Genomic DNA, 72,089 nt, shown 5'->3' with positions numbered 1-72,089 from the left:
CAGTGGTGGGGCCAGACGGAGAGGCAGGGCCAGAGCTGGTGCATCAGCGCCAAATGTTGCCCGTAGTCAAGCTCCCGTGGCGAGGGCTAGATTTTCAGAAGTCTGGAGGTTCTTTAAAGAAACACCGGATGAACGACGGACTGTGGTGTGCAACCTTTGCCAAACCAGGATCAGCAGGGGTTCCACCACTACTAGCTTAACTACCACCAGTATGCGCAGGCAAATGAATGCTAAACACCCCACTCAATGGCACCAAGCCCGTTCACCTCCGGCCGGGCACACCACTGCTCCTTCCCCTGTGTCATCTGCTAGTCAGCCCCCTGTCCAGGACCACGGCCCAAACACCTCCCGTGCGAATACCCCATCTTCGCCTCCACGGTCCTCCACAGCATCCACCAGCGTTCAGCTCTCCATACCCCAGACGCTGTAGCGCAAAAGGAAGTATAGCGCAACCCACCCACACGCCCAAGCCCTCAACGTCCACATCTCCAAGTTGCTTAGCCTGGAGATGCTGCCCTATAGGCTGGTAGAGACCGAGGCCTTTCGAAACCTCATGGCGGCGGCCGCCCCTCGGTATTCGGTCCCCAGCCGCCACTACTTTTCCCGATGTGCCGTCCCAGCCCTGCACAAGCACGTGTCAGAGAACATCATCCGTGCCCTGACCAACGCCGTTTCTGACAAGGTCCACCTGACCACTGACACGTGGACGAGTGCTGCAGGGCAGGGCCACTATATATCGCTGACGGCACATTGGGTTAACTTGGTGGAGGCTGGGACCGAGTCTGACCCTGGGGCTGCTCATATACTGCCGACGCCGAGGATTTCAGGGCCTACCTCGGTCCAGGTCTCAAAGGCCTACTATGCCTCCTCCTCCTCCCACCCCTCCTCCACCTCCTCCTCCTCCGAATTACCATCCGTGGGCATGGCGCCATCAGTCGGTAGCTCTAGGCACAGCAGCAGTGCCATCGCTAAGCGACAGCAGGCGGTGCTCAAACTGCTGAGCCTAGATAAAAGGCACACCGCCCAAGAGCTATTACAGGGCATCACGGCGCAGACTGATGTGTGGCTGGCACCGCTGAACCTGAAGCCAGGCATGGTTGTGTGTGACAACGGCCGTAACCTGGTGGCGGCTCTGCAACTCGGCAGACTGACACATGTGCCATGCATGGCCCATGTGTTAAATCTGATAGTTCAGCGTTTCCTCAAGACATACCCCAATCTGTCTGATTTGCTCACGAAGGTGCGCCGCATCTGTGCGCATTCCAGGAAGTCCAGCACAGATGCTGCCACTCTCAGGGCAGCGCAGCGTCGCCTCCAACTGCCCGCTCACTGACTGTTGTGCGACGTGCCCACGAGGTGGAATTCAACATTAACCATGTTATCCAGAGTTTACCAGCAGCGCAGAGCGATTGTAGACTGCCAGATGTCAACTTCCACCAGAACTGGTAGTCAGGTCAGTCAGCTTCCTCAAGTCTACTATGAGGAGTGGACGTGGATGTCTGATATCTGTCAGGTGCTGAGTAACTTTGAGGAGTCAGCACAGATGGTCAGTGGCGATGCCGCCATCATCAGCCTCACCATCCCGCTGCTTGGCCTGTTGAAAAACTCTCTGGTCAGCATGAAGTCGGAAGCTTTGCGCTCGTCACAAGAGACGGGGGGAGAAGATTCCCTTGTTGATAGCCAAAGCACCCTTAGGTCTGTTTCTCAGCGCATATCGGAGGAGGTGGAGGAGGATGAGGAGGAAGAGGAGGAGAATGTTGGCGAGACAGAAGAGGGGACCATTGTTCAGTCCTTCACTGTTCAGCGTGTATGGGCAGAAGAAGAGGAGTTGGAGGAGTTGGAGGAGGAGGAAATGGGCAGTCAGGCCAGTGAGGGGAGTGAATTCTTGCGCGTTGGGCACATATGGCAGATTTCATGCTAGGCTGCCTATCCCGTGACCCTCGCGTTCAAAGAATTTATTCCAGCACCGATTACTGGGTATTCACTCTCCTGGACCCACGGTACAAGCAAAATCTTTCCACTCTCATCCCTGGAGAGGAAAGGAGTGTGAGAATGCATGAATACCAGCAGGCCCTGGTGCACAAGCTGAAACAGTATTTCCCTTCTGACAGCGCTAGCGGCAGAGGGCGTACTTCTGCGGGTCAAGTAGCGAGGGAGAGTAGGCGAGCAGGCAGCTTTTCCAGCACTGGCAGGGGTACGCTTTACAAGGCCTTTGCCAGTTTTATGTCACCCCAGCAAGACACTGTCACCAGTCTCGGCAGAGTAGGGCTGATCTTTACAGAAAGATGGTGAGGGAGTACGTAGCTGACCATACCATCGTCCTAAATGATCACACAGCTCCCTACAACTACTGGGTTTCAAAGCTGGACATGTGGCACGAACTGGCGCTGTACGCCTTGGAGGTTCTTGTCTGCCCTGCCGCTAGCGTGTTGTCCGAACGGGTTTTCAGTGCAGCTGGTGGCATCATCACCGATAAGCGTACACGCCTGTCGACTGACAGCGCTGACAGGCTGACGCTTATCAAGATGAATAAAGCCTGGATTTCTCCGGATTTTCATTCTCCACCAGGTGAAAGAAGCTCAACCTGAATAATGTATGCACTCCTCATCCTCATTGTCCTCCTTCTCCTCCTCTTTGTACACTAAAGCATAGGAAACTGGCTATTTTTTGCCAGGGCCAACTGGCTCTAGCTATAGTACTCTATGGGGCACATTTACTTACCCGGTCCAGTCGCGATCCAGCGGCGGGTTCTCCGACGCTGATTCGGGTTCTGCCTCGATTCACTAAGGTCCGTGCGCCGATATTCACCATGTTTCGCTGCTGCGCCGAGGTCCGCTGGAGTTCACCTGCTTTTTTCTGGTGTATGTGAGTGCTTGATCTTGCGACACAAATGGCTTTTTAAATTCCGCGGCTTTTCCGAATCCTTCGGGTTGTCCGGATGCCACGCCCCCCGATTTCTGTCGCGCGAAAGTCGGCGCGATTGCGCCAAAAATCGATCGCGTGTGCCACAATCCCGTGAAATACAGCGCAGAACGGAAATATTCGGGAAAAACCCGACGGATTCGCGGCTGTGGACCCTTAGTAAATGTGCCCCTATGTATTTAATTTTTCTGGAGGGCCACCTACCCGGTCCTCTGTTTTAAGCAATTTTTGGGAGTGCCACATACAGGCACTCAATCTATTTAATTTTTCTGGAGGACCACCTACCTGCTCCTCTGGTTTGAAAACTTTTTTGGACTGCCACATACAGGCACTCAATTTATTTAATTTTTCTGGAGGACCACCTACCTGCTCCTCTGGTTTGAAAACTTTTTTGGACTGCCACATACAGGCACTATCCAAATTAAATTGTCTCCATAGCAGCCTCCACATGTCGTCTTTTTAGCTGGCTCCACACGTTGTCTCCATTGCTACCTCCACACGTCATCGCCATAGCTGCCTCCAAAAGTCGTCCATATAGCTGCCTCCATACATTGTCTCCTTATCAAACGAACTGTGTCAGGCAGAATTTTGGGTTGTTTTCATGGATTCCACATCAAACTTGTTAACTTTGTCGCCACCCTGCTGTGTAATCCACAAAATATACTGGAAAACTTTTATCATTTACCAATATTATTTCAGCGCTTCTTGCGCATCTGTTTACATTCCCCTCACCCGCCATATCCTAAACTTATAAGAACGCTACTACACTTGATCTTATACAAAAGGTTCTTAGAAGTGCTGTTTGGGGAGTAGCCTAGAGACAGGGGCTTGGATTGGCAAAAGCTCGCCTGGCAGCGGAGCGCCAGCTCCATCTCAAGATCCAACTAACATAGTTTTAACTGCAGCACCTTTAATCTACTACTAGTTCACTGCCTCCATACATCGTCCCCTTATCAAACGAGCTGTGTCAGGCAGAATTTTCAGGTGTTTCACCAGATACATAGTGGAACTCGGCCCATCTGTTGCCGCCATGCTGGAGACCTGAAGTTGCAATCATAGCAGCGCAATATGGATGCCCCATACTGTCGCTCTTAATCATGGAACCATTTCCGTAAAAACAATTAAAAATAGAACCACTATGCTATTCCATTATTCCTAGGTGAAATATTCAAACGACCCGGCCTGATTTGAAAATTATAATTTTTTCAAAGTAAACGCTTCTGGCCCCCAGGCCCATTTTGGGTGGGGAGGAGCCGAGAGACAGGGGCTTGGACAGGCGAAAGCTCGCCTGGCAGTGGACCGCCAGCTCCATCCCAAGATTAGGCAGCCTCAGAGGCATCCATGCATGCTGCCCCTGCTGTTTCCTGTCCATTTTGCCTCCACGATCCTCCACAGCGTCCACCAATGTCTCATTTCAACTCTCTATACCCCAGACGCTGGAGCACGAAAGGATATGCAGCACATCATCCCCTTATCAAACGAGCTGTGTCAGGCAGAATTTTCAGGTGTTTAACCAGATACATAGTAGAACTCGGCCCATCTGTCGCCGCCATGCTGGAGACCTGAAGTTGCAATCATAGCAGCGCAATATGAATGCCCCATACTGTCGCTCTTAATCATGGAACCATTTCCGTAAAAACAATTAAAAATAGAACCACTATGCTATTCCATTATTCCTAGGTGAAATATTCAAACGACCCGGCCTGATTTGAAAATTATAATTTTTTCAAAGTAAATGCTTCTGGCCCCCAGGCCCATTTTGGGTGGGGAGGAGCCGAGAGACAGGGGCTTGGACAGGCGAAAGCTCGCCTGGCAGTGGACCGCCAGCTCCATCCCAAGATTAGGCAGCCTCAGAGGCATCCATGCATGCTGCCCCTGCTGTTTCCTGTCCATTTTGCCTCCACGATCCTCCACAGCGTCCACCAATGTCTCATTTCAACTCTCTATACCCCAGACGCTGGAGCACGAAAGGATATGCAGCACATCATCCCCTTATCAAACGAGCTGTGTCAGGCAGAATTTTCAGGTGTTTCACCAGATACATAGTGGAACTCGGCCCATCTGTCGCCGCCATGCTGGAGACCTGAAGTTGCAATCATAGCAGCGCAATATGAATGCCCCATACTGTCGCTCTTAATCATGGAAGTCATCTCCATGGCTGCCTCCACATGTCGTCCCCTTATCAAAAGAGCTGTGTCAGGCTCATTTTTCGGGTGTTTCACCAGATACGTTATGGAACTTGGTCACTATGTCGCCACCATGCTGTGTTATCGACTAAATATACCGTCAACCTTTTGTTCACATAGGAAATCATTTCACCTCCTTTGGTGAAACCTGAGTCCATTTAGGGTATGTCGCCATGAGACTCTCTAGCCTGCCACTGCTGCCTCTGCATGCCGTCCCCTATAGTGTCAGGGTCAATTATTGCATGTTTTAGATGCTATCTAGCCTCATTCGGTCACTCTGTCATGGCCATGCTGTTGCCCATAATTTTGGCATAATGGTGCGATTAAGCAGCCTCAGAGGCATCCATGCATGCTGCCCCTGCTGTTTCCTGTCCATTTCCGTGGTGTTTTCATCCTTTTCTGAGGTTCCCAGGTGTTTGGCCAAGCTTCCCTGTGCAGAGCCTTGGTCCCCTTGAAAAATGCTCGAGTCTCCCATTGACTTCAATGGGGCTCGTTATTCGAGACGAGCACTCGAGCATCGGGAAAAGTTTGTCTCGAATAACGAGTACCCGAGCATTTTAGTGCTCGCTCATCTCTAGTTATTACTGATGGATTTTTACCTGATAGGATGTTAAACCCTTAACGACCTGGCCTTTTTTAGTTTTTTCACTTCCATTTTTCAATCACCACCTTCAAAAATCTATAACTTTTTTATTTTTCCACATAAAGAGCTATGTGGTGGCTTATTTTCTGCGTAACAAATTGCACTTCGTAGTGATGGTATTTAATATTCCATGCCGTGTACTGGGAAGCGGGAAAAAAATTCCAAATGCAGTGAAAATGGTAAAAAAACACATTTGCAACGTTTTCTTGTGGGCTTGGATTTTACAGCTTTCAAGCCCACTAGAAAACAACAACATATTACAACCACCCACAGCAGATCTGATATCAGATTTCTTACACAAACTTCAACTTCCAAAAATAACAAAAACACAACTAGCACAACTAAATTCACCTATAACAACAGAGGAAATCATTAAAACCATTAAGGCAGTCCCACTAAACAAGGCCCCAGGCCAAGATGGCCTTACAGGAGCAGTTCTAATCCTAACTTTACATCTACTTAAAATATACTCCTTAGCTGCACAAAATGAGAATTTTCCCAAAGAATACTTGGAAGCTATAATTATAACCCTCCCCAAGCCAGGGAAAACACCTGACCGCCCTGTCAACTTTCGTCCAATTTCTCTGTTGAATGAGGACATAAAAATTTACCCTAAGCTACTAGCCAACCAGTACTAAAAGTACTTATAGACCTTGATCAAGGGGGATTTACCCCCTCCTGACAACACTAGACGGGTTATAAACCTTATACAGCATTGCAAGATAAGTAACACCCCAGCTGCCTTTATAACTGTTGACGCTGAAAAGGCGTTCGACAGGGTTAACTGGAACTATTTATTTGCAGTACTCCAGAAAAACGGCCTGGAGGGCCATATTGTTATGGCAATAAAAGCCCTGTACTCCCTTCCATCAGCCACAGTATTCGTTAATGGGGTTCGTTCCCGTTAATTCACGCTATTTAATGGGACAAGACAAGGGTGTCCTCTATCTCCCATCATATTAATATTAGTCATAGAACCACTGGCAATAACAGTAAGATCCAACCCAGACATTAAAGGAATAAAGATCGGCAAAATAGAACATGAAATAGGGCTATATGCCGACGACATTATTCTATTCTCCACTAACTTAGAAACCTCGCTAGCACACATATTCGCAGTTATGGAGAGCTACAGCAAAATATCGTGCTACAAGATAAATAATACCAAAACACAAATCCTCCCGGTCAACATTCACAGATTGGAGAGAGCATAATATAAAATATTTGGGAATAGACCTGACATACCCAGTAAGCAAACTCAAATAAATCAAATAAACTATCTGCCACGTATAGCTACCATCAATACAGAGCTTGAAAAATACATTCTATCATGGTTTGGCCGAGTAGCAACCTATAAAACAATGGTACTTCTAAAATGTCTATATGTGCTACGCACTATCCCAATATCAGTTCCAAACTCCTTCTTTATCAAAACAAAGACACAATTAAACAAATTCATATGGCAAGGCAACCACCCATGCATTGCATTTAAGACACTATCCAAAAGTAAAAACGCAGGCGGACTATGCCTCCTTGACCTAAAAGACCATCATATCGCAGCAATAACTTCTTAGAGTTATCAATGCGAATCTAAATGTAAATACTGGGTATTTTCACAATGGTAGCAGTTCGTCGACAGCTCGTAGGGACGACTGTCGGGGACACGGAGAGTACTAGGGAGTACCAGGAGCAAGAGTCTCTTAGGGAAGAGTCTGTGGACCCTCTGGACAACCACGGGAGATGATGGTACTAGCCGTCAAGGATCGCGGGTGCATCTGTGACAGTTATGTTAATTTGATTACAAAAGGAAAAATCTCTCCCTATAATGCCCTCATGCAGAAATTCTTCCTTCCCACCACAGACTTTTTGAAATGCATGAGAATACGCAGCTTTCTAAACATCACCCCCACTCCCTGTTCAGTGTTAAACCCTAGGGTTATACAAAAATTACAGTCATCATTGGAGATAAAGAAGGAGATATCCTTTTCTTTACACATGATTAGAAAACAAAAATACATTCTATAAATTTCCCTACATGCTTAAATGGGAATTCAATACATCCTTCTCAGAAGATCAATGCAGAACTGTTATCACCCATACACTAATGGCTACCAAACCAGTCATCACCAGGCATTGGAAAGTAAGTCAATGCCCCAATGTGAGTGTAATTGTAAATCAGGTGAATAATAACTGGATATACAGGCGGTCCCCTACTTAAGACTTACTCGACTTACATATGACCCCTAGTTACAAACGGACCTCTGGATAATGGTAATTTATTGTACTTTAGTCCTAGGCTACAATGATCAGCTGTAACAGTTATCACAGGTGTCTGTAATGAAGCTTTAGTGTTAATATTGATTCTTATGACAACCCAACATTTTTAAAATCCAATTGTCACAGAGACCAAAAAAGTTCTGGCTGGGATTAAATTGATAAAATATACAGTTCCGACTTACATACAAATTCAACTTAAGAACAAACCTACAGACCCTATCTTGTATGTAACCCGGGGACTGCCTGTACAAAAAGCATATTTCCATACAAGAAAACATGTACCACAAATACAAACTAGCTTGGGAAACATGGATAAATAGGCCAAACTACCAAGGATAAATACAGACATAGCCAAGGCAACCTCAGGTCTTTGTTTACTCTGTTTAATTTGTTCTTTATTGTTTCTTTATATACTTTGCACTTGTTCTAGAAGGGGCAGGCACTGGCTATATACAAGGGGGCTGCAGGCAATATACTAGGGGGCAGGCGCTGGCTATATACTGGGAGGGGTGGGGCTGCTGGCTATATACTGTCGGCCAAGTGCTTGCTGGCTATACAGTGGAAAGTCTGTGACCAATGCATTTCCCACCCTATGCTTATACTCAAGTTAATAGGTTTTCCCAGTTTTTTTGTGTTAAAATTAGGTTCCTCAGCTTATATCCTAGTATATACAGTAATTATCATTACACAACTTAGAATGACAGCAAAATTTGCAGAAGTTGCAGATCCAGTGACATAAGTGGCTGCAAGCAGTTTTTCTATAATTGGTGTTTAAGAAGTCTTAATCCTATAATCCTCCATAATCATGTTAATGAAATTTCAAGTGGTTTATTTTGACAGATTTAATCCTCTGTCAGCAAACAAGAAAAACATTATTGACCAACAGCACAAACCAGTATAGATATTATATAATAAACATGCATACGTACAGCAGGTGAAATGAATATTTAACATGACACCAATTTTCTAGATATGAATGATGTCCTTGATGAACAAATGAGATAAACTAAGTGTGGAGTGTAAGAGTGAGCCAGGAATACAGAAAAAGCATATGCAATAAAAATAAGTAAAAACCATGGGAAATGTGAAAAAGTGATTTTTTTTTGTGTGCAAAAAATGCAAAATACATTATTATCTCCATGTAAAGATACATGTAACCTACTGTATATACTCGAATATAAGCCGACCCAAGTATAAGCCGGGGCCTCTAATTTTACCAGAAAAACCTGGTAAAACCTATATTTTCTTTTACTCGAGTATAAGCCGAGTTTGGGTTTTCAGCACATTTTTTTGTGCTGAAAAACTAGGCTTATACTCGAGTATATATTCCCAGTCCATAATCGATAGTTTGAAGAAAGATCTTCTTAATGAGATCCTAGGCCAGACCAAAAATGAACAATTGTTGGAAAAGACCAAAAAATTCCTGTGGAATGCTTCTGAAACATATACCACTGTAGAGAACATAAAACCAAAAGATGTATAAGTGAAAAATAAAACCAAGGAGATAAACAGTAGAGGGCACACTTACAGTGGTGACCAAAAGTATTGGCACCCCTGCAATTCTGTCAGATAATACTCGTTTTCTTCCAGAAAATGATTGCAATCACAAATTCTTTGGTATTAATATCTTCATTTATTTTGCTTGCAATGAAAAAACACAAGAAAGAATGAAAAAAAATCAAATAATTGATCATTTTACACAAAACTCCAAAAATGGGCCGGACAAAAGTATTGGCACCCTCAGCCTAATACTTGGTAGCACAACCTTTAGACAAATTAACTGCGAACAACCGCTTCCCGTAACCATCAATGAATTTCTTACAAGGCTCTGTTGGAATTGTAGTCCATTCTTCTTTGGCAAACTGCTCCAGGTCGGTGAGATGTGAAGGCGCCTTCTCCAAACTGCCATTGTGAGATCTCTCTACAGGTGTCTATGGGATTCAGGCCTGGATTCATTGCTGGCCACTTTACAAGTCTCCAGTGCTTTCTCTCAAACTATTTTCTAGTGCTTTTTTGAAGTGTGTTTCGGTCATTGTCCTGCTGGAAGACCCATGACCACTGAGGGAGCCCCAGCTTTCTCACACTGGGCCCTACATTATGCTGCAAAATTTGTTAGTAGTCAAGGCACACAGGCACACAGTCAAGCAGTCCAGTGCCAGAGGAAGCAAAGCAACCCCAAAACATCAGGGAACCTCCGCCATGTTTGACTGTAGGGACCGTGTTCTTTTCTTTGAAGGCCTCTTTTTTCCTGTAAACTCTATGTTGATGCCTTTTCCCAAAAAGCTCTACTTTTGTCTCATCTGATCAGAGAACATTCTCCCAAATCGTTTTACACTTTCTCAGGTAAGTTTTGGGAAACTCCAGCCTCCAGTCTTCCTGAGTATCCTACCATGCAGTCCCGAAGGATAGTACGGGTTGACACTGTTGTACCCTCGGACTACAGGACAGCTTGAACTTGTTTGGATGTTAGTCGAGGTTCTTTATCAAACATCCGCAGAATCTTGCGTTGAAGTCTCTTGTCAATTTTTCATTTTCGTCCACATCTGGGAGGTGCCACTGTGCCAGGGGCTCTATACTTCTTGATGACACTGCGCACGGTAGACACAGGAACATTCAGGTCTTAGTAGATGGACTTGTAGCCTAGAGATTGCTCATGCTTTCGCACAATTTTAATTCTCAAGTCCTCAGACAGTTCTTTGGTCTTCTTTTTCTCCATGCTCAATGTTGTACACACAGAGGTTTAGTCAACTTTAATCCATTTCATCTGGCTGTAAGTGTGATTTAGTTATTGCCACCACCTGTTAGGTGCCACAGGTAGGTTACAGGTGCTGTAATTACACAAATTAGAGAAGCATCACATGGTTTTTCAAACAGTGCCAATACTTTTGTCCACCTCCTTTTTATGTTTGGTGTGGAATTATATCCAATTTGGCTTTTTGACAATTCTTTTTGTGGTTTTCCATTGAAGACAAATTAAATGAAGATAATAATACCAAAGAATTTCTGATTGCAATGATTTTTTGGAAAGAACTGAGTATTATCTGACAGAATTGCAGGGGTGCCAATACTTTTGGCCACCACTGTTTCGCACTTGTTTTTGGCCACTTCTTGCCTCTGACCTTATTTTAAATAGAATCACTACTCTGTATCCTGACATCGACCCAAAAAGATGTAATAAAATGAAGGATATTTTGGTTAGGAGTTATTTTTCTCATGATAAGTGTAGACCAGTGATTTGTGGTGCCGCTAAACCGAAGAGCGGCTTTACTCTTTATGGACGTTGCATTGCATGTCCCAATATCAAGAAAGCTTTATCCTTTTCTGATCTTGTGGTGGTCGTGAATTTAAAATCACTTGGTTTATCAACTATGACACTAAAGGAGTGATTTACTATGCTTGTTACCCTTGCCCAAAAATTTATATTGCCATGACTACAAGGGAATTGAAAACCAGAGCCATAGAACAAACAGTATAACAGCAGCACTTACATATTGAATCAAAAGTTGGAAAATGAAAACCCATTCCGAAGCAATTTAAGAAGTTCAAAAATTGTGATGCCAATTTGTTGAAAATCCAAGGGCGCAGAGGTGCAGGGAATGTATAAAGAGGGCTCACGGGCTGAGTCCTCTTCATACAAGGGTGGGGGTTGTTGCATATTGCAGCAAACCCCCACCCATAATAACCGCGGTTGATGCTTGCACCGATCACAGCTATTAACCTTTCTGTTGCCGCCAGCAAGGTCGCCGACGGCATTTTAAAGACGTGGGCGCCGCCATCTTTATTCCGATTGTCGCTCCCCCGAACGTCATTGGGGGGGCGGTGATTGGTTGCCATGGTAGCCTCGGGTCTTCGTTTGACCCGAGGCTACATGACTTCTGCAGATTCGTTACAATGAGCCGGTGGCTCATTGTAATGAATGACCTGCAAAAATGCCATATATTGCAATACAGAAGTATTGCAGTATATGGTAGGAACGATCTGACTATCTAGGGTTAATGTACCCTAGAGGGTCTAAGAAATAGTGAAAAAGTTTAAAAAATAAAAAAAAATTATAAAATATTAAAAATTCAAATCCCTTTCCCTAGAACTGATATAAAATATAATAAACAGTAAAAATCACAGACACATTAGGTATCGCCGCGTCCCATCTATCAAAATATAAAAATGGTTACGGCCGGCGGTGACCTCCAAGACGGGAAATGGCATCCAAATGTCCGAAACGTGACTTTTACACCTTTTTACGTGACATAAAAAATGGAATAAAAAGTGATCAAAATGTCGCACAGACCTCAAAATGGTAGCAATGAAAACGTTGGCTCATTTTGCAAAAAATGACACCTCACACAGCTATTATTTGGAGTGCACAGTCAAAGTCGTAAAAACTGAGCCCACAAGAACGTGTGTTTTTTTTTAAATTTTTCCACATTTGGAATTTTTTTCAGCTTCGCAGTACATGGCATGTTAAAATAAATAACATTACGGGAAAGACCTCACACAGGTCTGTACACGTAAAAATTAAAAAGGTATGGATTTTTGAAGGTGGAGAGCGAGAAATGAGCGGAAAAAAAAACCCTGCGTCCTTAAGGGGATAAATGCATATATATTTTCGGTATTCACTTTACACTCATACCAGACTTTCTTTATCTCATGTGTTCATCATACACATCATTCACACTCCAAATTTAAGATTCTTCTCCCTATACAAACACCGCTCATCATTATTCATCACCCGCCTCAGGTTTGCACTTATATATTGTGATTCTCACATTAGCACATTGCAGTGTCACTTCATCATTTTAGTTGTTGTATTTTTACATTTATTTTATCAAGACTTGCACTATATTCTGCACTACCAATTCATATTTTATCTGTGGGGCTGAGGGTGTTCATTACGATGGGGTTACTGTACTCACCACTTTTTCCTTATGTATTTGTACGTCAATATTTTTACAAATGTTTTTAGCGATTATATACATTGTTTTTCGATTATGTTCTAAATCTAATATATAAAGCTCAGTGTGTATGTATATGTATGTATCTCCGCTAACCGAATCTGCATCGTCTCATTTGCAATCACCAAATTTTGCTATTGTTGTCTGTGGCACAGGGAACGTCATTAACCATGTTTTGAGCCAAAATTTTCACCCCACGCTTTCCAAAATCCACTTATCAACCACCATATACAGAAGCCATTGTCTGCTGCTGCTGTGGCAGTTGGAAGCTGAGCCGTGATTGGCTGTTTGCTGTTCTGCCACAGGTCATTAATACTGCATGAGCTCTGAGCTGTGATTGGTTACTAATGGCAATGAGTAGAAGACAACTTATGTGTGAGGTAAGATGGATAGGGATACAGAGATAGGTGGAGATTGAGGTAAAACTGTTACAGTTGCCCATGGAAACCAATCAGAGATCAGCTGTAATTTTATTAACAGCTGTGCAAAAAGGAAATTTTTCTGCTCTCAGACACTTCTGATAAATCTCTCCATAGACAAAGTGACAGAGACAGTCACTGGAATGTAAGTGCCGGCGACCAACACAGTCACTGAAATGATACTGTGGGCAACAGACAGTCACTGAAAGAGACTGCCAGCGACAGACAGTCACTGGAATGAGACTTCCGGCAACAGATAGTCACTGAAAGAGACTGCCAGCAACAGACAGTCATTGGAATGAGACTGCCAGCAACAGACAGTCACTGAAAGAGACTACCGGGGACAAACAGTCACTGGAATGAGACTTCCGGCAACAGACAGTCACTGAAAGAGACTGCCAGCAACAGACAGTCACTAAAGAGACTGCTGGCCACAGACAGTCACTGGAATAAGATTGCCGGCGACAGACAGTCACTGAAATGATACTGTGGGCAACATACAGTCACTGAAAGAGACTGCCAGCGACAGACAGTCACTGCAACAGACAGTCACTGGAATGAAAGTGCCAGTGACAGACAGTCACTGAAATGAGACTGCCGGCGACAGTCACTGAAAGAGACTGCCAGGGACAGACAGTCACTGGAATGCGACTTCCGGCAACAGACAGTCACTGAAATGATACTGTGGGCAACAGACAGTCACTGAAAAAGACTGCCAGCGGCAGAAAGTCACTGGAATGAGACTTCCGGCAACAGACAGTCACTGAAAGAGACTGCTGGCGACAGACAGTCACTGAAATGAGAGTGCAAGAGACAGATAGTCACTGAAATGAGAGTGCAAGAGACAGACAGTCACTGGAATGAGAGTGCCAGTGACAGACAGTCACTGAAATGAGATGGCCGGCAACAGTCACTGAAAGAGACTGCCGGCAACAGACAATCACTTGAATGAGACTGTGGGCCACAGACAGTCACTGAATGAGACTTCCGGCAACAGACAGTAACTAAAAGAGACTGCCCGCGACAGACAGTAACTGAACTAGACTGCCAGCGACAGTCACTGAAAAAGACTAGATAGATAGTCACTGAAATGAGAGTGCCAGAGACAGCCCCTGGAATAAGAGTGCCGGCGACAGACAGGCACTGAAATGAGACTGCCGGCAACAGACAGTCACTGGAATGAGAGTGCAAGAGACAGACAAAGTCATTGAAATGAGACTGTCGGCCACAGACAGTAATTGAAATTAGATTGCCGGAGACAGACAGTCACTGGAATGATAGTGCCAGAGACAATCACTGGAATAAGAGTGCTGGTGACAGACAGTCACTGAAAGAGACCGCCGGTGACAGACAGTCACTGGAATGAGAGTGCCAGCGACAGACAGTCTATAGATACGTATAAAATAGTTTTTGTTAACCCATTCTATTTTGTTTTAGCTAGGAGCAGTTATTTACTATCCCGGGCAACGCCGGGAGCTACAGCTAGTATAAAATAAAGATGTGTATGTTTGGAACTTTTGTCAATAGACAATAGATCCTCCTTTTTTTTTTATCCAAACTTCTTTATTAGTATCAATATTTAAAAACTTTACACCAGATAAGAGAATAAACACAGCATGCATTCAATACATCTTGTAAAGAGATTGCATACACGCTCTTATCCTTTGTATCTTAACCAAACAGAATTTTTTCTTACAATCTTATACAAATTCTTTATACCCCTTCCCCCCCTCCCTACACCGACCGGATGAGAACGAGCACAAAAAAAAAATAAAATAAAATAAAATAAAAAACTGAAATTGCGGACGTTCTTGTTTGATGCGCCATTACTTCCAGTTTCCCCATATTTTTTCCCACTTCCTCTTACCCTCCCCACCCTGCTTAATGAACCATATCTTTTCATACAGCTTAATCTTATTCACCATATTTATCCAGCCGGATATGGGAACAACCTCTGAGTTCCCCCAATTTCTTGCAACACACACCCGTCCCACTAGCGTGACTCTGTTCACCAATTTTTGGGTGCCCTGATCTACCCCCAATCCCTCAGTGTCCCCCAAGATCACTACCTGTATCGTGGGAAGGAGTTCCATACTAAGCATATTTGACAAGTGGGTGCAGATTTCCTGCCAGAATTTTCCAATTATTGGACAATACCAAATGACGTGACAGAAATCTGCTTCCTCCATTCCACATCTTGCACACTTATTATCCTCTTTTAATTTCATTTTGTATAAAAGGAGTGGGGAGTAGTATATCATATGTATAATACTATATTGGATTAACCTGTGGTTCCATCCCAGAGAACCTTGCCTAATATTTCTATATATTCTATTCCATGCGATGGGGTTATTCCCTTCTGCCCCTGCTACCTGCTCCCATTTATCTTGTGACTTGTGCCTAATATTTAGTGCCAAACCCCTCACTAAGTGCTTATAAATCTTAGAGATGTGTCCCTTTTTAGAAATGCCATTACACACTTCATCAAGACACTTGTGGGAAACCACATTTAATCCATAACTCATTCTTTTCTTACATGTCCCTATCGCGTGTATCACCTGTCCGATTTAAACTTCCCCCCCTCAATGAACTGTGCAACAAACTTAATCCCTTTTCTTTCCCAAAACATTGTGTCTGGCACCTCCAGTAATTCTCGAATCTGGAGGTTGTCCCATAACGGTGTCATCTCCAAAAAACCATGTACCCCCAGTAATTTTTTACAACTCCCCCATACTTTCCCCAGAAGTTTAGAAGTTACCCCATGTGTCCTACTACCGTTCCCAAGTGCACCACTTTCCAGAGCCTCAAAAATTGAGCTTCTACATCTTTTCGTGAGGTTAACCAATTTGCAAAGTCCTGCATCCTCCCTCCATCTGACTAATCTAACCATCTGTGCCGCTATAAAATAACCAAACAAAAAAAGGTATACCTAAACCTCCCTCTTCCGTTGTGCGATATAGGTAGCTAAGCTTCATACGGACTTTTTTGCGTCCCCATATTAGGTCATTCAACATAGCTTCAATCAGCTTAAAGTGCGCTTCTTCAATCCATACCGGACTTGCGGATATTACAAATAGAATTTGGGGTAATAAGACCATTTTTATAAGCCCTATCCTATCCGCCCTTAATAGGGGTAGTCTATCCCAACAGTGAATCTTATCCCTAATCGTTTTTAGTAAAGGTATCAAGTTAAGTTCTACGAACCTATCCAGCTCCTTTGTCACTCGGATTCCAAGGTATCTAAATCCCTCGTTACAAATAAGGACTTTTTGGTCTGCCATTCCTTTCCTTACTGCTTCATCTAATGGCATTAGCTGTGACTTCTCCCAATTTATTTGTAATCCTGATCGTTTCCCAAACTCCTCAATCGCCCAGATAATTCTTGGGACCGTATCCATTGTTTCCTGTAGATAGAGAATCAGGTCGTCGGCATATAAACACAATTTATCTGAGGTTCCACCGCTCCCCCCTCCAAGTATCCTATTATCTTGTCTCAAAAGAGCAGCCAGGGGTTCAATATAAATAGCATAAAGCAAGGGAGACAGGGGGCACCCCTGTCTTGTTCCTCTTGACAAGGAGAACTGGTCAGACTGGATCCCGTTAACCCCTACGGGACACAGCATCTTTTGGCCTAAAGGACGCGGCCCCATTTTTCAAATCTGGCCTAGGTCACTATAAGTGGTTATAGCGTGGGAACGCTGTGAGATATCCAGGGGATTTTGAGATTGTTTTCTCGTGACACATTGTACTTCAAATTAGTTTAAAAATTTGGATGAAATCTTTTGCGTTTAGTTATGAAAAAAAAACAAAATTTGGCAAAAAATTTGAAAAATTCTTTATTTTCAACGTTCTAAATTCTCTACCCAAATAAATTCATAACTTACATTTCCCAAATGTCTGCTTTATGTTGGCATGGTTTTTTCAGATTCCACATATTTTACTAGAATGTTATGAGGCTCAGAATTTGGGTGCCATTTTTCAGATTTTTTGTAAAATCGCCAAAACCTGTATTTAGATGGACCTGCTCAACTTCTAATTGACACTGAGAGGCCTAAATAATAGCGAGACTCGTAAATTACCCCATTGTGGAAACTACACCCCTCAACGTATGAAAAACCACTTTTAAGAAGTTTGTTAACCCTTTACGTGTTTTATAGGGGTTAAAACAAAATGGAGGTGGAGTCTGCAAATTGTAATATTTTTTCACAATACACTCATTTTGGGTGGAAAATTAAACATTTGTAATGGATAAAATGAAAAAAGGCTCCACAAAGTTTGATACGCAATTTCTCCCGAGTACACCGATACCCTATATGTGGTGGTAACCTGCTGTATGGGCGCACGGCCGGGCAGAGAAGGGAAGGAGGCACCATGCAGATCAGATTTGCTATGTCACATTGTACAGGCTATAATTTTTTTCTTTTTTTTATTGAGGACCTATAGGGGCTTATTTCTTTTGCCACATGAGATGCACTTTTCTAATACATAATTTTGGGGCATCTATAGCTAATTGGTGAGATTTAATTAACTCTTTGTTGGTGGAGGAAATGAAAATCATCAATTTTTAGGAAAATTTTTATGTGTTTTTTTTTTTGGCCGTTTACCATACCATAAAAATAGTATATTATTTTTATTCTATGGGTCGCCACGTTTATGAAAATACTTCATTTATATATATTTTTTTATTTTTTCCCATTTTTACTGAATAAAAAGTAATTTGACAAAATTGTTGTTAATTTTAGCATCACCGTCTTTCATATGCATAACTTTTTTATTTTTCACCTCACAAATCTGTTTAAGGGCTTATTTTTTGCAAGAATGATAGCTCTTTTTAGTGGTCTTATTTTAGATTGTGTAACTTTTTAAAATCACTTTTTTAGAGCATTTTTAAAGGGCATTAATAAAAAATCATCTTTATCAGTTTTTTAGGTTGTTTTTTACGGGGTTCTAATAACGATTCTGTTTTATTATGCAGATTGTTACGGACGCAGGGATACCAAATATGTGGGGGTTTTGTGTATTTTATTCAATTGTACTGAATAAAAACTAATTTGGAGAAAATCTTATTCATTTTAGCATCACCATATTTTTATATGCATAACTTTTTTATTTTTTGGCAGATAAATCTTGTTAGGGGCTTATTTTTTGCGAGAACAGTTGTTCTTTTTAGTGGGCTTATTTTGGAGTGCATAACATTTTTTAAATCACTTTTTAGAGCATTTTTTATAGGGTATTAATTAAAAATTATCTTTTTTCGGAATGTTTTTTGCGTTTTTTTCCTCCGGCGTTTACCGTGCGGGTCCAGTAACAATTCTGTTTTATTATGCAGATTGTTACGGACGCGGCAATACCAAATATGCGGGGTTTTTTTGTGTTTTTATGTTTTTTATACTTTATTAAGTTTTTTTATGGGAAAGTGACATTTTAGGGGCTTATATTTTTATGTATTTATTTTTTATTTATTATAATGTGTAGTGTTAACTGTTTTTGCATATTTTTACTTATACATACTTGAACTTAAACCAGTGATGCTCTGATCACTGGTTTAAGTTCAATACACTGCTCTACAATACTATTTTATTGTAGAGCAGTGTAAACTGTCTGAGCAAGCTTGCGCATGCTCAGACAGTTTACAGTCAGACCCGGAAGGGGTCTGGCTGCCATGGAGACCGGGCAGCTCCGGGGCACATGCCAGTCCTCGGAGCTGCCCAGAAGTGGATCGGATCCCCCGGTAAGCGGCACGGGGATCCGATCCACAGCGCAAACACCCTTACACGCCGCGGTCATGTTTGACCGCGGCGTGTAAGGGGTTAACACCCGCGATCGGAGCCGGCTCCGATCGCGGGTGTTAGCGCAGGCTGTCAGCTGTACTAGACAGCTGACAGCCGCTGCTTCTGGTACCGGCTCCGTTCGTGAGCCGGTGCCAGAAGCAGGACGTTATAGAACGTCCCCGTGCGCTAAGCATCTAGCCCCGGGGACGTACTATAACGTCCTGGTGCGCCTAGGGGTTAATTACTACTCTTGCCGTTGGGGCCTTATATAAGGCCTTGATCCATCCAATAAAGGCCGGACCAAAGCCAAAAGATTCGAGTGTCGCACATGGAAAGTTCCACTCCACCCTGTCAAACGCTTTGGTTGCGTCCAGTGACAGGATGGAGCGGCGCTCTCCTTCCCCCATCTCGATCGCTGAGTACAGCCTATGGATACAATCATCCATCTTTCGCCCTAAAATAAATCCCTTTTGATCTGGGTGAATTATAGTGTTTACCACCTCCTTGAGCCTATTTGCTAAAGTTTTGGCTACGATTTTTAAGTCCGTATTTAGCAGAGAAATAGGTCTATATGATCCTATCTCCAAGCTATCTTTTTCTTTTTTGGGAATTACAATAATATTTGCTTCTAACATAGAGTTTGAAACTTTATTTACTCCCCCTCTTCAATAGTCTCTAATAATAAAGGTAGCAGGGCATCTCCATATTTCCTATAAATCGCAAATGGGAGGCCATCCGTGCCTGGTGAGGAATCTTTGGTGCAACCTTTGTGTCTTGTATTTCTGCTAGGGTGATAGGGGCCTCTAATTTTTCCCTTTGGCTTTCCGAGAGTTTGGGCAGTTTTATTTTCCCCAGATACCCCTCAATTTGCTCTTTTGAACAGGATCCCTGCTAGGTATACAGATCTTCATAAAATGTTTTAAATTGTTCTAACACCCTTCCTTGATCTTTTGTTACTCTGCCTAGTTGATCTCGTATTGCGGAAATATAACTGTTTGTGCCTGGGTGTTGTATCATATGGGCCAGTACTTTCCCAGCTTTCCCTCCTTCTGAAAAATATTTCTGACCTTTAAAAAGTAATCTATGTTGTGCTTTCCCCTCCAAAAACTCCTCATACTTTGTTTTTGCATCTAACATAGCTGTCCCGTTTTCCCTGGTATGTTGACACTTCAAATTTTTTTCCGCCTCTAGGTATCTATCTTTCAATAGTTGCTCTTTGCGACTAAAGTTCTTTTTCGCTTCTCCTATGCCTTTTTTATACACACCCCTTAAATAAGCTTTAAGGGCGTCCCAGGTGCAACCTTTGTTTTCCACGTTTTTATTTAACTCCCAATACTCTTTTATCAATCGTTTAATATCCAATGAATCGCCTAGTATTGTGAGCCAATATGGATTCAGCCTGAAATTTTGAGTTCTTTTTTCCGCAGAGCCTATTACAACTACTACTGGTCCATGATCCGAGATGACTATTGGCTCATATTGCATCCTTCCAATACTAGGCAATAAGGAGGGGCTGGCCAAACAGTGATCAATACGTGTTAACACTTTATGTGTCTTGCTCATATACGAAAAGGCTTTCTTTGTACCAAATTTTGTGCGCCATACATCCAGTAAGCCCAGTTCTTCACACAGAGTCGAAAGTCTAGAGTCCCTTCCGCTAGTCTGCTCTCCCCCCCGCCCCCCCTCCATGGACATTCGATCCAGATTTACATTGAATAGGGCATTAAAATCCCCCATTATTAGTACAGGATAACTTTCTTTGCCTTCCCTGAACTTCACCAACTCACAGAAGACGCCCAGAGAGAAGGGTGGGGGAATATATACAAATGCCAACACTATCTGCTGGCCCCCTAATACTCCGTACAAAAAAATAAATCGACCTTCTTTATCAATTTGTTTACCTAATAACTTAAAGTCAATTTTTGAATGTATTAATACAGAAACACCCCGAGAGTATATAGTCCCAAATGAATGGAATTCCTTTCCAACCCATTTTTTCCTTACCCTATTATGGTGTGACGCTGTCAAATGGGTTTCAGTTAAACAGACGATAGCGGGTAGATGTTTATGGATTCTGTCAAAGATTGCGCATCTCCTTGGTCTGTCACTCAGGCCCCTAACATTCCAGGCAAAGATCCTTATCCCAGACCCCATTCACAGCAAAAACAACAAAAAAAAACAAAAAAAAACACTGCCTTTCCCCTTTCCGGTCGGTGTGCCCCCCCCCCCATGATCTACCGTAACCATGTCCCGTAGATCTCTCATTTCCTCCTGCGCCATTCCTCTGCCCTTCCGGCCCCCCCCTCCTCCCATAACCAAAGTACATCTAACAAACTCTTCGACCTTTACAATAAGACCCCCTATATATTGCAGCGCCTCTTGGGCAGTGCCCCTGACTGTACTTTAGGAGCCTTCCCTTTCGAGCCATTCTGAAGCCTCTTCTGGGCAATCGAAGAACCAGGTTTTATTCTGGTGAATCACCCTCAATCTTGCAGGAAAGAGAAGTGAGTATTGCATTTTAGCTTCTAGTAATCTCCTTTTCACCCCTATAAAGCTCATTCTCGCTTTCTGGGTGTCCCTCGAATAGTCTGGAAAAATCAAAACCTTTTGCCCATTTACCAGGTTAGGGTCCCTACCTCTGCCTTTCCGCAGGATAAAGTCTCTATCCCTGGAACTGAGCAATTTCACCAGAATGGCTCTTGGTCTGGCTCCCTGTGGCGGCTTTTTAAATGGAACCCTGTGCGCCTGTTCGACCCCAAAGCTGGTCGACAGGCCCTCTGGTCCAAAATTCTCTGACAGCCAATTTTGGATTTCTTCCGACATGTCCTTACTCTCCCCTCCTTCGGGGTACCCTACCACCCTGATATTGGACCTTCTGGATCTATTTTCCAGGTCGTTTAGCTTTTCTTTCAATGCTTTATTAGATGACCTTAATTCAGACATCTCCTGTCTAACTCCCTTCATCTCTTTCACCACCTGATTTACCGTGGCTTCAGTCTCTTTATATTCCGTTCTTAATTTGTTTACCTCGTCCCTAATTGTGCAAATCTCGGTTCTAACCACACTCATCTGGGCATTTAAGGAATCCATAGATATTTTAGTTTCCCTTACTGTCTCCAGAATTTCTGTTAGAATCGAAGAATCCCCTAGCGGGGGTTCCTCATTTTGTAACACCGGCATACTTAAACTGCTCTCACCATCCCCTGTTCCATCCTCTTCTTTATCCTTGTCTTTACCCTTATCTTTCATCGACTGTCGTGGCTGTACAGGAGATGATTTCCACATCTTATCTATCCCCGTGGACCTGCGTGCTGCGTTTTTCGGTCCCATCCTAGTCCCTCTATCTTTTACCCTACTTGCCCAACACAAAGAACAAAATAGGTAGGCCAATCCTAGGTCCTTCAGTGCGCCACTTACAGGTCCAAAAACCCTTTTATCTTAATTCCTAGGGTTGCTTATAGGAGCAATACTAACCCACTGGTTTTTTACACCCGTACACCATACAGTTATTAACTCCAGAGCCAAGGAGGGCTCTACAAACACTCATCTGAAATACAAAGTTAAGCCGTCTAAAAGTTTACCCTCCTAACAGGGGATTACATCAGAGTAACATCAGAGTGAGCAGTCACCGTCTATCCACAGAGAGACGTGATGAAGAGTGTCAATTCTTTCAGATTGTCCGATCCGATTCCACTTCCAACAAAACTGGTTTCCACAATTAACTTAAGGTCAAAGCAAAGTTCATGAAGCCAATAGTAGTTAGTGCTGATTAGTCAGTGGTTAAATAGATTTACCAGTTAGCTTTAACGTTAGTGCAAAGTTAATGTAGCCAGTAAAAGTTAGTGATAGAAAATCAGCGATTATATGCAGGTTGCACTTTCAGCAAAATATCACCAAAATGGACACACCTCACCCACTTGCCCTTCTCCTTTAGTCTTCTCCCGAGTGTCTTGATAGTAGATGCCGTCCAGTTCCCCTTGAAGCTCCTGGTGCTCGAGTTGTAGCAGGCGGTTACGCCGGTTGCTTATGCCCGGCTTCCTCCAGCGGGGTGGGTGCTGACAGCCCCAGCTTCTGCCACCAGTTGGAGCTATCTACCCCCCCCCCCCACCGGTCTCAAAGGGGTACCTTTAAACGAGGTTATAGACTGTGCTGTCTACTTGTTCAGAGCGTGGAATAACACTGCTGTGCGCCCTCTCTCCTCGCCCCCGCTCCCACCAGGGGCCACCACCTGGGCCGCAGTTGCACCAGCCGATCACTGGTCAGAGCTAGAAAGTTTGCCCGCCACTCTGTCCCCTCTCACAGGACTGCGGGCCCTACTGCCACTCACCCATACACGGCTTCCACTCGCACCGGAGGGTTCCAGGCCGCAAGATCACCGGAGCGCTGTCTCTCTCTCTCGTCCACCGGATCACGGGATCGCCGAAGCGCTGCCACTCTCCCCTTCCAGATGGACCGTCTCGCTGGCAGCTAAGTCTTCTCTCACCGGGCGCCGGACCAGCCGGCCGCCACTCGCCCGTACAGCCCGTCCGCTCTCACCGGAAGGGTCCACAGATTCAATCTGGGCTATAGGCTACAAGCTCTCACCGGAGGCTGCCCCTGCTCTCTCACACACGGCCGCGCACCATCCGCCCTGAACAGGGAGCGTGAGCCGGGCACCGACTTCAGGTCGCCGCACTATGCCTGGTCCAGAGCTTGCGTCTCATCACACAATCCAGCGTGCTGCGGGGGGAGGGGCCATCAGCGAGGAAGGCGGCAGTGACGTGACGCTTCACATCACACCGTCACGCACCCAACGTGGCTTGCCATGAACACCTTGATCGACAATAGATCCTCCTTGAGATGGATATACCCCTTTATTGAAGTCCAGTTGGAATAACTGGACTTGATTAGGAAAGGCACACACCTGTCTATATAAGACCTCACAGCTCACAGTACATCAGAACACATGAGAATCATGAGGTCTAAGGAACTGTCCACAGAGCTCAGAGACAAAATTCTGGCAAGGCACAGATTTGTCCAAGGTTACAAAAAAAAAAACTCTGTAGCACTCAAGGTTCCTAAGAGCACAGTGGCCTCCATAATCTTTAAATGAAATGAAAGTTTGGGACGACCACAACTCTTCCTCAACCTGGCCGTCCATCCAAAACTTAGCAATTGTAGGAAAAATGGAGAAAGTTCATCTTTCACTGCAGCCCTCCACCTGTCGGGGCATTATGACAGAGTTTGCCAACAAAAGCCTCTTCTCAGTGCAAGACAAATGAAAGAGGCATACAGTTTGCAGAAATTCAAATGCAGGACTCCCAGACTATGAGCAAAATGATTCTCTGGTCTGATCAGATGAAGATTTCACTTTTTGGTGTTTAATAATAATAATTATTCCTTAATTTATATAGCGCTCACAGATTCCACAGTGCTACACAGAGCTTGCCAAATCAGTCCCTGTCCCCAATGGGGCTCACAATCTAATCAACGTGCCAGTATGTTTTGGAGTGTGGGAGGAAACCGCAGGACCCAGTGGAAACCCACACAAGAGAGAACATACAAACTCTTTGCAGATGTTGACCTGGATGGGACTTGAATCCAGGACCTCAGCGCTGTAAAGCTGTAATGCTGAGCCACCATGCTGCCCTATAACGGTATTAACCCTTGAGCTCAATTTTGGGCCACCATGACGTTCCCCAACGTCATGTGGATTGCACAGGCTCAGAAACAGAAGACCGAGCAGGAGGAGTATGTTACAGCCGAGTCTCTGCATGAACAGCTGGGATCGCAATAGACGCGTCTTGGCCCTGGCTGGATGACCCGACCTCTGTGCCCTCTGCAGCTGAACCCCCCCCCTTATACTGTAAATACTCGCGTATAAGCCCAGGCTCCTAATTTTACTCCCCCAAAAAACTGGACTATAAGCCCTAGGGTAGGAAATGCAGCCGCTACTCTAATAAAATGTCCAGCAGCAGCAAAACCTCAATGAAAATTCCACAGCAGAGCCCCCTTAACAGAAATGTCCACAGCACATGCCCCTTTAGTAAAATGTCCACCCCAGATGTCCTCCTTTACATAAGTACTTCCAAGATTACATCATTAAAGGGGTATTCCGGGAATATGAACGTCTGACACAAAAACCCACGATGGTATAAATAAATGAATACAACAATACTCAATGTCTTTCGTCACAAAACAGAGCTTAACCCCTAGGCGCACCTGGACGTTATAGTACGTCCCCGGGGCTAGATGCTTAGCGCACGGGGACGTTCTATAACGTCCTGCTTCTGGCACCGGCTCACGAACGGAGCCGGTACCAGAAGCAGCGGCTGTCAGCTGTCTAGTACAGCTGACAGCCTGCGCTAACACCCGCGATCGGAGCCGGCTCCGATCGCGGGTGTTAACCCCTTACACGCCGCGGTCAAACATGACCGCGGCGTGTAACGGTGTTAGCGCTGTGGATCGGATCCCCCGTGCCGCTTACCGGGGGATCCGATCCTCTTCCGGGCAGCTCCGAGGACTGGCATGTGCCCCGGAGCTGCCCGGTCTCCATGGCAGCCAGACCCCTTCCGGGTCTGGCTGTAAACTGTCTGAGCATGCGCAAGCTTGCTCAGACAGTTTACACTGCTCTACAATAAAATAGTATTGTAGAGCAGTGTATTGAACTTAAACCAGTGATCAGAGCATCACTGGTTTAAGTTCAAGTATGTATAAGTAAAAATATGCAAAAACAGTTAACACTACACATTATAATAAATAAAAAATAAATACATAAAAATATAAGCCCCTAAAATGTCACTTTCCCATAAAAACACTTAATAAAGTATAAAAAACATAAAAACACAAAAAAACCCCGCATATTTGGTATTGCCGCGTCCGTAACAATCTGCATAATAAAACAGAATCGTTACTGGACCCGCACGGTAAACGCCGGAGGAAAAAAACGCAAAAAACATTCCGAAAAAAGATAATTTTTAATTAATACCCTATAAAAAATGCTCTAAAAAGTGATTTAAAAAATGTTATGCACTCCAAAATAAGCCCACTAAAAAGAACAACTGTTCTCGCAAAAAATAAGCCCCTAACAAGATTTATCTGCCAAAAAATAAAAAAGTTATGCATATAAAAAGATGGTGATGCTAAAATGAATAAGATTTTCTCCAAATTAGTTTTTATTCAGTACAATTGAATAAAATACACAAAACCCCCACATATTTGGTATCCCTGCGTCCGTAACAATCTGTATAATAAAACAGAATCGTTATTAGATCCGCAAAGTGAACCCCGTAAAAAACAACCTAAAAAAACTCTCTCTGCTAAAGATGATTTTTTATTAATGCCCTTTAAAAATGCTCTAAAAAAGTGATTTTAAAAAGTTACGCAATCTAAAATAAGACCACTAAAAAGAGCTATCATTCTTGCAAAAAATAAGCCCTTAAACAGATTTTTGAGGTGAAAAATAAAAAAGTTATGCATATGAAAGACGGTGATGCTAAAATTAACAACAATTTTGCCAAATTACTTTTTATACAGTAAAAATGGGAAAAAATAAAAAAATATATATAAATGAAGTATTTTCATAAACGTGGCGACCCAAAGAATAAAAATAATATACTATTTTCATGGTATGGTTAACGGCCAAAAAAAAAACCACATAAAAATTTTCCTAAAAATTGATGATTTTCATTTCCTCCACCAACAAAGAGTTAATTAAATCTCACCAATTAGCTATAGATGCCCCAAAATTATGTATTAGAAAAGTGCATCTCATGTGGCAAAAGAAATAAGCCCCTATAGGTGCACAATAAAAAAAAGAAAAAAATTATAGCCTGTACAATGTGACATAGCAAATCTGATTTGAATGGCGCCTCCTTCCCTTCTATGCCCGGCCGTGCGCCCATACAGCAGGTTACCACCACATGTAGGGTATCGGTGTACTCGGGAGAAATTGCGTATCAAACTTTGTGGAGCCTTTTTTCATTTTATCCATTAGAAATGTAAAATTTTCCACCCAAAATGAGTGTATTGTGAAAAAATATTACAATTTGCAGACTCCACCTCCATTTTGTTTTAACCCCTATAAAACACGTAAAGGGTTAACAAACTTCTTAAAAGTGGTTTTTCATACGTTGAGGGGTGTAGTTTCCACAATGGGGTAATTTACGAGTCTCGCTATTATTTAGGCCTCTCAGTGTCAATTAGAAGTTGAGCAGGTCCATCTAATACAGGTTTTGGCGATTTTACAAAAAATGTGAAAAATGGCACCCAAATTCTGAGCCTCATAACATTCTAGTAAAATATGTGGAATCTTAAAAAACCATGCCAACATAAAGCAGACATTTGGGAAATGTAAGTTATGAATTTATTTGGGTGCTATGACTTTCTGAATCAAAAGTAGAGAATTTAGAACGTTGAAAATAAAGAATTTTTCAAAATTTTTGTCAAATTTTGTTTTTTTTCATAACTAAACGCAAAAGATTTCATCCAAATTTTTAAACTAATTTGAAGTACAATGTGTCACGAGAAAACAATCTCAAAATCCCCTGGATATCTCACAGCGTTCCCACGCTATAACCACTTATAGTGACACAGGCCAGATTTGAAAAATGGGGCTGCGTCCTTTAGGCCAAAAGATGCTGTGTCCCGTAGGGGTTAAATAGTTTGGTTTTATGATTTACAAATTTTATGGCCTCTATAAAGTTATCATTAAGATGGCCGCCACTGGTAACTACAAGTTCCATGATCCTTTAGTTCTCAGTAACTCCTCCTCCCTTTTATGCTCTGCTCCCAGTGATGATGTAACAGGTTTTCTTGCTCTGTTACCATAGTAATGATCACCACAACACCACAACACCGGCCATACTGGATGCACTGCAACCAACTGACTACAGCCAAACATAGTGATGATCACATGACCGGCCCAGGCAGGTGCAGGACATGTGATGTGGACATGTGACCAGCGACCATCTTCTGTCCTGTGTATGCCCTGCAACGGACCGCGCGGAGGAAATTAACGGACTGATTAAAGGGCCAGTAGCATTTTAATTCTTCATTACAGTCTATGTCATCAGCATTTTCTCCAGCAAAATTTTAAATAACAACTAATTACACATTAGCTTATATTTTGAGGACCCATTTGTATATGAATTATGCTTATTCCTGGAATACCCCTTTAACGTCCACAGCCAGGCCCTCTTGAAAATGTTTTTTTTAAAAAAAGCTATACTCGCCTTCAGCTAATTCTCTTTCAGGCCCGGGCGCATCACTATGACGCGGCCGTGTGACATCATAGTGTAAGGGCCCGTGCGGCGCATACTCTATGATGTAACGCACCTGGGCCGGGAGAGGAGAAGCCGGAAGGTGAGTACATGGAACATAAGTAACATGTTATCTATGCTATTTGGTTTATAAAAATACAAAAAAAATGTAAAAATCTATTACTAAATAGATATTTTTTTGGGACCCCACCCCCCAAAAAAGCTTATAAAAGGTAGGGTATGGCGCCCCAAATATAGTGTTACTGCAATCTTTCAGGGGGTGAGGGGAGGGGGAGGGGGGAGTCAAGTTTTTAACCCCTTAACACCAAAGCCACTTTTCACTTTCAGGACACGACTCATTTTTTTCAAAATCCGCCCAGTGTCACTATAAGTGGTTATAACTTCGGAACGCTTGACCATATCCAAGTGATAATGAAATTGTTTTCTCGTGACACATCGTACTTCAGGTTAGTTGAAAAATTTTGTTGGTATGTGTTGCGTTTATTTATGAAAAAAAGGTTATCTGGTGAAAATTTGGAAAAAGTCTTGATGTTCTACTTTATCCATACATAGTCATAACAGCAAAAAAACGTTATAACTAACATTAACCGAATGTCGACTTTATGTGGACATGGTTTTTTATGCACACTCTTATTTTTGTAAGATGTTATGGGCCTTTGAACGTTAGGTGCGATTTTTCACATTTTCATAAAAAACGCAAAATCCTGCTATTGAGGGACCTGCACAGGTTTCAAGTCACTGTGAGAGGCCTAAATAAAAGTAAAACCCCATAAATTACCCCATTATAGAAACAACAACCCTCAACGTATGTAAACAACTTTCATGAAGTTTGTTAACCCTTTGTTTTACACGGGATAAAACAAAATCAGATGGAAGTTTGAAATTTAAATTTTTTTGGCTAAATTAATGTGTTTTTCAAAAAATGTACAAATTCTCAGTGGATAAAATACCAAAGCTCTCCACAAAGTTTGATACCCAATCTTTCCAGAGTATAAAATACCCCATACTGTATGTGGTGGTAACCTGCTGTATGGGCACACGCCAGGGCATCGAAGGGAAGCTGCGCCATTCAGAGCAGATTATTCATTGTCACTATTTATTGGCTATACAATTTGGACATATATGGACTTATTTTCTGCGATATTAGATACACTTTACAAATACTTCTTCATTTTAGTGGGTCATTAGCTCATTTTGTACCCGGGACCCGTGACCACAGCATGTAAGGGGTAGGTACCCGTGATCGGAGCTGCCACCCTCAGTTCAGGAGCCACGTAATAGTACTGCAAAATGCGGGAACGCACCTCCCGCCATGTAGTACTATAAAGGCTTATTAGATCAATGCGAGGGCAAATATGATACCATATTCAGTTTATTAGAATGTGGAAAACTGAGAAAGGCACCTTTTAGATTTTTTCCAGCCGCCTCACTTACACAAAATAACTGGTGTAAATTTAAGACACTGATAGGAATAAGAGATGGTAATAGATATACCCCATTTGGGGTACATCTGGGGATTGTAATCTTAAAGAGACATATAAAATTGGTTACCAGTGAAGGAGGGAAATCTTATTTCACAGGTATGTTTAAATGGAAAAAAATTTTTGACAACACCTTAAAAAGCAAGGGAATTGTATGCCAAAAAGTTTGAAGAGATTAGCAAATTTCCCCGCTAATTGTGGAAGCAGGACCAGGTCTCCGGCTGTGTCTGACCCTAAGGAGAAGGTAGAACCGGTTCATTACCAATTCTCCCTTCTCCTCAAAGCAATGCAGTGAAGATGCTGGCGCCAGCTCTATAGACCTGCGGGTCGCTGTAATAGTGATGCAGAGTATAGACCCAGGGTAGCTCCGCTCCAGAACATTTACCCCACAAGGGGTCATTTGCATGTCTGTTGTAAGAGATGTCAGATATCCAAGCGCTGCCCTGGAGTGGATTAATACTGGAGAGGTTTTTCAGATAATCAAGTCTAAATAGGAAGCTACAATTCCTTACAATACAGGCAGTCCCCGGGTTACGTACAAGATAGGGTCTGGAGGTTTGTTCTTAAGTTGAATTTGTATGCAAGTCGAAAGTGTATATTTTATTATTGTAGATCCAGACAAAAAAAATTTTGGCCCCAGTGACATTTGGCGTTTAAACATTTTTTTTGTTGTAATGAGACCAAGGATTATCAATAAAACTTCATTACAGACACCTTACAGCTGATTATTGCAGTCTGGGACTATAGTACAGCATTCAGAGAGCTTCACCAGAGGTCAGAGAAGTCTGTCTGTATGGGCACACGCCAGGGCATCGAAGGGAAGCCGCGCCATTCAGAGCAGATTATTCATCGTCACTATTTATTGGCTATGGGTTGTCTAAGTCGAGTGTCCTTAAGTAGGGGACCGTCTGTACTAGGGTTGCTATATTGGGTCTGGTTCAGTTAACAGTTATCTAAAAAAAATTTAAAAAAAAATCTAATTTGTTGTTTTGGGGAAGACTGATTCTTATTAGAAACTGGAATGAAGTCCAAATTCGGTCACAAAGATAACGTGAGATTGCCTTTATGTAGGTATCAGAGGTAATGAAAACAGACATCTCTGGGAGTTATTGTGTTAGGGCACTATCCAGTATAGCCAGGTCCTGCCTCATCGGGGCTGGAGAGGGAAGGGTTCAGGGGGGTATTGAAAGCAAAAGGATATTAAATAATGTTATATATGTAAAAGAATATTTTTAAGAACTTTTGTACAATATTTAAAAACAATAAAGAAAATGAAACTGACAAGAGTCTATGAGGCAGACTGAGTCTTTGGAGAAGGGGAGACCTAGAAGCAGAGACACACAGACATGTATTGTAGAGAGAGAACCCTAATGTTGCTTCTCTTTGTGCAAGTTAGGTGAACTGGATCCCTTCCCAAAAAAACTTTACATAAACATCAGGAAAAAAAAATCTGCACAATACAGCAAAAACCATTAAACTTTCAAATGTATTTTAATATCAGTATTTTTTTCTTTTTAATTCTTGGATGTTTCATCCTAGAGACTTTCAGTTCTGAATTACCGGTAATACACATTTTGTCCTTCAAGTCAAAATGAACAAAAAAAAAAAACAAAAACAAAAAAACAGTATTTTATTATTCCTACAGCAAAGTGAAACCCATATTATCAGAAACGCATCATTTGGAATAGAAGATGGCAGGGAGAAGACTGTACAGCAGGTTGTACTTTGTGAATACAATTTTGGAGGTTTTAGAAAATTTACTCTTGCCACAAGTGATTGTTCTTTTAGGAGGAATGAAAACAAAGAAATTTAAAGATTAAAAAAAAAAAAAAGAAAAAAAAAAGAAAAGGACACCACTTCAACCACAGAGGAAGCGGTTAAAATTTAGCAACCTGCAATGCTTCATGGTTATAGTGGAGAAGGCACTCCCTTATTGTTTTACACTCGCTCCCAAGCCACCATTTTATTGGTTTATATGGAGTCTCATTTCTAGCTTTCTTTACAATAATGTTATATATTGCAATGATGAACATGCAGATTTAGATGCACCCTAATGGGTAAAGCTGGCAAACTGGTAATGGGCCAGTTTCGGACTACCCATGAACTTATTTGCATTCGAAAAATGTAACTTTTTTTGTTTGCGGCCACCAAGCATATTAGGTCCCATGACAGCACAAAGATTTTATTGTGGCAATAAATATTGCATTTATTTATGCCAAAGCAAGAAGTCAGTATAAAATAAGTAGCTTTCCTTTATGCTCTCCCTTCTTGCCTCCATTCCTGGCTTTGGCTCATAAAAGTGCACCCCACATTCTTCAGGTATAAGGCGTGTACGGAAGGTTTAAGTCCCCCAGCTCTTCTGACTAAAGCCTGCCTAAAGCGTTCCTGTAGTACTGATGACTATAGCTCTGTATCACTGGCACTTGCGTTTCTGACCCTGTGCACATGCCATCTCCAACTCTCTGATATAAGGATGGAAAACAATTAAGGACCATAACTAGTGTGGGCTATTGCTTAGAGGCCATAAAGCAAATGATTTCCAGGATATTAATTGATTTACAGTGAGGAGGATGGCGCCTCTACTGTAGGATATATCGGCACTAGGCTATGTTCGCATGCAGAGGGTTAGTTGCAAGTCTGTGACTGAAGTTCAGCATGTCGTATAACTATTCCCAGTACACATTATGTGAAACTATAAATTTGGATTTGAGAGCATGATGCAGATCTTGAATTAGTAGCATATGCAGTTCTAGATTTGTACTGACCAGTCATAGATGTCTCGCAGTTCTATGAAATGGAGGAAATCTGCTGCAAAATCAAAAAATGTGAAACCGTGGCAAAAAACTCTGCTACAAATTCCAGGCCATTCCATAGTGGAAAACATTCAGAGCGAGGCTAGATTTAACGTTTTACTAAACAATGAAAGACAAGCGATAGAAACTAATGTTCTGTACTATAATGCCTATTTTTTTCTTTTTAGACCAAGTGTGATTTTCACACAAGAATCTACAATATTGGAATAGTGGAATATGAATATGAGGTGTAATTTGTGGATTCAAGGGCAGGCTGCATATGTATTAAGACTGCTAAGTTGTACATTTTCTGCTGTGCAATGAAACAAAATCCAAACATTGCGGTAGAACACCCTAAAATTTTTGCTATGTGGAGGTTTAGGAACGTAAGATACAAGATTAGCATGAAAAAGAACAACAGTAAAGGAGAAACACACAAGTTTTAAACGTCATGCAGCAACTGAGGCCCTTTAGATGGGCCCTGCAGTTATAGTTACTGCTATGTGACCGGATCAACTGTTTAAAATAAAGAAAAGCAGCAGACTACATCTGGATGTAAAGAAGGTGTCCTGCTGTTACAAAGTGATTAGACATTGCTAATGCTGATACACAGTAAATCAAAAACGTATGATAGTATTTGCTACTAAGGCATCTAGAATAATTTGGTTTCTGCAAGACAAATATCACTGAAAAAACTAAAACAAAGGTCACATTTTGATCCTCATTCAAATCACAAATCTCCAAGGTGCCGTGTATATGCCAAGAACGGCATTGTACAAAGGGTGTAAACAGGCAAAGTATACACCAGCATAATAGGAAACAAAGGAAAAACCTGAAGAATCAACACCGCAATCATGAGAAAAGCTCTCTAGAAAATGTGACATAATGGAGGCATGAGCAGCCCAGCCAGCACTTCAGCTCTTCCCAAACTGAACCCAGTATCACCTGGACCACCTACCCCTGTTAACAAAATGCAATATAATGGTCTCATGCGGATGAAATCACCGCTAGATGCTGACCGCATATCTACCGAGACCACACATTGCCAGAAACCAAAGATAAACCAACTTCAAACAACTTTTAAAAAAGAAACTGATTTCACTGGAAACCTTGAAAAAAGTTCAGTTTACAATAGAAAAAAGGCTAATTATAAATTGTCCCTAGTAATATGGATTTCACTTTCATAAAAAACTATGATATCTGCTGGATTAACCCTTTAGAGGGGGCTCAACACCTGCACATACAGCAAGCATCCAATGTGTAGCGTTCTCTATCAGTAGGCATCTCAATTGTCTAAGTAGCGAAAGTAGTGAGGAGAATGAGCGATCACCACAACTTCCTAGTGATTTGACTGTAAATAGGTTGTAAAAATGGATGTCTAGGCATGTGCAAGTGATGGGTCCGCTTCAATGGAGAGGTTAAAATTACTAACCTCTGGAAAGAGGCCCTGCGATTCTTATTTATAACAATGGAAAAAAAAAAGCCATGGGGTAGGGGACCCGTCTGGCCATTTTCTTGACTTTAATAAAATGGAGAAAGGGAAACAGAACAGGCTTAAATATCAACAGGGGGCAAGTACAGTTTACTAGGTTCCCACTTCTGAAAATGTATTCAGTAAAAAGTCAATTTCCGCGTATGCGACGGTTGTCAGCTGTATAGAGGATTCAAAAGTCCATGGAGTGGGGAGGGGGACAGCAGTTTATGTCCAAGTTTACAGCCTTGTAGTTTGTTAGAGGTCCTTGCCAAAAAAAATTCAGGCTCTCGCCCAGCATGACTATCAATCCTTCCCAAGTCTGCAACAACTTCAACAATTTCTAGCTCTACCAAGCCAGAAATAAGAAATGTTCCATGAAGAACGTACTACTCTCCATCTAGAGGAAGGGAAGTATTCCAGAGTATCCAAAGAAATGCTCTGCCAACTTTACTGCTGCAATGGAGCAACTTCTTGCTTTTCATTCTCACAGTCAGTTTGACAAGCTGTTGTTTGAAGAACCAGACGTTGAGGCTATTGCAGCGGTGGCAGGGCTACTGGTGGAGACTGACTTTCGGATGTGAGGCAGGAGATAGGGGTCAGATGCCAGCTGATGGACATCTATCCGATCTTCCTTCCTATAGGCAAGACAACGACGGATAAAAGCCTGTGAAAGACAAATGAGGAATTTATTTAAAAAATGTTTTTAAGCACACTCATATAATAGTTTTGGACACTTGGGAGAGGAAGCTTCTCGTGTTCGTACCTTGGCTTCTGGGGTCACCACTGGTTTTGGAGGAAACTGCACTTCTGTAGCTTTCAGGATGGTGTTTTCTTGTAATATGTCTTGCTGAGATTGGTTGTGACCAAAAGGCTTTTTGAAAGTAAAGGAAACAAGAGTCAGCAATTTTGTATTTGTTTCTTTCAATAAATTTAGCAAATTACTCCCAGTTTATTAAATGTATTAAAACAATACAAGTGTATTAGTAAATAATAGTAAGTTTTTGTATGGCTTTAAATACAGAAACCTGAGCTATAATGAATACAATTTGCATGAAAACCCCCACCATAAAAGTATTAGGCATCTGTGTAATATCTATGGTTATTACCTTTCGCCCATAGAGACATTGGTAGAATATTACTCCTACAGACCACACATCCACCTTGTTGGAAATTTTGGGGGGTTCCTTTCCCACCACAAAGCACTCTGGTGGCAGATACCTAAAAAGAAATGGGGGGGAAAAAATGCATGAATACTGTATTAAATTAAGGTGAACATAAACTCCCCCCACTCCCTGAAAGCGAACTCCTACAAGTCAAGTCCTTTTTCCTCGATAGTGGGATTGTCAGCGCTCAGCACACAAAGCCTGTTGTGTCAGAGGTATATCTAAAGGAAACCTGTCCTGACATTTATGCAGTCGTCTCTATAGGCAGTAAAGATGCCAACATGGTGAGATAGAAAACAAACATTTATGACAGGAAAGCTCCAAGCCGCCACTAACAGTCACTCTATATAGTTGGGCCCCATTCACACGACCGTCTGGGGGGACGTATATACAGATATATACGTCACCATAGATGGCAATGGCGGTGTGGCACCATTCCACAGCATACACGAGGAAAAGATAGAACATTCTCTCTTTCCCTGTGTGTGCGGCGCTGTATAATATGGAAGGGAGGGGTGGGGCAGCCAAATCAAAAATCTGCCATATAATCTGTCATTAATGATGAGTCTCATTAATAAAAAAAATTGATATCACCAAGAATGTTTTCCTAAAAGATGACGGCCAAAAAGGGTCGACAACGTGTTTACATTTGAAAGGAACATAAGAATAAGTTGTCTATTATTATGAAAGGACTGTGTGCCTCTTGGGTTGAAACAAGTGTCTATAATAGGTCGTCAAAAACAGTCTGTGCGTTCATGTACATGGGTCCATTGAAATTAATGCTTCAGTGTGTCAACCGCCAAAAACACAACACACACAGCACACAGAAACCCCCCTCCCCCCCAAAAAACAAAAACAAATGTCCTTGTGCATGTGATCATTAATGTCTGCAAGGCTACATTTCCTTTCTCCTTGGCAAGTAGTGATGCCAGTCACTATGTGTACTATAATATGGTTTATGTGCTCCTTTTTATTAAGGAAATGTGCTCATTAGCAAATCAGAACTTGCATAAACAAAACATGAAAAGTTAATTATAAAGCAGAAATATATGTTTGTGTTTTATAAAGCAAGAAGCCAGTACTTTGTCTCTACACTGTTTAACTACTTTAAACAAATTGCAATATTAAATAATAAAAATTACAAAATGTTGAGTCTCCAACTCGAGCAGAAGACCAGTTTTATGAATACTTACCAGTAAGTGCCAGCACCCTGTGAAGTAAGCTCCATGCCATCCACAGAGTTATAGCTGTCATCATCCATTATTTTGGAAAGTCCAAAATCTGTGATTTTTATCTCTCCGCAGGCGGTACCATTAACCAAAAGAATGTTACCTAAAATTTACAACATATAAAACTTCAGAACACATCAATCACAAGGGTTTCACTGTGTATACAATCTGATAAGCCACTTCACAAACTCTAACATTAGACAGTTGTAAAGTTTTAAAGAATATAAAGAGAATGACACAAACATAGGACAGAATAATGCTCACCTGGCTTTAGGTCATAGTGAATGATCGGTGGCTTGATCTCATTCAAGTACTTGAGGGCATTCACGATCTGCATTATGATGGAGCGAGCTTCTTTTTCGGACATAAGCTTGTGTTGCTTCAAGTAGAAGTCAAGATCATTGCCCTCACAGTACTCCAGCACTGTGCAGAACCTGCAAAACATCAAGGTTTAAAGAAAATGTAATTATTACTCTGCAAGGCGAACACCATGCTGACCTTTCAATTTATTTTAAAAAAATTGATCGAACAAAGTAAAGTTTTCCTTGACAAGCTTAACCATCTGTGAAAGTGATATGGGAACCTTGCAGCAATCACCTGCATCAATCAAGATACTACAAATGAATTACACTACGATGTAATGTCTACAGATGAGTGACTAAGGAGATCGGCTACTTACGAGTCCGTGTCCAGAGAGAAATAGTCATATAGCTTTACTATTCTAGGATGATCCAGCTCTTTGTGAATGCGATATTCCCTGCATGCATGTCTAGTAAAAAAATAAACAATTATAATAAGTACATAATGTGGGTAATGCAAAAACAGAATGGAAAAGCCCCTTAAGGGTAAGTTTTTCACGGTTGCCATCTATAAGCCATATTTTTTTCTCGTCCGACGAATGGCTCCTGGCTCCTCCGAAGGATAATTTATGCACACCCCACCACATTCATATATGCACCTAGCTAACCGCATCCGGCACTCTTCTGTCGCGAGATCTTCTGTCTTGCGCAGCTCACAGGTATCCTGTGCTGCTACGCAAGAAATCAAGAGTGCTGGATGACATCAGCTGCCTGGGTAGCTAGGAGTGGTGCATCCGAATGAGGCGGGGGAAGCGGGGCTTGCGCACAAATTAGCCTTCTGAGGAGCCAGGAGGCGCCCGTCGGACGAGACCCTGAGTGCCTCCGGCTCATTTGAATAGATATAAAAATCTTATTCTCTTCATACCACGTGGGCCCTGGAGGAAGCGCAAAGAGGCTCCATCGTGAGCATAAGGTAACGAGAGTGGCATATGGGACAGTCTACCACGGAGAAAATGGTGGTAGATGTTCTAAGTCAAAAATCTGACCATGGTCACACAGGTGAACAACTTGTTATATTACACAGATCTGTGAGACTGCACCCGTGTGACCATAGTAGCTTTCCACAGAATAACAGCAAGCAAAGATCTAGAAAACAGTTAGAAATAGGATTTTATAAATTGTATAACTTTTTAGCGGAAAAATAGTAAAATTATTTTGCTGTTATGGGAAAACCCCTTTAATGGTTCATGACATGGTGCCAAGTTGTTAAAAAGGAAAATCTTCCCTTTAATATATCAGGATTGTGTTTCTAGTGGACATAGAACAGGAGACATTTACTATTTACAGTCAGTGACTGAGAGGTGTATATAAAAATCAAATTTTACAGCAATTTTAGCAGTGTATATCTCGGGAGATTCTACTCTTACATAGGACATCAAAATTGTGACCACAAAGTGAATTTAAAAACATACTAAGTGCAAATAATCAGCTCTGAGGCAGTCCTGAAACAGTTCTTGAAAGCCTCTCCAATCAATTAAACACACTTACTTGTGGTAGTTTTCTTTCTTTTCATCCCTCCAATTTTTATTTAACTGGTGGATTTTCACAGCTACATATCTTTGCTCCGTTAGGTCAAATGCCTGCAGGATAATAAAAATAAACAGACCACAGGGAGAGTTTATTTTACAGATCTAGATATGAACTATAGTTATAATAAATTTTAACTTACACCAAGTAATTATATTCCCTATTACTTTAACTCCTTCAGGACGTAGCCAGTTTATAGCTTATGGCTCAGCCCCATTTTGTGTATTATGACTTTAGATGGTTCTAACTTTTGAACCTTTTTACTTATGAAAGATTGAGAATTTTTTTGTCACATGTTGTACTTCGTTTTAGTGGTAAAGTTTGGGAGAAGTTTTGCATTTGTTTATTAAAAAAAAAAAAAATTTTTTAGAAAATCTGCCAATTTCAAAATTGTGGCAGATCGTTCTACCACCTAAATTAGTTGCTAAATAACGTTTCCCATTTGTCTGCTTTAATTTGAAATGTCTGGATAATTTGAGGTCAAGCAGCTTCCAAATCAAACATCAGTTCTGCGCATTTTCAAAGATTTCAGAATTGACTTTTTTGGGGATCATTACTGTTTGTAATGAAATATGCAATATTAGAAACTTCCTATATATAAATGCATTTTGAAATCTGTACCCCTCAAAGTATCAGAAACAGCTTCTAGGAAGATTGTTAACCCCTTGAGATGTTTAAAGTAATTAAATCAAAATGGAGGCAAAATTTAGAATGGTCAAATTTTGTCGGCAGTTCGTTCATTTAGCCCCAAAATTTACATGTTCACTAAAGATTAACCCCTTACCAACATGTGACGTTATAGTACGTCACATGTCAGGTACATGGAGAGGGCTCACGGGCTGAGCCCTCTCCATAGCCGGCAAGTCTAGCACCAATTGCGGGTGTCAACCGGGTGATCGCGGCGGGTTAAAAAAAAAAAAAAAAAAATGGTGGCAATCCAACACCATGACAGCCTCTGAGTCTTCTGAAGACCCGAGGCAGTCTCATTTTAACCCTTTCATTATAATGTGCGATTTGAACATTGAAGAGGAAAATCCCAATATACTGTAGTATGGCAGTATATAGTAGGATCAATCAGACAACCTAGGATTAAGGTAGCCTCCTTGGGAGGTAATTAATGTACAAAGTAGGAGGTTAAGGTACCCTTGGGAGTCTGAAAAATAGTAAAAATTTTAAAAAAAATGTTTAATTATAATTAAAAAACTAAAAAATTTAAATCACCCCCCCCTTTTCTAACTATTTTCACATAAATTATGATAAAATATTAGTTAACCAAACAACACAAATCCAGACATTTAGAAATACCCAAAATTACACCAGTACATATAACAAAGACCAATGTATGTGACCCTGATAAATCCATACAGCTCACACTGCAAAAAAATGTCCTAATGCCACATGGCAAGTTGTATAACAAAAACTGCAATCAGAAATTATAAATGTAGTAAAGCTATAGAATTCCTCAGCACAGTCATGCGGACATAGGATGGCACAGCCTAAAGAAATGTTCCCATTTTTGTTAGTCCAAGGTACATAGTTACTAATCCACACAATATCCCAAAGGAAATAGTGTTAGAGCAGTGTTATAGTATATGTCTCAAGTCACTGATGCGACTTCCTCAGGGGTCCACTCAGTTTTTTTTTTTCCCCTAGACTCCCTCCTCCCCCGCAATAGATGAAGGGCAACCTTTCAGGGAAAGGACTACAAGGATTAGAGCCAAACAAGCCATCCGATTTTGGAATAGAACCCGGCCTCCCACATGGCAGATAAGAATTCTACCACTATACCACCAATGCCCTGGCACCCCCGAAATAGTCGCATCATTGACACAACGCGTGGGGCATATCCTCACACTTGTCTCATTTCAGTATTTGTTATACAACTTGGCATTGTGCAGTGCGAGTTGTATGGACTTATCAGGGTCACATACATGGGTCTTTGTTATATGTCATGGTGTACTTTTTAGGTGTTTTTAAATGTCTGGATTTGTGTTGTGTGGTTAAAGGGCATCTACCACCAGGATGACGGACTGTATGCAAATGAGCCTGAGGGGCTAGGGCTCCATAGGTGTTAATTGAGCCTGTAGCCCCTCAGGTTCATTTGCATACAGTCTTTCATCCTGGTGGTTGATGTCCTTTAGTATAAAAATGGAATAAACTTTTTTTTGTACATATTTGCCTATACACACTCTTTCGTCTTCTTTTGAAATTGAGAAGTAAAAGGAATAGACACAATAGAGGTGTCTCTGGGGTGGGGGGCGCGGTGCAAAATGGCCACTGCCTAAACTACCAGGAACTGTGGCATAAGTGACGGGCATGCAGCTACACATTCCCCAGGTGTATGTTATGCAAAAATTACTGGGAGACAAAAGCGCATATTAAAAGTAATTATAAAGAATGTTTGCATCACTTGCCTTATACACTTCACTAAAGCCCCCTCTTCCTAGCAGGTGAAGCAGTAGATATCTGTCATTTAGCGTTGGATGGTCTTTGAATCTGTAAACAGTTAAGGCAACACTTACTGTATATATTAAATAGACCTGCAAAGACTTTAAAAGAAAACCAAATGTTTCTGTTATGATCAAAATAAAAATGAAAGTACATAACAATAAACACGTCATATCTACAGAGGGATCAAGCTTCTAGCAGTTTGTTTTTATGCATGTCCTTGCTCAAAAAGTGAGCATAAATGGTAAAAAGAAGAGCCAATCTCACGCCAGTTTTCTAGCGCAAAAGACTTAGTCCCCTACTGGAGTCAAGTGTAGCCAGCCATGCTCCAAATATATAAGGTCTTTGCTACCTCATATACAATAGGATCGCACTGCCTATAAAACTCTAGCCTCCATAAATACCTGCAATTACTACAGAGACTTCTGTGATCTACACACTCACCGGCCACTTTATTAGGTACACCATGCTAGTAACGGGTTGGACCACCTTTTGCCTTCAGAACTGCCTCAATTCTTTGTGCCAAAGATTCAACAAAGTGCTGGAAGCATTCCTCAGAGATTTTGGTCCATATTGAAATGATGGCATCACACAGTTGCCGCAGATTTGTCGGCTGCACATCCATGATGCGAATCTCCCGTTCCACCACATCCCAAAGATGCTCTATTGGATTGAGATCTGGTGACTGTGGAGGCCATTTGAGTACAGTGAACTCATTGTCATGTTCAAGAAACCAGTCTGAGATGATTCCAGCTTTATGACATGGCACATTATCCTGCTGAAAGTAGCCATCAGATGTTGGGTACATTGTGGTCATAAAGGGATGGACATGGTCAGCAACAATACTCAGGTAGGCTGTGGCATTGCAACAATGCTCAATTGGTACCAAGGGGCCCAAAGAGTGCCAAGAAAATATTCCGCACACCATGACACCACCACCAGCCTGAACCGTTGATACAAGGCAGGATGGATCCATGCTTTCATGTTGTTGACGCCAAATTCTGACCCTACCATCCGAATGTCGCAGCAGAAATCGAGACTCATCAGACCAGGCAACGTTTTTCCAATCTTCTACTGTCCAATTTCGATGAGCTTGTGCAAATTGTAGCCTCAGTTTCCTGTTCTTAGCTGAAAGGAGTGGCACCCGGTGTGGTCTTCTGCTGCTGTAGCCCATCTGCCTCAAAGTTCGACGTACTGTGCGTTCAGAGATGCTCTTCTGCCTACCTTGGCTGTAACGGGTGGCGATTTGAGTCACTGTTGCCTTTCTATCAGCTCGAACCAGTCTGCCCATTCTCCTCTGACCTCAACAAGGAATTTCCGCCCACAGAACTGCCGCTCACTGGATGTTTTTTCTTTTTCGGACCATTCTCTGTAAACCCTAGAGATGGTTGTGCGTGAAAATCCCAGTAGATCAGCAGTTTCTGAAATACTCAGACCAGCCCTTCTGGCACCAACAACCATGCCACATTCAAAGGCACTCAAATCACCTTTCTTCCCCATACTGATGCTCGGTTTGAACTGCAGGAGATTGTCTTGACCACGTCTACATGCCTATATGCACTGAGTTGCCGCCATGTGATTGGCTGATTAGAAATTAAGTGTTAACGAGCAGTTGGACAGGTGTACCTAATAAAGTGGCCGGTGAGTGTAGAATCTGCATGACTGGTACTGCTGCTTCACTGGGATCTGGTTTTGGTCTCTATTTCATAGCATGCATTCCTCTCTACACTGGGGACGGTTGTTGGGTGGGTGTTTCTATTAATATTTTTGTGGTATAAAAGTCAAGTATCTTATTTTAAAATAAAAAAAAAAACCTCAATAGTCGGTAAGATTTGGCAGACCCAGGGGTTTTTACAATGCCCATAGCAGTCATTACCTGCTGAGTTCGGTTATGGTGCCTTTGGATAGTGTAAACCATAACATACAGGAACATCATGGTACCTCAAGTGGCTAATCAGGTCTGTTAACCCAATGCAGTAAAAATGTTACAAATCCCATGCTTAACTTGCTGAATTTTCTACACAAATCAAGGACTACACAGTGAAGACATACAAGGACAATATATACTTCACAAAATTTTCAAAATTTAGACTTACTGCGAGTTATCTTCATTATGTATTCGTTTTAACTCCCTAATGTGCAAATTCCTTACTCTTTCAAGACGTTCTAGCTCAGCTTGTATTTCAGCTTCTTCCTGCAAAAAATAAAAGCATTCCAGAGTTAATTTAAAACTTCTATATAAAAAAAAATATCTAAAATATTAAATAAGTTATATAATTTAAAATATATAAACTAATAATTACTAAGCAACTACTTACTTTTTTAAGGTGACCTAGTCGCAGCTTAAAAATCTCTTCCTGTTCATGATACTCTGCTAAAGTTAACCTGTGAGAAAAGAAAAATCCCATTAGAAACCCTTATAACCATATATATGGTGTGTTGTGCTATAATAAGTTTTTTTTTTTTAAAGATCTTTTAAAATTTCTTAAATACATTAATATTCATGTCTTTTGCAAGCTAGATCACACAAACTGTGCCTTCACTTACGTTTCATTTTCTGCACCATTGGTCTTGTTTTTACGTTGCTTCTGCTCATTATTTGCGGGTGGAGTCTGCCCCATAGCAGGTGGCTTCCGCTTTGCCAGCATCTTTCGTTGTCGCTCAATCTCTTCCCTTTGAGAGTTTATTCTTTCCTGCTGCCTAGAACAGAAAAAGCCAATGAGAGACATTGTAAACTATATCATCATGTATTTCTGATCACAGTGAAAGTCATATTGCTGAAAAGTTTGTTGATCTAGAACAGTGATGGCGAACCTTTTAGAGACTGAGTGCCCAAACTTCAACCAAAATCCACTTTTTTTTACCGTGAAGTGCCAACATGGAATTTTATACAGTAACTTAATGCTACCTGTTCTTCCACATCTTGCAATTGTATCGGCCCCCTAAGGCCAACAGTACAGTTGACAAGAGGAGGGCAAATTCAAACTACCATTGTAGCTTCTCTCCATACAGGAAGAATGGTGGGTCCAGCAGGAGGACCTTACAAAGATAATGCACTTCTGTCATCACCTTCTCACTTTTCCCGCAGTTCCAAACAGCCAATAAAGTGTCACTTTAAAATAGTTAGCGCTTAGAGCAGCATCTCTTAAGTTGCCTGGGACTGTAGGAAGATTCAGTGTTTGGTGAACTCTGATGGCCTGAGTGCCCGCAGAATGGGCTCTGAGTGCCACCTCTGGCACCCATGCCATAGGTTCGCCACCCCTGATCTAGAAAGTAAAGCAAGCAGCATTCGCAGGGTTTATAGCATATAGTTAAAGGAATATTCCAGGAATAAGCATAATTCATATTCAAATGGGTCATTAAATTGTAATATGTAATTATTTAAAATTTTGCTACCCTTAGCAGAAAAATGGTCATACACTAATGAAGAATTAAAATGCGAGTAGCCCTTAAATTAGTCCATTGATTTTGAGGAAGAGACACAGGACAGAAGATGGCCGCTGGTCACATGCTCACATCACATGTCTTGCTCCTGCTTGGGCAGGTCATGTGATCATCACCATGTTTGGCTGTAGTCGGTTGGTTGCAGTGCAGTATGGCCAGGTAGTGGCGAGTCATCTCACTGAGGTAATGTGCAGTGATGACAGTTCTACATCATTACTATGGTAACAGAGCAGGAGTCTGTTACTACTATTGTAGTCTTATCACTGGGAGCAGAGCATGAGGAGCCGCTGCTGAGAACTGAAGGATCATGGGAGTTGTAGATGGAGGCCAACTTGGAGATAACTCAGCATACTTTAGAAAGCCCATAAAATTGTGTGAAACTTAAAAGCAAACTATTTAACCTCCCTTTTGTGATTGAATTTATGGGTTTTTGTACCAATTAATACAACAAAACATGAATAACCTTTTAAACTTCCCAAGTTCCCAGAATACTGGGGTGAAGCACTGCCGAAGGTACAGAAAGGGGGGCTGCACTAATATGGCAAAAGGCCCCTTCCATTCTCTGTGAGCATCCTAGGAGTTACACCACTGTGACCATCAACATGCAGCAAATCATTCATCTCAATTCACAAAATTTGTATAAGATGCTAAAGCTATTTGCATACTTGATGAGGTTCTGAAAGGCATAACCATCGGTCCATTGCTCAGTGAAAGAAGCTCCATGACGGACAGTAGTAAAGTGGCCCAAACGCAGCCGATCCTGCATACTTTTGTCTCGACATGCCATCTTTTCTTGTTTTGACTGTAATGAAAAATGAGTTATAGAAAATGTGAGTTTTTACCTAAATTCAGTTAATGAATCTTGGTTCAAAATAAATAAATAAATTTGCGCTTTTTTGGTGACTTTCATGTCACAAGTTTGGGAAACAGAAGAACAGAAATAGAAACATGTATTAAATTAATGCAAGTCAAACCACAGATGATATAAAATTCGGTAAAGACATTTGTTTTAGAGCTGACGTCTTTCTGTTGAATGGGAGGAGAACAAAGTGTGACTTATCTGACACATGATTACAGACAGGATTGTCATAAGATTTCACATCAAACAATATTGGGACTGGAAAAACCTTTTACAAGAACTTAAGGTAGCAATACAGAAAAACTTACCTTCTCTATAAGTAGTTTTTTACTCATTGTAACACATCTGTTTAACCGTTCTTTGTACTTTTCCAGCATTTTCTTTTGCTCATCCATTTGCCGTCGGAGGTCACAATTAACCTAAAATTGACATATAAAAAGAAAAAACTTTAAATTTTTTTTTTCTGGCTATTGTGTTTATGAAGAGACTAAAAATAGCCCTTTGGGCTAGTTTGTATATTTGACTGCACACAACAGAACTCTTCTACTCATGTGTCACTAAAATCCTCCATTTAGACTGTCAGCTCCCTCTCTTCCCTCATGTAGGAGCCTCAGTTCCAAGCAGCAGTAAATCTTCACATCTCACAGCAGACAGCTCAGGCTGATAAAGCTCAATCCTGCAGCTTCCCTCCCACAGCAACGACTCCACTGTGGGTTGGCATTTTGTGCTGTACTGTAAGATATTAGGTCATTTACCAATATACATCTATTAATAGTTCTGCACTGCTTTCTTGATATGCAAAGTGAAGCCTCCTGTCGTTTACCTCATCAGTCAGACATTCCTGTCCATAAAATGGCCCCGATGGAGGATCATGTGATCTCATGAACATGATCTCATCTGCTCATGAACAGTCACCCTGACATGAATACAAGATGAAGGTCCTGGCAGGGCAATTGTTCGTGGACAGATAGAGATCACATGACCCTCCATCTGAGACCATTTTATGGACAGGAATTTCTGGCTGATGAGGTAAACTACAGGAGGCTTCACTTGACATATCAAGAAAGCCGTGGAGAACTATTAATAGATGTATACTGGTAAATTACGTAATACTTCCACAAACATTACAAAAAAAAAAAAAAAAAAAGTCCAAAAAGCAGAGAATTACAAAAGTGAAAAACAGTCACTGTTGGGATCCTCCCATATTTTGCATCTGCTAATAAACCTGCTACTTGATTATTGCATCAAATATGTATGTTTAGTAGCTCAATAGTATTGAGGCTACACTATCCTTACCACCCTTTCATCAGGCTGTTCATAGCACCGTCATTTATGCAGTTATAATTAACAACGGGACAAGTCCTAAGCAATATGTTTTATATTTAAATGCAATGGTGTCTATTAGCATGTAACAAGAGGAAAAAAAAACATGAATCAGAATTAGAAAAAAGAAGCACCTACCCTTAATAAATCATCTATTCTGCCTTCCTTTTTTTCTAGGTCGGAGTTTTTGCTGTTTTCAAGCGCGGATATTTTATCCATTGTGAGGTCAGACTGGAAAAAAAAAAAAAAAAGATTTTGTAAATTATTAAAATTATTTACATTTAGTAGCAATCAAAAATATGAGAAAATATATTTTCTCACCTGTGTTTGTCTGTGCTGGACGGAAATCTGTTTGATAGGGATACAGGAATGCTCTAGATTCACTGGTGTGGAAGAAGGAGGGCTACTTTGACTCTAAAGATAAAAGTAAAAAGCACATTTCAGTTGTAAGTCAGTGTTGTGTAAAAGAGTCAAGAGAGTCTAAAGTGTTCTTCTGACAATGTATACATATCTGGTCGCATATATCATATATATATGCGAGTACAAGTCGAGTTTTCCAGCACAAAATATGTGCTGAAAAACCCTAATTTGGCTTATAGTCGAGTCAAGAAAAAAAACAAAAATGTGCACTCACCTACTGAGGCCCCACCGGCAGGTCCTCTTTCTATCGAAGCTCCTGCACGATGCCAGGGTGCACTCGGACGCAGGCATCGTGACGTCAGCCGTTCGCCGACATTCTAGTGTGTGCGCCACTATCGGCACACACTATGTCAGCAAACAGCTGACCTCATGGTGCCTGCGACAGATCGCACATCGACACTGAACCAGACATCAATGCAATGAAGAGGACCTGCCAAGGCGCATGCAAGTGCACTTTTTGTTTTTTCCTACAGGCTATAAACTGGGGGGAGGGGGGGCACGAGTTGCCTGTCTATATACTGGGAGCAAGGGTCTTCTGGCTATATACTGGGGCCTGAGTTGGCATGCTATATACTAAGCTTATACTCGAGTATAAGGTTTCTCCCAGGTTTTTGTGTTAAAATTAGGGGTCTCTGCTTATACTCAGTTCAGCTTATACTCAAGTATATACAGTAAATCCATAATTGCCCTCGAGAACATTAAACAGATAAGTTTTCCAATTTCAGCAAACCATCTAATGTATATGGGACCTTCTGACTCTCCCCAATATCGATCATTTAAACTTCCCAATAGTTTAGTTCTCATGAGATAAGCCTCTGAAGTTCTACGGTTAGAAGCCCACCTGCTCAAGAGAATAGGGGTCTTATGTTCCCACTTTGATAAGGATAATTCTTAGGATCAATGTGAGTTCCATCTGTCGGAACCTAGTAGAAACTTTCAGATCAACTATTCTGTCAATAGTTAACAAGTTGCGATTCTAGGACTTGAACCTTCCGTTCAAACATTCTTACACTCAAAGTCCAAGTTGTTTCATGGATTTCTACTTAGCTACTCTAACTATCCAACCAGAGGGAGGAAAGATGGTTATAAGTATAGTAAATTTAGAAAATAAAAATAATTACAAACGTCAAAAAGCTGCTACATTGCAAAACTACAAACTATATCAAAATAAAATAACTTTTCTAATACTAACAAATTTCACTTAATCTAGTTTTTACACAACATTAGATGTTTATGTACCGTATATTAGGAATGGGCGATTTTATTTAATGTTTATTAAGTTATCTGGTATTTTATTTTTAAGAAAGGCAAATATAACATTTGGTTATATTTAACCTTGTGGACTGCCAGACTTTTTTTGTCTGGCAGTCCACAAGGTTAAATATAACCAAATGTATTCCCTGAGGCTGCTTTCAAACATGAAGTTGCATCCCACCCATACAATATTAGTAGATAATTTTGCCGGTTGAATGTGTAAAGTAAATGTGTATGTATAACAGCAAAGTGAAAGAAAATGTAAAACTGTATGAATATTTCTATTTTGAATTTTATATAAGCGAACTCCCTTCTGTTACCCATCCATTATGTATAATGGCAAACAGCGTTGCAGCCAGCATTATTATTGACATTAAATATTACAGGCAGTCCCCGGGTTACATACAGGATAGGGTCCGTAGGTTTGTTCTTAAGTTGAATTTGTATGCAAGTCGAAACTGTATGTTTTATAATTTAAGTTCTAGACAAATTTTTTTCTTTTGCCCCAGTGACAATTGGAGTATCAACATTTTTGCTGTAATTGGATCAAGAATTATCAATAAAGCTTCATTACAGACACTTTACAGCTGATCATTGCAGTCTGGGACTATAGTAAAGCATCCAGAGAGCTTCACCAGAGTCTATGAAAAAGATTTTTGTATGGAAGGTATGTAGGGCTCACCCGTTCTGAAGGTTTTCAGGGAGGACTTCTAGTCGAGAAGCACGGATCTCCACGTGACCAGCAAGTATAGAAATCCAGAAGGAAAAACGATCCGGCGCACGAGATAAAAAGTACCTCCAAGTTTTATTGTAAACTCCAAGAAGAGCAATACATAGAAAAACGCACAACAGCACTGCGTCCAGATGGTAGGCTACAGACTCAAGCCTACGCGTTTCGAGCGCTTTACTCGTTTTTTCCTTCTGGATTTCTATACTAGCTTCACCAGAGGTCACAGTGGGCAGAGGGGTCCGTCTGTAACTATGGGTTGTCTGTAAGTTGGGTGTCCTTAAGTAGGGGACCGTCTGTACTTAATTTAGCGATAGACATCACATGGTGGTGTGAATTGACCGTTACTTTTTATACTATCCCATGCTAGCTAGGTTGAGGGAGAAGGACATTATATAATGTCTGTCTGACTAATGTAGCACTATGCCTCCATTTAGTTTGTACATATACATATATATATATAATATGACTTCAAAAAGACCAAAAGGATCATTTGAAATATTGTAATTGTTGATTAGAGTACATTTTTATCAGGTGTCATGCTAAACAACAGACTTTGGGCTCCCAAAATAGGGAGCCTGTTAAAATTTTGGATCCCTCCCATTACTACACTCAATGCTAGTTGCCCGTCCACAAAATTATGAACAAGAAGAAATTTACCGGTAAGGGTAATGGGTTTGATAAGGAATGTTGCGGTGAGGATCTGGCAACCGGTGGAACGCTTCTGCCTGGACTTGTCCCCGGGCCACTTCCCCCAGCAAACTGCATTAAAATAAAGAGACAAGGTGCCTTCAAAAATGAAGTTACTGCATAGCTCTCCGCCAGGTCAATGTAAATAAAGAGAAATTTACTACGCAAAACTAAGTATTTTTGTGTTTTATGGGCCAGGGTTCATAACTGCCATAACCAAGTATACATCACAAATCCTGAAAATGTATCCAACTAGATTCATAATAAATTCTCAAAATAACAGTAATGGTTGAAAATATATTACCTCAAAATAATCACTAATTTTATGTCCTCTAGGAGTGTTCTTCCCTAAATTTCAAAAAAGGAAAAAAAAAATTAAAAACAGACAAAGACAGAAGATTTCTAATGAGGTACACAAAACCGATAACTGTAAAGAAAGAAAATCAATAATAAACCCTTCATATTTACGCATTATATGTATTTTGGAGTAAAAAATAATGAGTTTTGAGCAAAAGTATTAAGGAAAGGAATTAAAGAAAATCTACCATGAGGAATCTACCATCAGAAGTAGATCTGATGGCAAATTCCTCCTGCCGTCTCTGCCCTGATCTCTTATTTAATAATCTTGGAATAAACTTGTTAAATGTATTTTAGTAATATGTACATTAACCGCAGAGGCTACTGGGGCGTGTACTAGTAGTAGTACTGGTCAGTACAACGCCCCCAGTAGCCTCTGCAGTCCTTTAACCAGATGCCCTACCCCAGTAACAGCAGTGTTAAACCCCTAGCTTTATTGTAACATACCAATAAAGCTAGCAAACACTGCACTGCACATAGCCCACCATACGCTGGACCAGAAATGTCTGGTGTATTCAAGAGGGGGCAGTCCGAGGTGCTCCCCTCTCCTTGGCTTCTTTCCGGTAGTAAGCAGTTCCTAGAGGGTTTAATCAGGGTGACAGGGCAGCATACACTGGTACAGACCCCGAATATGCAAAGCAACAGGGAGAACACAGTCAAGCATACTGCTTAAGTATTTGCAGACATCCAAGGTTGCGTAGAGTTTTGCTTGTGCAACATAAACCAATTTTATGAAAACGTCTGTATAATGACGCCATTTTAATGTTGTCTGTCACCAATTCAGGCCTCAGATATGGCAAGCAGTCCATGAAGACACACACATATGTATGTTATATGTTATTTCTTTAACATACCTGGAGGATTAACAGGAAACTTATGAAAATTTTAAGTAAGCTTTATAGCAAAAACATTACCTTGACTTGTTTCATATGGTTCTGCCTTCCTCTTGCGGTTCCTCTGGTCATTCTGTTTTTTCTCTGGAGTCTGCTAAAGAGAGACCTTTTAGAATGACACAGAAATATGCACTTCTGTCCTGCTTTATAAGGGGAAAACGTGCACTCCAGTTCAGGGTTACAAAAATAAGACTGCGGCAAATAGCAAAAGATGTAAATAAGATGGCTTTAAAATGGTTATTTTTCCCCTTACCGCTCATATAGTATCTCTGCGTCCGTAACGACCCGTGGAATAAAAGTAAATTATTGAACCCGTAAAATGAACGCCGTAAAAAACTTAAAAACCTGGCAAAAATTTTTACCTACCTAATCCCACAAAAAATGCAATAAAAAGTGATAAAACATGGAAAGAATTGAGTACAGAAAAGTTCATAAATTTTCAACAATAGGGCATACCAATCCCCAAACACTGGAAAAAGCAAAAAAAAAAAAAAAAAAAAAATGCTGTCACATGGCCCCAATAAGGAAAAAGCTAAAATTTTATAGCCTACAAAAAGGGCCGGTGAGGAAACTAAAATCCTGGCAACTGCAGGGCACTCCTTCCATTCCAAGTAATGGACAAATGTGGGGGGTTTTAAAATCTTATATATTTAAAATTTCATTAAAAACAGTAATTTTCCCGAAAATAGGAAATTCTGAAAATACAGAAAACTGATATTCGATATGTAAGCCACGTGACATCAAAATAAATTATCCAGACATTTCAAAAATTATTAAAAAATGTAAAGTATATATATGGGAAATGTTTTTTTAGCAACTTATTTAGGTGGTAAATCTGCCTGAAAACCCAATGATTTCAAAAATAGCAAATTTAAAAAAAAAAAAAAAACCTAAAAAACACCACTAACAATCTCATAATCGCTTTAAAAATTCTAAAGTTATAACCATATAAAGCAACGCAAGTCAGAATAGAATAAATGGGGCTGAGCCCGAAGCTACAAAATGGCTGCATCCTTAACCCCATCCCGATGATGCCCTTTTTCGTTTTTGCATTTTGATTTTTCACTCCCCACCTTCAAAAATCTATAAAACTTTTTTATTTTTCCATGTACAGAGCTGTGTTATGGCTTATTTTCTGCGTAAGAAATTACTCTCCCCGTGATTATGACATCCATCCGTGATGATGACGGCCATCTTTTTGAAGCCGCCGGCTCAGCCCACGAGCCCTCTCCATGCACCCGCACCCAGCATGTAACGTAGTATTACGTCACATGTCGGTAAGGCGTTAAAGGGGTATTCTCCTCTGGGCATTCACATCCATTCATTCAGCCATGTATAAACATTTCTTCAATTAGATGTTATTAAAAAAAATTTACCTGGGTGAAGATAATTTCTCATAAATGAAGTCTTATGGTCCCTTAGAAACAAGACTGTGTCCTTGGATATGGCCACCTCTACTCGAGGGATTGCACAAAGAAACAAAAAGTTTTTGTATATAAAATGTCCAGGAGCTACTACATTTCATCCTCTGGTAATGAACGCTGAAGCCTGGTGGCCAGGCCGGGATGTCTGGCCACTGCTGTGAGGTGGTCGTATCCAAGGAAGATATTTCGTTTCTAAGGCACAACCTGGCTACATTTATGAAAAATTATCTTCACACAGGAACATTTTTTTTAAATAATATCCTATTAAAGAAATGTTTACCTATTGAAAATGAATTAAATTCAATGTGAATGCCCAGATGGGAATATCCCTTTAAGGGGTTAGAAGACAAAATGCTGAAATGGACAAAAATTGAAATAAAAGGAATACGCTGCTGTATGTTGTAAACCTCATTACCTTTAGGAGAGTTTGTTTTCCCCCCCAATTAGTTTTGCACCAAATGCCGAACTTTTTAATTGTAGGATGTTCAATACAAAGAATTACACCATATCCCTGTGATATCAATAGGAAGAAACTATACATTCACATGCTGCGACTAACTTCCCATTGAGACATATAGTTACATCCTTTTGTGTTAAAGGAAACCTACCAGTTATAATGGCCGGGGTAAGCTGTAAGTACTTTCATTAGTGTTATAAACCGCGGTATCGCGGTTTTAACACTTTTTAAACTCTAGACCAGAACAGGCTTTGGCGCTGCGTGCGCACGATTGTGCGCGCGCCTACATAGGAAATAGCGGAGATGTTGCGCGTGCACAGTCGCACGCAGCGCCGAAGCCTCTCCTGCTCTAAAGTTTAAAAAGTGTTAAAACCACGATACCGCGGTTTATAACACAAACGAAAGTAAGTACCGGCACCAGCTCATCCTGAGCTGGTGCTCGGTACTTACAGCTTACCCCGGCCATTCTAAATGGTAGGTTTCCTTTAAGAGGTCAAGTGTTTTCTCATCAATGGCATTAATCAGTGGAATTACAGCCAGCATACACAAGAAACAGGAGGGGAGCTGCATAACCAGTGGTAATCCCTACATGTAAGGGCCTGTCAGATTATATTTACAGCTTGTCCTTTTGCCTGAAAGGTGGCAAGTAGGAGTAAACATACCCCTATCTAAAAGAAAAAAAGAATGGTAATCACAGTCTACTCCTCTCCATACTGCAAAGGCCACTTATTACTTCACATTGCCATATGTATCATAGGTGATTTGGGTTCCCATCTAACAGAATTCAGAAAATAAATTTAAATGTCCCAAATGCACACAGCAGGTCCCTTTAAATGCATGCATGTACTTCATAACTCCTGGTTAGCATAAACACCCCTACGTTAAACAGAGACTTGTGTGAAGAAGGCTTAAAAATTCTGGGAATTCATGTTAACATAGGACTTCTACAAATATTTAATGCACAAACATCTAAAATAAGCAAATCAACCTCAGTACAAATGTAGCAGAAGGGCATTTATGAGAGGCCATACCTCAAGTTCTTTGTCACTCAGAGAACCCAGGCTACACAGGCTTTGGTTAGAAGACTCACTATTCAACTGTCCCTGCAAAATAAAATAAAAACATGATTTCATCAGTCAACTAATGTCACAGGAAATGCTGTGTTACCTTCTAACATTGTACATTGCTTAATTATGCAATAATGGTCTTTTATGTTAAGATTATAGAGCAACATTTATTTATTCTTACATAATTCACAACTGCAACCTCAAGGTTTCTATATTGAGAAACCAGGCCGAGGGCAACTTTAGTGACCACTGTCTTTTTTTACCAATGGCTAAAAAGCTTTTCTCTAATGTTTCATGCTAAAATTCATCACCAGACAGTTTCCTATAATTTGGCTGCATAACCCAGTGATGACCCCTGTAGTCAGTTAAGTGACATGGAGTTTTATGTGATCAATTTTATAGTTCTAGTGGTCATTCTACAGCCACAGCTAGAAGAGCATATAAAACGAGAATTTTAAGCTTCACACTGAAAGATCAATTACTGCCTACAATCCTACATCTTTCAGAAAACCAGGGACACTACTAAAAAATAAACTTTTCCAGCATTTTCAAACGTGCAGTTGTCGGCTGTACCCCTGTAAAAGTACTTGTTTGCTGTGCGACTGCACCATTTCTGCAACATAAAAGCTGGCAGATTGCTGGAAGCTCATTGATCAATGTAAAGTAGACAGCATCTGCCCAATAAGAGCAAACGTTATGCAATTTAAACAAAGGAGTGGGCCACAACTGGAAACCACACTCTTTGCAGGACATTGACCTGCATGTCAGCCTGTAGCACATTTCAAGATGCACTTAGCAAACGCAGCATTTAAGGACACCTGTCATCAGGTCTGTGTCACTTGTCCTGTCACCTCTACCTGTTGGAGCAGCTCACAAGGATCCCATCCCAGCCTTTATCTAGTCAATTCATACATTAATCATTGTAAAATCATCTTCTCTTTGTTATGTAAATGAGGCTGATCACATGGTCAGAGGCAGTGATGTCACCCCTTCCCCTCTCCTCCCCCTGCTCATGTCTGTGTGTAATGTATAGTAAAGAACTGCTAGTATCTGCGCTCTACCTGCTGACATGCTGCATCCTCCTAATACATATGTGTGAGACAGACATCAGCTACACAAGTGCCTGACATGTTCTGCTATAACATGGCTGCCTGGAGCAGTTGTATCTCTCCTATACACACACACAGGCTGCAGGGGCATAGCCGCCAGCACCAGGAAGCACATCATTATACAGAATCACACCATTATACAGGCTGTCAGTCATGCACTGGGGGTGTGGCTGTGCCTCCCACTCATGAATAAGCTGGACAGCTTGAATATGATAATGACTTATTGGACTCACAGATCATTTGCATACAGCTTTAGGACCGCATTGCTTAAGTTTACGGGCATGTAGAGGGACAATGAAGGGATAGACGCAATGCTCTCTAATGGCAGTTTATGAAAATATATTTAGTTTAGGGGGGTTATTTGCCTGACGGTTTCTCTTTAAGTAGTGACATAAATGAGGATTTGAGAAGTCTACCAGTTTATGAGATTTAAAGGGAACCCTTCAGCAGAAATTGATGTTATAAACCACTATCAGTATGCTGTAAACAAATAAACACCTTCCAGATCATATTTCAGCCTTGTGGCATCATATAAAAATCAACTTTGAAGGGATTGGTTGCACAAAGTCAAAAGGTTGGCAAGCTCAGTTTTTAAATATAGCTCTACCCGCCTCTGATTGTTCACTCTGCTGTAAATGGTTCTACTGAATTCTGGAATTATATAAATCACAGGGGAAAAGGTTTTCTATGACTTCTGACTTTATAGTGCTGTTTACAGAATAAAGCTCTTTTAACCCCCTTACTTTTCAATTCTACTCTTATTGCTTTATTGTTTTAAGTCCTATAACTCAGTGATGATCAGTGTAAAATTCCAGAGTGTGGGCGGGGACTCTCCAAGCAGACTATTCAAGATTCCTCGGTGCTGACAATGTGCTTAGAGTATCAGGATACAGGTTTATCTAAACTTATTTAGCTTTTATACATTCTACTAGTATCTGACACATAGAATGAGATATGAGAGATCCATGAGCTATATATAAAACACAACACACTGCAGCTCTTCTACATTCCTGGATAAAGATCTGTAGCTTCTAGGGTAAACTCTGCATGCTGCTCGTCTTGTAATGCAAAGATACAGAGCACTGCAATGTATACAACAGGATTGATAAAGGCCGGTTGGAATTATACCTGTGAAATGCTCTATTTTTTGTTTTTAACTGTGAATTAGAGAAGGTCTTTTTTGTTATCCCGAGTATATTTAAGAATCTTGTCTTTTGGGGAATATCCCTTTAATAGATAAATCCACATGAAACTGTGCATATTGGATGCAGATTTTCATGCAACTTGAAGATAGTCTAATAGCAACCAATTTCCTTAAAACATAAAAGACATGTTGAAATGAAATGCAATTCCATCTGTCCACATTTTAAAAGTGTGGAAATTACCTTTGCAACCCCGGCTCCTGTAAATCGTGCTTCTAATAATTCCTGGCGCCGAGGGTCCAGGCTATGCAATTCTTCCATCATTTCCACTGTAAATACAATTCAGAAATAAATGATCAACACGTGTGAAATATGGATTAATTTGGATACTATAGATAAGCATGGCAAATGAATAAATATTCAAAAAAAAAAAATCTATCAAAATCAAGAATGATAAAAGGAGGGGCATTAATCCAGGCATCAAGACTGTGGTAATCTTATTTTGTTATCCATGGCCTGTTCCTTTCTAAAAATTCTGACTCATTAATATAATTTTTAAAGTTGAATCTAGAAGGAAAGAGGCTATGGATAAATAGAAGAAGCATTTTAAATTTTCTGTGTAAAATGCACCACCCCACCCCCCCTTTTCAGTTAATCTGACATAAGAATCAACCCCATAAGTTCAAACCAGCCATCCCTTCATAAGTGAATGTTGTAGGAAAGGGTTCAAAAATAACATATTAAAGTTAGTGATAAAAGCAAATCTAGCAGCAAAACCAAGCATGGATAAACCAAGGACATTTACTCATAGATCCAGGCACTGCGACTTCCTCCTAAAATCAACTTTTGAAATTATGCTTATGAGCCTGAGTGCTGCAGAACGCTTGGAACCCCAAACAATGACAGTCCCAACACTATACTAACTCTTCTCCTCTGGTTACTGCAACCCATTTGACCACAGAGCATGGTTGCAGTAATCCATGTACTTAAACTTCAGCAAACTGTTTGCAGACTTTCTTGCATCATGTTTTGAAGCAGGTCCTTCTAGGACAGTGGTGGCGAACCTATGGCACGGGTGCCAGAGGTGGCACTCAGGCCATTGATCCCAAGACAGAGCTTACCAAACAGTACCAAATTCACCAAATCTTCCTGCAGACCCAGGCACTTCATTGGATGTTGGTAACTACTGTAAAAGTGAGAAAGTGTTGATAGAACTGCAGTATCTTTGTAGGTCATCCTACTGGACCCTACATTCTTACTGTACAGAGAGACCCTGGTGAGAAGCTACAATAATAGTCTGAATGTGCTCTCCTTCTTTCAACTGTATTAGTGGCCTCAGAGGGCCGATAAGACTGATAGATGTTAAAGAGCAGGTAGCAATAAGTTACTGCTTAAAATTCAATGTTGGCACTTTGCGGTAATCAAGTGGATTTTGGTTATAGTTTGGGCACTCAGTCTCTTAAAGGTTCGCCATCACTGTTCTAGGCAATGCAGATCAATTTGATGCATTGTGTGTTGTATAGTCTGAGCACCAATAACATCTAGATAGGATGCTGGGTAAGTGTACTAAACTTCTTTGGTTTACCACGATGAAGCATGTTGTATTAAATGGCCATCATGTTCACTTTTGTTGGTTTAGACAATGGCTGTGAGTTGAGTTATCCCCAAATTGATACTGTTAAACTGTACACTGACCACTTTACATTGTATCAAATTGTCATATCTTGAGTGTTTTCCCATGACAATATATATTGGAATACCATATTAAATAGTGACGGGAATACTGCATGCACAGCAATTTCTCAAATGGTTATTTCCATTTTGGGTAAAAGTTGGAAAAATGGGTACATGGTGGGTAACATAGGTCCCGTCTGGCTAGCTTAATAGTATCCAGAGGGACAGGCAAGCTAAACCTACAACCGCATAAGCTGGAAGAGAAGGTGAGAAAACTTAAATAAGAAGCAGACACATCTTTCTATAGATACTAGACCGATAAGCACAAGTCTACTGTATGTGGAGAGGGTATAGCCCACCTATGCAGAGGCTACAAAATGTCTTCTACCTTGTGCCAGCCTCCCAGTGCCGAAGACTACACGCATTGTGCTCTGTCCACTAATTACATCAACTAGAAATGAAATAAGTTCAGCCTATGATTCTGTCAGGACTGCAGCTCCCTAAGCTCCCAGTGAAAACGTAGCGCTGATTAATACTATGCAGCTCCTAGCTGTAACATCCAGGGACTCCCAGTAACACGAAGGTCTTAAATGGTCGACCTCTTTCCCTCCCCTGACTGTAAATCAATGCAGACAAAGCCGTCCTTCTGCAAAGAGGAAACCACATGTAAAAACACACGTTTCATGTACATCAGATGCCTCGGCCTCCGTATTCCCTATTAGGAAGGTATTTCATAAGCCTCAGACTGACCTCCCTCTTATTTATTAAATGCCGTCTTTCTCTCAAAGCAGACACCATTTTACCTCACTTGCCACATACCTCCCAAAACAACTGCTGCTGCCAGGAGAGGGGAGATGGATTACGCTACTATTCAGATAAACGCTCAGAGACATTGAACTTATTAAATGAATTCACATAGGTCGCCAGCAGCTTAATGCACAATGTGATCACAAGTACGAGCTATTGTATGATTACACATACAACGCTGCCGTCATGTCATCAGGGAAGACAACACAATAGATTTCCCACAAAAATTATTTCCAGTTATAATGAGTCCAGAGGTTCTACGCCAAGTAAGGGCTGCCCACACACATCCAGCACCCGAATCGCTGCTCTCACCTAGTAAGAAATGTTATCTTTACATGTGTTCTAATAGAACATACTTTTATAGGACTATGAATTTACATATAAATCACACGGTTCTCCTGTTGAGTATAACTGCACACAATGCTAGCCTAGTATACTTTGGGGAACATTTAATAAGACTGGGGCATTCAGCAAAGTCTAAATCTTAGACCTGGGGCACAACACGTTGGAGTATCTCAGAGAATGCAGCACTTCTGTGCTGGAACTAAATCTATGACCCGTCCGACCTGGCAGACTTCAGCTGTAACCAGTTTGCTAGTATTCTGGCAGAGATTATAGCAAATTTGGCAGCCAGGACTTGCTCTGCCCCGACCGATTCTCCGCTGTGCCAACAAGGGTGCAAAAGGGGCAAAAAGTTGCAATAACCCGAACGTGTGTGCTCAAAACAGGTGTACAAGGTACAATAAATTCCCTCCACTATGATCAGAGTTTTTCCCACTTCGATTTAGCCGCGTGTTGTGCTCTTTCAGTTAAAAAATTGCATTGTTTGAATCATGAATATTTTTAATCCACTGGAACATAACCATGTACTGTCACACTAATGGTTGAAAGACCGAAATAAGCCAGCCGGTGCTTTAGACACTAATCGTGGGAGCAGGACCGGGTCTCTACCTAGGTAGAAGACAGGATCAGTTTATAACATTTCTGCCTTCGCCTTTCTTCACTGCACAGTGCTGAAGTAGCAATATGCAATGAATAGAGCCGGAACAGCCACAGGCTCTATGGAGCCGGAGATCATGTGACCACCACGTCTGTAGGGCTAAATCAAATCTGCTTCCCCTTTATAGATGGCCCAGTTACAGGTGAAAACTAGAAACAGAAAAAACCCACACACAATCTCCATGGGTCACCCCATTTGACCGAAACTATACACAATGGAGGAGATTTATCAATCTGTCAACGACAGAAATTTGTCGCAGTTTGCACCACATTTATAAAGGGTTTCAGACAGTTTTCTGGCTCTCCTACGACTAGCTCAACAAAAGGGGCGACAGTCACACGCTAGGAAATTTAAAATGCTAATTTTTGTTACCGTATATACTCAAGTATAAACCGAGGCTCCTAATTTTACCACAAAAACCTGGTAAAACCGATATTTATTTTACTTGAGTACAAGCCTATATATAGTATATATGGTAATTAGAAAACACACACATATATATATATATATATATATATATATATATATATATACACACACTATACATTAAAAAAGTTAAAATCTCGAGTTTTTGTAACCAACTCCCATAAAAACTTAATGAAAAAAGTCCTTTGATATTTTTCATTAACTTTCCAGGTATTGCACAAAAAAAGGAAGTTATGGACCAATAAGTAAGAAAATGAACTAAAATGCCTTGGATCATTAAAAACCCTTTTAAGCCCTGGTAAGAAAGAGGTTAAAGAGAACCCGTCATGCAAAATAACCCCCCTAAACTAAATATATTTTCATAAACTGCTATTAGAAAGCATTGCCTCTATCCCTTCATTGTCCCTCTACATGCCTGTAAACCTAAGCAATGAGGTCCTAAAGCTGTATGCAAATGACCTGTGAAGTGTCCAATGAAGCATTAGCATATTCAAGCTGTCCACTCTATTCATGAGTGGGAGGCACAGCCACACCCCCAGTGCATGACTGACAGCTTTTATAATGATGTGAGGCTGTATAATGATGTGCTTCCTGGTGCTGGAGGCCACACCCCCTGCAGCCTGTGTGTGCATGTGTGTGTGTTTAGGAGAGATACAGCAGCTCCATGTTACAGCAGAACATGTCAGATTCATGTGTAGCTGATGTCTGTGTCTCTCACCTGTATATTAGGAGGATGCAGCATGTCAGCAGATGACACACACACACTACCCATGCTTTACTATACATTACACACAGACATGAGCAGGGGGAGGAGAGGGGAGGGGGAACAGGTGTGACATCACTGCCTCTGACCATGTGACCAGCCTCATTTACATGATAAAAAATAGATGATTTTACAATGATTAATGTATGAAATAACTAGATAAAGGCTGGGATGGGATCCTTGTGAGCTGCTCCAACAGGTACTAGTGACAGGACAAGTGACACAGACCTGATGACATGTGTCCTTTAAAGGGAAACTTTCAGTAGGTTTGAGGAACTTTTTTGAGTTTCGGTAACTTTAGTCCACATGGGACTCACCAGCATCCACACAGTGAAGTCACAGTTAGTGACCCCTTATTCTTACAGAAAGCCAAGTGACCCCCTTACATGTCGGGCCCTGGTACATGGAGAGGGTTCGTGGGCTGAGCCCTCTTCCATAGCCGGCAAGTCTTTGCTGCATATTGCAGCAAAAACTTACCAGTAAAACCCGCGATTGGTGCTAGCACCAATCGCAAGTGTTTTTCCGCCGATGGCTTCAAAAAGATGGATCAAAATATAATAACGGTTTTTCACATTATTTAACCCCGTAACTGGAAATAGCGCCCAAAGTCAAAAATGGCATACAGTCATAAAATTGATCACAATGAAGAAGTAATCAAAAAAAGTCACAAAAAAAATGACACCACACAAAGCACTGTACAGCAAAGTATGCAAAAGTTATTGGCACCAGACGGCAAAATAAAAAAAGATATGTATTTTTGTACAGGAGGTTTTAATTTTTGTAAATGTATGAAAACCTAAATCCTATACAAATTTGATATCCCCATAATCGCACCGACCCAACCCAAAGAATGAAGTAGACAAGTAATTTGTGGTACACAGTGAAAGCCGTAAAATCCCAAGCCCACAAGAACACAGCGCAAATGCATTTTTTCACCATTTTCACTGCATTTGGAATTTTTTTTCCCGCTTCCCAGTACACAGCATAGAATATTAAATACTGTGACTATGAAGTGCAATTTGTTACGCAGAAAATAAGCCATCACACAGCTCTCTACATGGAAAAATAAAAAATTATAGAATTTTTTTTTTTTTTTTTTTTTTTTTTTAAAGGTGAGTAGTGAAAAATAGAAATGAAAAAACAAAAAGGCCAGGTAGTTAAGGGGTTAAGAACAAAATGCTGCACCAGAGTTTAGACCACATCCAACAATTTGATTCTTTATAATTATCCTAACGCATTTAACATCTGTATATTGCTATATGGTGAATGGCCAATGTTATTAGTCATTAAATCCAGAGAAAGGCACAAAATATAATTAAAATACCATGCATTACACAATGCTGCATCAGATATTATGCAGAGCTATTACTCTGGCAGGCCAGCTTCCTCAGACATCTTGGACAATCCCTACAGTAGATCACTGTGACTGTTTCACAAAGAATCAGGTTACAGAATTTAAAATGGCAGCAACTTCTAGTAAAAGCAGTTCCTTCAGCTAAAATGTCATCATGAGATAAAACCTTACAACTAGTGTCATAGCAGGTAGCCTTTATAAAATTATGTGAATTTGTGCAAAAAAATATCAAAATCCTTTAGACGACAATTGTAGTTGAAAAAAAAAAGCACACTGTCATTTGGGTGTACTCAAGTTTTTTTAGAGGGTTCCATCTGGAAAAGGCTCAAATCTAACAACAATCCACCTGAATAGAATGTGAATGGGGAGAATTCACATGAAATGTACAGGATTGCTTCAGTGACAGATCCAAACACAATCCTATCAACACAAAAATACAATTGTTAGCGTCAGATTTCTGCAACCAACACTACAGTGGTAAAGACATGTTAATTAAACAATGCCTCATCTCAGCCAAACAAAAAAAAACTACATGTCTCACATTAAGGCCACCTTAATGTTGTATGCATATGGTCCTGAAGCAGCCAGTGACAAAGATTTTAAAGAAACTTAAAAATAATCAGGAGGACAGATCCTTTTACAAGATGTTTTCCAGGAACTATAAACATGAAAAAATAAATTTATTACTGGTCTCAAATGGCATGGAAAAAACAAACAACCTGTACCTTTCCTAGAACATTATAGGCACACAACCCAAATACACCTTGCTTGCACCGATCGCAGAGGTTAACCTGTTCCCTGCCGCCGGCACTGTAAGCATGGCAGCGCATGGGCGCCGCCATCTTACCTCCGATCGTCGCTCCCCCGAACGTTATCGGGGGGTGGCGATCGGTTGCCATGGCAGCCTCGGGTCTTTGTCTGACCCGAGGCTGCATGGTTTCTGCCTATTAATTACAATGAGCCTGTGGCTCATGTAATGTATAGTGAGCAGAAATGCCATATACTGCAATACAGTTGTATTGCAGTATATGGTAGGATTGATCTGACCATCGAGTGTTAATGTACCCCAGATGGTCTAAGAAATAGTGAAAAAAAAAAAAAAAGTTTAAATAATGTGAAAAATTAATAAAATATTAAAAGTTCAAATCACCCCCCTTTCCCTAGAACTGATATAAAATATAAAAACAGTAAAAATCACATACACATTAGATAATCGCCGCGTCCCAAAATGCCCGATCAAAATATAAAAACCGGTTATGGCCGGCAGTGACCTCAGACGGGAAATGGCGCCCAAATGTCCTAAATGCGACTTTTACACCTTTTTACATGACAAAAAATGTAAAAAAAAAATGTATCAAAATGTCGCACAGTCCTCAAAATGGTAGTAATGAAAACGTCGGCTCATTTTGCAAAAAATGACACCTCATACAGCTCCGTACACCAAAGTATGAAAAAGTTATTGGCGTCAGAAGATGGCAAATTTATTTTTTCTTTTTTGTAAACATTCGTTTAATTTTTGAAAATGCATTAAAACGCAATAAAACCTGTATAAATTTGGTATCACCGTGATCGTACCGAACCAAAGAATAAAGTAGGCGTGTTATTTGGAGCAAAAGTCGTAAAAACTGAGCCCACAAGAACGTGACGCACACGTGGTTTTTTTTTTCAATTTTTCCACATTTGGAATTTTTTTCCAGCTTCCCAGTACACGGTATGGAATAATAAATAACATCACGGGAAAGTAACATTTGTTACGCACAAAATAATCCATCACACAGCTCTGTACAGTGAAAAATGAAAGAGTTATGGATTTTTTTGAAGATGGAGAGCGAGAAATGAGTGAAAATACCCTGCGTCCTTAAAGGGTTAAAAAAACATGTCTATGAGTGATCTGTGAAAATATGGTTTTAACTAGGACATGGCCTGCTTGTAAATAAAGCGGATGCACCGTCCATTTGAAAAAACCACAGGCATCAAAAAGTATTACATTTAGTGCAGATATGTTTCCCATGTCATGTGCTTCTACCCAGACTCTGGTCCAGCTTGGGTAACGCCACTTAGCTTAATAAAAGATCGCAGGTAGCTGCTTACTGTTAATACACCATCAACCATAAGCCTCTCAATTTACCAACTGAGGCCAGCAGCAAAGGGGTGAATAAAAAAAAAAAAAAAATTTTTATTATTTCCCTATACAGGCGGTCCCCTACTTAAGGACACCCGACTTACAGACAACCCATAGTTACAGACGGACCCCTCTGCCCACTGTGACCTCTGGTGAAGCTCTCTGGATGCTTTACTATAGTCCCAGACTGCAATGATCAGCTGTAAGATGTCTGTAATGAAGCTTTATTGATAATTCTTGGTCCAATTACACCAAAAATTTTGAAACTCCAATTGTCACTGGGGCAAAAGAAAAAAAATTGTCTAGAACTTCCATTATAAAATATACAGTTTCGACTTACATACAAATTCAACTTAAGAACAAACCTCCAGACCCTATCTTGTATGTAACCCGGGGACTGCCTGTAGTATACTGCAATCATACAACATGAACAACTATTGACTTACACATTAAGTCTGATGCAAATGTGTTAACAATAAAAAAAAAAAAATCAAGTGGAAATGGAATTTAGTAAAACTACTTCAACCATGTTCCATAGTTTTGTAGTCTTGTTGATATTCCCAGGCTCCTCTTGAGAAGAATAAAAGCATTTACTTTGGGCAATGCTATAACATATAAATACAAATAGAAGTCATTACTGTGCCTGGCATCAAAAAAAGTTATGCACTGGCCTATGATAACCAATCAGGTCTGTGGTGCATGAGAGGTGTCATTTGGTCAGGTGCTTTGGACATAAAATCCATGTTCCCCTCTACTTAGCTCATGTGATACAGGCAGTCCCCGGGTTACTTACAAGATAGGTTCTGTAGGTTTGCTCTTAATCTGAATTTGTATGCAAGTCGGAACTGTATATTTTATAATTGTAACCCTAGCCAAATATTTTTTTGGCCTCTGACAATTGGATTTTAAAATGTTGGGTTGTTATAAGAACCAGGATTAACAATACAGCTTAATTGCAGAAACCTTTAATAATGGTTGTAGCTGATCATTGTAGCCTGGGACTTAAGTACAGTACAGGCAGTCCCGGGTTACATACAAGATAGGGTCCGGAGGTTTGTTCTTAAGTTGAATTATGCAAGTCGAAAATGGATATTTTATCATTTAAGTTCTAGACAATTTATTTTTCTTCTGTCACAGTGACAATTGGAGTTTAAAAAGTTTTGCTGTAATTGGACCAAGAATTATCAATAAAGCTTCATTACAGACACTTTATAGCTGATCATTGCAGTCTGGGACTATAGTAACATCCAGAGAGCTTCACCAGAGGTCAGAGGAGGCAGAGGGGTCCGTCTGTAACTATGGGTTGTCTGTAAGTCGAGTGTCTTTAAGTAGGGGACCGCCTGTATTGCCAATATCCAGAGAGCCGTTTGTAACTAGGGGTCGTCTGTAAGTCGGGTGTTCTTAAGTAGGGGACCGTCTGTACAAGCAAATTATGTGCTGGAACAGCAGCTGACATGCAAAATCACAACTAAAGAGCCCCCCCCCCTTGCATTAGCCCAAATGTAGTGTTATTAAAAAAAAAAAAGTAGGGATAGGGTAAAAGATATGAAAGAGATTAATATTTAGGAGATATATCAGGACAGAAGGGTAGATCCAAGTTCAGGATAGATACGACATAGGAAATGGGTACGGAGGTTATGTATCTATGTGTTGGATTCTTACGTCAACACTACATAGGTAAGCAGCATTTCTCTTCCTGAAATGAAGTGGTTTCTGAAAAATCTTAATTTTTGGAATCTGTTATAATCCATTAAACTGAGCTGTGCTCTTGAGCAGAGGCCACTTATAACCACATGTTCATATCCAATGCAACCCCATCCAGGTTTTCAATATTTCATATGTAGGATTTTTTTATTTTTTTTTTTTAAAGTTCTCAAATGAAAAATCTTCCACAATTCCATACCAAAAGGGGGTACAAGAATACGCTCTTGTAGTTTGCACATAAATAATGGAAGTTAAGAAAATGTGAAAAGGGACACACAATAGTGTGGACATAGGAAAACCTTGACTTGAAGAATTTTGTAACTCGAAACATTGTTTCCATTGGGATTCATGGATTTCTGCGTAACCGACCATTGGTATCAAGGTTTAAAGGGAACCTACCACCCCGATTCTACCTATAAAGGTAGAAGGGGTAGTAGGTGGATGGATGGGACTTGAGGATAGCCCTTTTGGCCTTCTGAGCATCATTGGCCTTCTGAGCATGCGCAGTAGCTCCGGCCCCGGAGCCTCGCAGCCGAAGGCCTGCGCTCTGCGCATGCGCAGAACGCAGGGGACCCGGACGAGGGCGCGCAGCTACCAGGAGCTGCATGCCGAAGATTACCTGGTAGGCGGAGTAACGTGGCTTCTGGGGCGTGGAGTAGCCGTGACTAGTAGCCTCATGTCCGGCTACTCCACGCCCCAGTAGACGCATAAAAAAATGTGCATATACATGCAATAAAGTTTTCAAAAAGACACCCGGGACGTGAGGATTAGCCCAAAAAAAAAAAGGCTATCCTCACGTCCCATTCATCCACCTACCACCCCTTTTACCTTTATAGGTAGAATCGGGGTAGTAGGTGCCCTTTAAAGATCATGGAGGAACACAAGGTTCAATGAGTGTGAACATCGCCTAATCACAGACGAGTTCCTTCATCTATAGCATTAGAGTAGCTGGATGAGAGACGAGGACTGTATAGACAATTTACATATTTATATTACCCTTTTTCACTATCCAGTTATCTGTATTGGTTATACACTTACAGCTTTTCATGTCTACCCCTACATGTATTACAATGTATCTGGGGATGCTGCCACACAGGCCCCACTACTACTGCAACTTTCCAAGGGCAGCCATAATGTAAACTTTACACCCATGAGATGCAGCATCATGGGAGGCGATTAGCGAGCCCCTGGCCTGCACACCCGCCGTGTACTGGGGTGATCCTGGTGGCCGGGGGATGGATGGGCTCCCGCGGCAGGTAGGCCTGGGTGTGTGTGCGGACCCCCGGCCCTCCCTCCTGCTTCTTACCTACTGCCTCGGGATTTCTGCCCCCAGACTTTGGGGTCTTTTCCACTCCGTCGCCCCCTTAGGGGGGATGGGGACCTTAATCTGGGCCTCGCCTCCCTCCTCCTCAGCGCCGTCGTGTTATACAGACTTCAGTCACTAGGCCGCAAATCCCCGGACTTTCCTACGCGCAGAACCCGGCGCCGCACTACACCAGTGCGGTGTGTCCGGTCATGGGGGGCGGGGGAGGAAAACTCCGGACGACCCCCCCACCCCAGTGAAAGGATTATTTCCCACCGGGAAAAGGCGATATTTTACGTCACCAAATATCGAAAAAAATGAGTATTTTACGTCAGATAGGGGCGACTGGTGAGAGGGGACGGGGTGGTGAGAACGTGAGGTGATTTTCTGCCAAAAGGGATCGGGTCCGCTCCGGAACCACCCGCCCGACTTAATCCGGATCGGCTCGGTTCGGATTATCGGGGTAATGGGTTTAATTAGTGTAAACACGATAGTGAAACCGCTGGATTTCTCGCGAGATCCGGAGCACCATGCGCGTTCACAATGGAAGGAAAAACGCGCCAAGACACGATCTCGGGCGCGCGCATTGACCAGGGAACGCGCACGGCTTCCCGCCCTGAGGGGACGGAGGTCCATAAATGCCGCTCCCTCATGGAGGCACTGAGAAAAACTTATCGCGATTGGCTGGGGAATGCGTATGGGCGGGGCGATGTGTACCCCGCCTAACATGTAAAGGGGGAGGTAGAGGAAGGACAATCTAAAATCTGAATGGCTGAGCCGGTCACATGCCCCGCTATCAGCTCACACACCTTGTAAGGAGCGGAGACAGGGAGGGAAGTTGTGAAAACAAGACGATCATTGGACGGTAAAAGAAAGTGAGGCACCGCCCACTGATTCCTTATACAGATTTCACCAATGGGCGGGAGTCTAGGTGAAAGGCATTATGGGAAGGTTCTTGTGTAGACACGTGTGGCTGTCATGACCTGTTTCTGGGATGATTAATCATATTCCTAAAGGCCAATATCTGACAGCACCTTGTACTCCACCATTACAGAACCCATAGGCTGATCCCTAGTCCTCCATTACATCCCATTATAATCTGTGACTTGTGCAGGTTATTTGTACATGGGCACATGCAATGGATTTGGGTATGAACACAATGGGGGAGATTTATCATCAAGTTTCTGAGATAGAACTGTTCAAGTTACCCATGGAAACTAATCAGAGCTTTAATTTTATAAACAGCTGTGGGAATATGAAATCTGAGCTCTGATTGGTCGTCATGGGCAACTAGAACAGTTCTGCTCTAAGAGACTTATGATAAATCTCCCCATTGAAGTACATCGGACTGTTGTAGCTATATGATGATTGGGCCCTGTTCACACATTGCAATTACTTTTTCAATAAATCCAATCACAAATGAAAACACAATTAACCCCTTAAGGGCGCAGCCATTTTGTAGCTTAACCTGTTCACGACCCGTGATGTAATAGCACGTCACGGATCGGCCGCGGGTGCGCTGAGCCCTCTCCATAGCCGGTAAGTTTTTGCTGTATATTGCAGGAAAGGCTTACCGGTAACACCCGATCGCAGGTGTTTTCCTGCTAATTGCCGGCGGCTTCAAAAGGATGGCTGCGCATGGGCGCCGCCATCTTTTCGAGGATCGCCGCTCCCCGTGATGTCACATTTTGATGGACAGCCCCAAGGTAGCTTCGGCCCTGCGCGCGGCCGTGCTCGCGTGACGCCACCGGCAGTTCCTATGGAGGCGTCACGCGCGCATGGCCGAAGCTACCTCGGGGCTGTTCATCAAAATGTGTTTAAACCGCGATATAGCGGTTTAAAACACTAGCAAAGGTAAGCTCCGGCACCAGCTCACCCTGAGCTGGTGCCTGGTGTTTACAGCTAATACCTACCATCAGCAGTGGTAGGTTTCCTTTAACCCCTTAAGGACGCAGGGTTTTTTCGCTCATTTCTCGCTCTCCACCTTCAAAAATCCATAACTTTTTCATCTTTACATGTACAGAGCTGTGTGAGGGCTTATTTTGTGCGTAACAAATTTTACTTTCCCGTAATTTTATTTATTTTAACATGCCATGTACTGCGAAGCTGAAAAAAAATTCCAAATGTGGAAAAATTGAAAAAAAAAACTGCACGTGCGTCACGTTCAGTAGTTCTTTTTACTACTTTGACTGTGCGCTCCAAATAACACCTCAGCTTGATTCTTTGGTTCGGTGCGATCACGGTGATACCAAATTTATATAGGTTTTATTGTGTTTTAATACATTTTCAAAAATTAAACGAATGTGTAAAAAAAAAAAAATTTCCATCTTCTGAAGCTAATAACTTTTTTATACTTTGGCGCACGGAGCTGTGTGAGGTGTCATTTTTTGTGAAATGAGCCGACATTTGCATTGCTATCATTTTGAAATCTGTGCGACATTTTGATCATTTTTTATTCCATTTTTAATGTGATGTTTTATATCAGTTCTAGCGAAAGGGGGGTGATTTGAATTTTTAATATTTTATAATTTTTTTTTATTTTTTAAACTTTTTTTTTCCCCCATATCTTAGACCATCTAGGGTACATTAACCCTAGATGGTCAGATCGTTCCTACCATATACTGCAATACTTCTGTATTGCAATATATGGCATTTTTGCAGCTCATTCATTACAATGAGCCACTGGCTCATTGTAACGAATCTAAGGAAGCCATTAAGCCTCGGTTCAAACGAAGACCCAAGGCTACCATGGCAACCGATCGCCGCCCCCCGATGACGTTCAGGGGCGTGGCGATTGAAATAAAGATGGCGGCGCCCGCTGCCGGCGACTTTGCCGGCGGCAATCAAACGGTTAATAGCCGCGATCGGTGCAAGCACCGACCGCGGTTATTAGCAGTGGGGGTTTGCTGCAATATGCAACAACCCCCACTTTTGTATGAAGAGGACTCAGCCCGTGAGCCCTCTTCATACATTCCCTATACCTCTGCCCGTAGAGCTACGGCGCAGAGCGTTAAGGGGTTAAGGCTCAGCCCCATTTTTTGGATTCTGACATGCGTCACTTTATATGGTTATAAGAACTCTGTTACTTATCAAAGTGATTCTCAGATTGTTTTTCACTCACATTTTGTACTTCATTTTAGTGGTACATTTTGGCTGATAAGTTTTACGTTTATTTACAAAGAAAAAATGATGAATTTTTTTAAAAAAATGTACCATTTTTGAAATTCGAAATCACCGCGTTTTCAGGCAGATAGATTTGCCACCTAAATAAGTTGCTGAATAACATTTCCCATATATCTACTTTACATTTTCTCGAGTATAAGCCTAGTTTTTCAGCACAAAAAATGTGCTGAAAACCCAAACTCAGCTTATACTCGAGTAAAAATAATATAGGTTTTACAAGGTTTTTGTGTTAAAATTAGGGGCCTCGGCTTATATTTGGGTCGGCTTATACTCAAGTATATATGGTAATTTATTTTGATGTCAAGCGGCTTACAAATCGAATACCGGTTTTCCGGATTTTCTGAATTGACTATTTTGGGGATAAATACAGTTTTGAATGAAATTTTAGATAATTGGCATCAAAACCCCCCTATAATCAACCCATTTTCAAATCTGCACCCATCAAGCTATCAGAAACAGCTTTTAGGAAGATTGTTAACCCTTTGAGATTTTTGTTACATTGTTACTTTTTTGGCTACGGAGCTGGTTGATGGCTTGTTTTTTTGCAGGACATGTTGTACTTTGCAACAGTATCATTCTGGAGTACATATGTTTTTTTTATCACTTTTTATTGCATTTTTTTGTGGGATTGAATAGGTAAACATGATAATTTTTGCGGGGTTTTAACGGCGATCATCGTGCGGGTTCAATAATTATTTACTGTTATTCCACGGGTTGTTACGGACGCAGTGATACTATATATATATGGGGGTTGTGTTATGATTTAAACTTTTTTTTGCGTTTTTTAGTTCTCTTTAAATGTTATGAGGATTATGGGCATTTTTATTGATTTCTTACTTTATTTTTTATTGAATAACATTTTATTTTTAACTTTTTACAGTTTCCATCATGGGACATGTACAAGCAATCATCTGATTGCTTGTTCATGATAATATCCTGTAATACTGATGTATTGCAGGGTATTAGCAGTGTCAGCCTATGCACATACATAGGCTGACACTGTGCCTGTAAGATGACGTTACTGACGTTACCTGCTCGGACCCCAGAGTTGCCATAGCAACGATTGGCGCCCCCTGAAAACGGCACTGACCGCGGCATTTAACGGGTTAAACACCCGCGATTGGAGCACACTGGGAAGTGGAAAATAATTCCAAATGCAGTGAAATTGGTGAAAAAACGCATTTGCGCAGTTTTCTTGTGTGCTTGGATTTTACAGCTTTCACTGTGCACCACAAATGACATGTCTACTTTATTCTTTGAGATGTTGTGACTACGAGGATACCAAACTTGTATAGGTTTTAAGTTTTCATACATTTACAAAAATTGAAACCAACTGTACAAAAAAAATTTTCATATTTTTTTCATCTTTTGGCGCTAATAACTTTTTCATATTTTGGTGTAGGAGCTGTGGGTGGTGTATTTTTTTGTGATTTTTGATAAAGTTTTCAATGCTTTCAAAGTTTTTCAACATTTTTAGGGCCGTAAGACCTTCTGATCACTTTTTATTGCATTTTTTATATTTTTCAAAATGGCAAAAAAGTGCCATTTGCAAATTTGGGCGCTATTTTCCGTAACAGGGTTAAACGCAGTGAAAAACCATTACTATATTTTGATATTTCGCAATATCAGACAAGAAAAAGCAGATGCAAAGGGAATTCAATATTAAAAACATTTACTATTAAAA

At 41.2% G+C, this 72,089-nt stretch overlaps 1 protein-coding gene across 4 annotated transcripts; it reads right to left on the bottom strand.

Annotated features, from left to right (window-relative positions):
• Positions 1-31,383: 31,383 nt before the first annotated feature.
• On the bottom strand, positions 31,384-67,848 carry TLK2 (tousled like kinase 2). Of its 4 annotated transcripts, none has more exons than XM_072111144.1 (21): positions 67,226-67,848; positions 56,313-56,398; positions 53,783-53,854; positions 50,892-50,964; positions 49,925-49,968; positions 49,591-49,692; positions 46,851-46,943; positions 46,668-46,760; positions 45,515-45,625; positions 45,013-45,149; positions 43,451-43,603; positions 43,222-43,288; positions 43,000-43,097; positions 40,870-40,951; positions 38,417-38,508; positions 37,249-37,338; positions 36,834-37,003; positions 36,534-36,672; positions 35,284-35,395; positions 34,941-35,048; positions 31,384-34,841 (listed from the first exon to the last, which is right to left on the bottom strand). In XM_072111144.1, the coding sequence occupies exons 2-21, from the start codon at positions 56,391-56,393 to the stop codon at positions 34,668-34,670; spliced, it is 2,091 nt and encodes a 696-aa protein (XP_071967245.1). In that variant the 5' UTR covers positions 56,394-56,398; positions 67,226-67,848; the 3' UTR covers positions 31,384-34,667. The 4 variants fall into 4 exon arrangements, with proteins under 4 accessions (XP_071967245.1, XP_071967246.1, XP_071967248.1 ...); XM_072111145.1 differs by having other exon boundaries at positions 50,892-50,961; positions 67,226-67,847; XM_072111147.1 differs by lacking the exon at positions 49,591-49,692.
• Between the last annotated feature and the right edge of the window lie 4,241 nt (positions 67,849-72,089).

Source organism: Engystomops pustulosus, chromosome 6 (assembly GCF_040894005.1).
Source record: "Engystomops pustulosus chromosome 6, aEngPut4.maternal, whole genome shotgun sequence".
Lineage (NCBI taxonomy): Eukaryota > Metazoa > Chordata > Amphibia > Anura > Leptodactylidae > Engystomops > Engystomops pustulosus.
Note: the sequence above shows the minus strand (reverse complement) of the source record. Positions and strands in the feature narration are given on the sequence as shown.

Excerpts from the sequence above, each read along its gene's own strand:
- TLK2 (XM_072111144.1), bottom strand. The coding sequence starts at position 56,393 with ATGATGGAAGAATTGCATAGCCTGGACCCTCGGCGCCAGGAATTATTA. Across the intron at positions 45,626-46,667 it reads GAATAGATGATTTATTAAGG|GTTAATTGTGACCTCCGACG; the intron begins GTAGGTGCTTCT and ends TGTCAATTTTAG. Across the intron at positions 43,098-43,221 it reads GACTAGGTCACCTTAAAAAA|GAAGAAGCTGAAATACAAGC; the intron begins GTAAGTAGTTGC and ends TATTTTTTGCAG.